Raw genomic sequence first — 72,089 nt, forward strand, 5'->3', positions numbered from 1 at the left:
CTTCGTTAGAGGCAGTGTTATCAGTCTACGTGATGTATGATTCCTCCTTTATTCCTCTGAGTTTTATGTTTATTTGTGAATGCATGTTATGATTTGTGTATGCTATGTGTATATATTGTTCCTCAGTACATTTGTCATCTGCTCGTTCCTGTCGCTGTTAGTGTTGCTTTTGCTTCTTTTGTTTAGAGTTTATCTTATCTGCATAAGCTTTTTATGTTGGTTTTTAGTAGTGGAGATTTATTTCCACTGCTCTGTAGTGATGTCTTGGTGGTAATACGATATCTCTGCAAAACCTGAGGTGTCCTTCAATGATCGTTAGAAATATTATTTTCTCTCATTTTATAGATAACCTTAATATATAAATATGTAAATAAATTAATCATATCAGTCTTGAGATCTGGAAGACAAGAATCACCGAAAAAAGTCGTTTATTTTAGCAGCCAATCGAAATGAATCTAAAAATGTCTCTATATAATAATGTTGAATGTATTTGTAAGAGGTTAATAAATAATACAGTTACTTTAGTTGGAGTTTATAAGAGAGCTGGTTTGGTAACATGCACTCTTATGTGTTCTAAATACAAGTGATGTCAGTGTGGATATGAGGTAGTCTATATTTGTAATTATATTACTGGTTTCTGAAGAATTAGGAGATCACATACTTAGGAATCAATAGCAACAAATGAAATCAAGATCAGCAATGAAACAACCGAATTCTGTACCTCTTAGGAAACAATAAACTGTTTGAAAACTGACAGGCACATTGCAGTGGGTAATAAACTTGAACATGGTCTGTAGTAGGTTGTTATGTGATTTTTATTTAATCATGTGATTAACTAATGTCAATTACTGGTCACTTTCAAGCACATGCAGAAACCAACATGGAAAAGCACTACATTATCTGCATACATCACTATGAATAACGAACATTTTACACACCTCACAGTATGATAAAACATTACTGCACAGATTCCTTACAACCGCATTAAGTGGGACCACAACTATGGATGGCTGTGATGATCATTAGGAAGTACATCACTATGGCAGCAGGTTTGTCAATGCTTGGAAACTGAACAGCTAAAATGCATCAAAATAAGGATGTATGATTGTACTGAAGTCAATTATGAATATGGTTGCCTGAAATTCCGCACATTAAATGTGAACAGTGAAGCAGCAAATTATAATACTTCGAGTATTTCAGTTTACTCTCACTGAATAGAAATAAAAGTATCAGTCTACCTCCTCATATATGGTGATTTTATTTGAAAATGTAACACGTTTCAGTAATTTTATATTGCCTAATGAAAGAAGTATAGTAAAATTCAGTCCCATAGCATCAAAAATAGCTCTGGCTCTGTTGAAATAACAAAAATTTAGGCAGTGTGTCTGTATCTTTCCATCGTAAAAGAAATTTTTAAAAAGTTTGAAATTAGGGCATTTCTTTGTAAACATGCCTCATTAAGCATTACTTTAGGGATGAATAAGTGAAGCATTTCCATAAATTTAAGAAGTACTGCACCTTGAAAATAAAAGTAAGTTTTGTAACAACTTTATGTTTCCTGACACTGTTGTAGAGGATTGCTAAGGATGTTGAAATAGAAGATGATACAAATACAAATAAACAATTTTTCAGCAGTGTTTTGGTATTTAGAAATTTATTCTGGATGTGCTAGAAGGAATATATTAGCATAATTACACAAGATCTTTACGAAAAGTTACTCTATTTATTTTAACAGTCCACACAATTTATACTGATGGTACCTGGTACTGTGTGTTTTGTAACAACAGAATAAGCATTAACTGTCTCCCACCCAAAAATTCACATGTTATGCTATTGTGTATGATAATTTTCTGGGAATAATGTTTTATTCAAAAGGCAAAAATAAATACTGGGTATTATTTTAATATAATATAAACAGCAGCACCCTTATTTCTTTCAGATGATATTTATATTGTGGTCTTGTTCCTCTCTCCAAACTACAAAACAATTTTTATATGGTTTTAGATTTTTATTGCACTAATTTCATATTGTACTCTTGTCTCATGCTATCTGTAGCGAATGGTTCAAAAGTGAACTTATCTTTGTACAATATAGATTGTATGACAGTAACTAATATATCACTGCTGCAAATGGCAATATAATTTGCATTTTACATTTTAACATTAAATTCTGAGTAAACTTTTTAGTCACTTAAACTTTCAAATGAAGAACATTACTCATGCACATTTTTATCTTAGTAGGTTAAAACTCTCTACAGAAATTATAACTTTACTAATCCTGTAGACGGCAATAACTTATAATAAGAAACAGAAAGGAAAATATGACTAACTGACTGTCTGTATTTCAACATTCAATTTCGTATTGGCAAGATAAAATTAATTAACATGAGTGATAAAAGATGATACATAACTTCTTTGCTAAGCATCCTGTAAGTCGACCTTATTCTGTTTTAAGTACTTCTACTTTTTAAACGCAGTTGTAGTACCTGTTGGAAAAAAGTCCTTTACCAGAATAAGCATTATACACACTGGAACACAATTCAGTTGTAAAATTATAGTGAAAGGGCAGGTGTAAAATAGTTGTAGGAGTTCCCTGCAGATTGTAGACAGTGAAGAGTTCAGGCACTAGCGTCCATTCATTTGGCCCAGGAGAGCATAGTAGGAGTATGATGCATTATCCAACTGAAATCAAATGGAACAATGTCAATATAAAAGAAATGGTCTATATGAAGAGCAAATTCTGTTTGTATTTCACTTTCCAACTTGACTCATTATTAGTTGAAACTAATCACCACTATGGATTGTATTTCTATATGGAATAACAATACTTATGGAAATCCATATTCCTGTTCAAATTTCTAAACTCACCGAGTTTTTTGCTGTTTTGAAGCGCAACAAAACTCATACGAAAACGCTATCAGGTCCTGAATGTTACCTCATATCCTAATTATAACTATCTTGGAACTTTGTAAGAAAGCTTAACAATATATCTAGAAACAATAATAAAATGGTGAAGAAGGTATATTACCACAGAGAACAAGCATGTCAAATACAGTACTGGTTCTTACATTGTGTGGTGGGTATCAAACAAATACTCTTTACAAGGATATTTACTATAAAACTGCATTACATAATGTAAGTTTATGGGCCAGAAATATTCTGAGTATGATACCAACCTACTAGTGACAGACTTTGCTATCTATAAATGCGGCAGAAGTACTGCACAGCAAAGAATAACCTCAGATGTAACAAGAAGTTAATCACATTTTTCTAATCAGCCTATCACTCTTGTGTTTAATAACTTCCAAACTTCATCCACTTTGCACTGAACCATAAATTGATTACTGAGAAGCAATGTTCTAGATTTGGTTGTGTGGGAGTGGATAATATTATGTATTAGTTTTCCCAATATATCTGTCTTTCTCCATGATTTTTTAGACTGTCATTGTCTTTACAAATATCAATACCATATCTAATAGCAGTTTGTGAGTAGTACAGACAGTACCTGTCGAGATTTTATATGCAAGTTGAGACAGGACGTGAGTCACGTGCTTTGAGTGGTTATACTGTTGGTAATGCTGGACAAAAAAACTTCAAATGAATGCATGCCCTTTTCGTAACTGTATCCGACTTACAACTGCTTCAAAATCATGGACGTTAGTCACATGTCCTCCTTCACCAGCACTCACATGCAAATACAACCAATGTGACCTTAAGCAACACAATGCTCTCTTTACTGACCATTTAAATGTACATTTAACTTGTGATCTGGTATTATTGATGACGATCTCATTGGTCTAGTTTGTTTTGGATAACCGTCTTAATGGAGCAGGTTATCGTGATTTCCTTCAGAATGTGTTACCAGATTACTTGGGAGATATTCCTTTGCCAAAACGGTGCCTTATGTACTTTCAGCACAGCGGTACTCCTGCACTTCCCATATGGCAGCTGACACAGTACCCAACTGGAATATATCTTGGGCGTTGGATCGAGCGCCTTGAGTCGTTTCTTGGCCATCGAGATCACCCAATCATACTCCATTACATTGCTGTTTGTGGGGTTGGTTTAAGAGCAAAGTCTATTTGAACAGAATGGATACAAGGGAGGAATTTTTAACACGTATTTCACATGTGAAACCTGAAGGACAGTAGGAAAGAGTTCAGATCAGCAACACAGCAGCTGTCTACGAGAGCTGCATAATGCATTGAAGTTGAAGGTGGACTTTTTGAACATTTTTTGTGAAGAAATATACGAGGTTAAACAAAACGTATATCCTGGTCTCCCTTTCTTGAAATGATACAGGTGAACTATTTTGGATTTTTTCACTAGTTTTGAAGTAGCTCACTTGTTCTTCCCTGCAAATGCGGAAAATACAGTCTAGCGGACTCACATGGTCGGAGCATCCTGTGTATTGCAGTCACTCTTTGTGGCAGTCATACTGCAGCTAGGCAATAAATGTGCTATGGATATCCTTTGCTGGTACGCACAGATCCCAGCAGTTCGACATCGCATATAGGTAGGGATCACTGGTTAAACAGTAGCTGAGCTGATACTGACCGAGAGGAAGGCGGCCCTGTCGATGGCGTAGCAGTAGCCGGCAGTGAGGACGAGGCGCTTCTGGGCGCGGCACAGCAGCAGGCGGAGGGCGCGCTTGAAGGCCGCGCTCGACCCCACCCAGGAGCAGCTGTACCCTGCCGTCGATACCGCTTCTGCCTGTTGACATCCATACGTGACGTCTCACTCCCTCTGTGGATCGTGCTGCGTTGCTTAACTTAAAAAGAGCTATAGATTAGTTGTTAGATTCATACTGGACTAACTGAAAACCATGGAAAAGCTTGTAAACCTCATTACAAAGGAGCTGTAGGAGAGTGCATATTGTACCTGTATTAAGTGATCTTCGTAATCGTCATATTGGGATTACACTAAGACTCAGACGTTAGCCATTGTTCATCTTGGGACTTGGAGATGAAATGTAACCTCGTGGAGGCCACAGGCTATTTGTGGATGATATGGTTGTGTCAGGTAACATTGGAGACATGTAGGCTAGCGAATTAAACCATGGTGAGACAATGAACTTCAATGGAATTAAGATGAGAAGACAAGTAGTGTGGAACGTAACAGCCGGCCACGGTGGCCGAGCAGTTCCGGGCCCTTCCGTCCAGAAACACGCGACTGCTACAGTCACAGGTTCGAATCCTGCCTCGGGTAGGATTCTAATGTGTAATGTCCTTAGGTTTAATAAGTAAGGGTTCTAGGGGGACTGATGACCTCAGATGTTAAGTCCCACAGTGCTCAGAGCCATTTGATCCATTCTTGAACATAAGAGAAGGGAACGACCTCTTGTATCGGCCATGGAATCGCTACCGGACTATCTGAGACAGATGCTCGCACACGGATGGTCAGCATAATGACAGAGGGAAGGACTCACACACGGCCAGCCCATTCCGCTTGTATTTGGCGGGTCGCTTGTGCACAACTTAATGTGAGAGACAGTGAGATAATTTGGTTCAACAACCCACCGCCTGTGCACAACCTAATGTGAAAGACCCTGAGATAATTTGCGAAAACTACCCTAAAGTTAATGACGTGCAGTCGACTGAGAATTGATGAGCTCGATAAATAAATTAAAACTGAGGATTTAGCATCAACATATGCAGTTCACAAATTTTCTTAGAAATTGATGAATGAAACTTCCAGTTAAGTGCCCATAAGTTAAGGGCTGGTCATGAAAATCACCGATGGCGTAGCGATCAAGCAACCTGTCTGCGCACTGAAGAAACTGCCTCTGATTACCAGTTGAATTCTGCAGGGTGTCAAACTATTTTCCGTTTTGATACTAGTCAGTATGGGAGGAGTCATAAGATAAGTAAATCAATAAGGAAAATAAGAAGTTGAAAACTTGTTTTTTCAAATGTCTGTGATCAACACTGCTGGAAATAAAGTAGTACACCCTTTCAGAGATTTCCTATTCACTCAAGATTTATTATTTCAACAGTGCATTTGGAGTACATAAAATGTTCACAGATCAATAGCACAAGAGGTTCTGAAGTTCTAAAGAGGGAAATTATTCGCAAATGTATCATGCGTAATTTGTGATAAATGAAGTCCCTCTTCACCTGCTGTATGACTTTCTATGTTACCTAGTCATGTTAACTACAAATACCCCATTTACTAAAATGGTCGCTATTCTCCTGCATGACGTAATGTCACACCTTTATTATCCTAATATGGGTTTTGTGTGATTAACACGTCACTGCAGCTTAGTTCTGCTACGTCCTGTATTTCTATGTTCCCAAACTCGCTTTGAGTCGAGCTCAAGCTCACTGTCCATTAAGTGTGATAAGCTGATCTTCCACAAGCTCATGCCTCTAAATTTCCTTTGCCTTGGGATGTTAATAACAGCAACAGTGGCCAAATGGTCGGAAAACTGATTGGACATATTTCAGCACCGAGTAATGCTTTGGTCGCAGGGCCAGCGCAATTTCCTTGAGCAACTCTTACCTTACGGGTACATAAGCGACAGTCGAAACGTTTGTGGCCTCGATCTCTAGGAAAATATGCGTTTGCGGACGCCACATAATTCGATGAAACTCCTCATTATCTATCGATCCTGTCAAACATGAGACGATTACGTGTGATGAACTTCAGGGGCAGTGTTCTCTAAAACGGGGTAAGGGAGACGCGATGGAATGACAAAATATCTTATAGCCATTCATTTTAATTTATACATTAGTGACTTGCTAAATATGAACCAAATTTGTATTTGAGGCCTACCCCTGTGAGGACGTTGTTGGTCTTCTCAGGGTTTGTTCATCAGCACCTAACGTAGCCTCTGTTTTTGATTAACACTCGTCATCCAATACCACCTTCGCAATAATATTTTAAGTGGCTAATTTTCTGGTGGATGATTTTATCAAAATGTTGTTGCCAGAGAAGTATTATTAGTACATGAGTTGGGGTAGTTGCAGAAAGAGACGATATGGGGGGAACGATATAGGATGAAGGCTAATGTAGAAAGGGCTTTTAGCCAAGGGGCCAATGGGCTACGAACAAATGTAGGTACAATTTATTCGTATATCGTACCACAGCCATGAACTCTTCAAAAAACGGTGTCATGATTCCACCCTGCTGTTGCGTAATTAACACGCGTTTACGTCATCACGTTTCGCATGCTTGACCAGTTTCGGTCTTTCAGGCCATTCTCATGTTGTCAGTACCTACAGCATACGACAATGGCCTGCAAGGCTGAAATTTTCCAATTATGCCAAAAGCAAAAAGTTAACACTTGTTAGTTAAACAACACCCTAGGAGCAATCAGGACATTGTCCTTTAAAACATCTAACTATTTTAATACGAAAAAATAAATACATAGGTAATGTTATTTAGAGAAATAAGATGAAGAAAACGAAGAGAAGGAAATAGATTTACACATAAAGTACATATCAGTGAGGTATTCGAGAGATACAGTAAAAGAGCGGAACGGTAGAAGTGGATAACTGAATGAGGAGTAGGAGAGAAAAATTGGACGGATATGTGGTTTTCGGTCAGAAATGAGTTATTTGAAATACTAGCGACGTCCTTGAAATATGAAGAGAAAAGGAGAAAAATTATGAAACGAATTGGAGGCATAGGAAGGCACTTGAAACGTCGCGCCACTATTAGCCACAGATTTACAGGACACCTTTGTATTATAAGATTAATTTAACTGAAGCTTAAAGATGATAATGAATAACTTTAAGTTGAAAAATAATTTAGGTTAAATGAGAAAAGTAATACTTAAGGAATTGGCAAAATAACGCTACCTGACAATATAAAATTGAACAACTACGACACATGGCTGGATGTCGATGTACCTAAGTACATGTACACTGCGCCAAACATCATTAGGTGGCTTCCGCGTAATGACCATGAGAAAATTCGAGAAATTAGATGCAATAAAGAGGCTTACTGACAATCATTCTTCACAAGTTGGAGGGCTCAGTTAGTGGTACAAAAAGTGCACTCCGCCAAACACCATTAGGTGGCTTGTGGAGTATGATGCGGAGGTAGATAACACTGATGCTCAAATCATTATAGGCATTGAAAGCTGGGTAAAGCCGGATATAAGCTCAGCCGAAATTTCTGCGAAGAACCTAACGCTGTTCCGAAAAGATAGGCTAAACACGGTTGGCGGTGACGTGTTTGTTGCTCTCAGAAGGTGTTCATTCTTTCCGCACGCTATACGAGATTGGAATAATAGAGAATTGTGAAGGTGGTTCGATGAACCCTCTGCCAGGCACATAAATGTGATTTGCAGAGTATCCATGTAGAGGTAGACATTTAGGACATCTAGGGCTTCCTACGTACCTCTCATGCGACAGTACTGGGGTGTAACATTCAGTAGGATAATCCTCGTTCACACATGCAGTTGTCTCTGTGGTCTGTGTGATGTTAAGATACTCCCATCGCCAAGAAGATCACCAGAGTTTCCGTAGGCAGAACACGTATGGGGCCAGTTCGTAGGTCAACTGTATCCCAATGTCAGCATCCAGAAAATCAAGGAGCAGTTGCAACAGTTATTCTCCAGGAGAGGACACAACGACTTTATGACTTCCGTCCCAATTCAGTCAGTGCATGAATCCAGGTTAGAGAAAGTGCAATGTCATATTGATAAACAGGCCTATATTGCCTAGTTCTTTGTAAATTTGACTCGAATTCACATCAATTACCCTCTGAAACGTTGAAGTATCATTTCGTTTCCTCTTCCCCACCTAGGTCCCTCAGCCGGCCGGAGTGGCCGAGCGGTTCTAGGCGCTACAGTCTGGAACTGCGCGACCACTACGGTCGCAGGTTCGAATCCTGCGTCGGGTGTGGATGTGTGTGATGTCCTTAGGTTAGTTAGGTTTAAGTAGTTCTAAGTTCTAGGGGACTGATGACCTCAGAAGTTAAGCCCCATAGTGCTCAGAGCCATTTGAACCAATTTTAGGTCCCTCACTATGAGGATGCATATCATGTGTACTTTAAATACACTCTGTAATGGCCCTGAGCGTAACTTATCTTTGGCACTGGACGAGGTGAGTTTGCGTTAGCCAAAAATGCCTTTGAAGTGACAGAGGCAGCATTACCAACACCTCACTGACCCTGAACAACGTCGGGTAATAGGATTACGAAAATCTGGATGATCATTCTGGCATACTGCAGGAAGATTTGGCAGGTATGTAGCTAGTGTACGTGATTGCTGACAGCGGTAGTTATGAGAATATACAGTCGCAACAGGACTGGGCTGTGGGCGGCCGCGTGGCGCTGCCGAGAGGGACGACCTTCGTGATGACAGGGATCTTTCGCATCTGCAGCATCTGCAGCAGCAGTTTGATCAGCATTTGTCATCACAGTGACACAACGAACAGTTACAAATTGGTTACTTCAAGAACAGCTCCGAGATATACGCCCTGTAGCGTGCATTCCACCGAGCCCAAAAACCACCACTATTCACGACTTCAGTGGTGTCAAACGAGACCTTATTGGGGGCGCGGTGGAGGTTTGTTTTGTTGTCTGATGAACGGTGGTTCTGCTTCAGCGCCAGTGATGGCTGTGTGTTGGTTACAAGGACGCCAGCTGAGGGCCTACGTTTCTTAAAACTTTACCTTTGCATTTAATAAAGAATAGCCACTCTGCAATCTTAAAACAGCATCTTTGGATTTAATGAAGTTCCTCAGCTTTATCTAAAATTGCTTTTTTGGATCTACGTTTTTAAAATAAGTTTCAGACCCTCTCAATGATCCGCCACTTGAGCTAATCGCACACCCAGACGTACGAGGAATGGCCGTATTAGTGACAATCTAGTGTGCTGAATTCCAAAAGTGAATAGAGAGAGAGAGAGAGAGAGAGAGAGAGAGAGAGAGAGAGAGAGAGAGGGAGGGAGGGAGATATATACTGAGAAACAGAAACAGATATTAAGACAGAGAAATACAGAAACAGAAGGAAGTTCATTCTTTCATCCTAAAAATTGTGACTTAATAAAATCTTTATTTATTTTATATTAAAAGAAAGAATGGGCCAGAAAACCAAATACAAGGTTAAGAAAACATGATTCAAGATTAAATTGAAATTAGGTCATGTGCAGGATATCAACATGCTAAATTTCTCTGAATTGTTATCGTAATACTGTGTCATTCCCAGTAAAGCAAACCCATAACTTACTCAAGTTAAAGAAAAACAGTTAATAAGTAACAAATCAAATTCATTAAAGAATCCCACAATAAAATCTTTAAGTACGTAAAGAGCTTCATTGGTAAAAGAAATTAGAACCAATCAGATTGAGAGGTCATCAACATTTTGCGTTCTCCGTGTAGTGAACTGACTGCACCGCCTTCGCTTTGATTGGAAGTATGGCCCTGATCACTAGGCTCACGCACACTGTGGAAGAAATTAGTCACCCAGAGATGAGGTCACACTAATACCACGTAACGCCACCTGTAGCCCTCATAGTGGCCTATTTTCGGCGAATGAGAGAGCCCACAAGATTTGCAGACATGTTTTATCCACCTGAAGTCAGTCATTGCTGCTTAGTCCCCGTAGAGGTACCAAAATAGCGATAACTGTGACTGCTACGTTTCGTCCACTGTTCCACATTTCCTATGAAATTATGCGAGGGGCGTTCATTCAGAAACACAACACCTTTTTTCCTCAACCAGTTGGTTTAAAAGTTCGAGATTTATTGTGGTACAACGTGGAATATTCCTGCTCAAGACGCCATAGTTTCATGAAATTCCGATATGTGGGGGCGCCTTCAAAATGGTGCCTGTAACGGAGGTGCGTTCCAAGCAGAGATCTATCATTTAGTTCCTTTGACGAAAAACCAGAGCATGGAAGATACTCATAGGCGCTTACACAATATCTACGAAGGCCTGACAGTGAACAAAAGCACGGCGAGCCGTTGTGACAGGCGTCTGTCATCATCGCAAAAGAGATGGCGCAAATCTGTCCAATCCCCCGCGTGCCGACCGGCAGCACGCAGCTGCGCCTCCTGCAGTGTTGGAATGTGCGGACACTCTCATTTCATGTGATCGACGGATCACAATCAAACACTTCGCTACTTAGGTGGACGTCTCCGTTAGTAGTACTGACACACTCGTCCTCCAGTTGGCTTACTCTATGCCTAACAGACCATAAAGATCAACGAAGGGCCCCCGTGTGGAACTGATTGCGCATCGCGTGGCTGATCGGGACAATTTTTTGTGGAACAGAGTCACAGGCAATGAAATGGGGCTTTGTCACTTCAAACCAGAAGAAATGCGGTAATCCAAGGACTGGAACCACACCACCTGTCCTTCGAAGGAAATATTCAAAGCCGTAACCTCGGCTGATAAAGTCATGGTGACGGTCTTCTGAAGTGGTCGCTCTCTTTGATGTCCTCCCCCACGGTGCAACGATCAACTCTGAAGTGAAACTTCCTGACAGATTAAAACTGTGTGCCGGACCGAGACTAAAACTTGGAACCTTTGCCTTTCGCGGGCAAGTGCTCTACCATCTGAGCTAGCCAAGCACGACTCACGCCCCGTCCTCACAGCTCCATTCCGCCAGTACCTTTTCTCCTACCTTCCAGACTTCACAGAAGCTCTCCTGCGAACCTTGCAAAACTAGCACTCCTGGAAGAAAGGATATTGTGGATACATGGGTTAGCCACAGCCTGGGGGGATGTTTCCAGAATGAGTTTTTCATTCTGCAGCGGAGTTCTGGAAACATCCCCCAGGCTGTGGCTAAGCCATGTCTCCGCAATATCCTTTCTTCCAGGAGTGCCAGTTCTGCAAGGTTTCAGAACAGCTTCTGTGAAGTTTTGGAACTGGGAGACGAGGTACTGGCGGAATTGGAGCTGTAAGGACAGGTCGGTAGTCGTGCTAGTGTTGCTCAGTTGGCAGAGCCCTTGACCGTGAAAGGCAAATGTCCTGAGTTCGAGCCTCAGTCGTCCATACAGTTTAAATCTGCTAGGAAGTTTCGTATTAGCGCACACTCCACTGCAGAGTGTAAATCTCATTCTGGGAACTCCGAAGTGTATTGTGCTACCCTCGGAAACTAAAGACACCAGAATGCTCGTCGCCAGAAAAATTCAAACGAATTTCTTCTTCCCCATGTCAGCGGGAGGCCTCACTCAAATGTACGCAAGCAAGATAAGCTCACAGAATTCCATTGGACTGTTCTTCCTCACCGACTGTCACAGCCCGAGTCTTGCACCTTCTGACTATCATCTGTCTGGCCCAGTGAATGATGCACTCCGCGGGAAGCAGAACGTGGATGATGTGGGACTGTTTGGTGCAGCAAGACGCTGGTTCCTTTATCGACAAGTGAAATGGTACTCTTCTGGCATTAGGGCCTCCCCGTAAGGTGGCTCAAGGCCGTCGCGCTGAACGGAGATCATGTTGACAAATTGGGTTTGGTAGCCGAAAGAATGGGGAGTAATAATATGTTGCATCGGAATCCTGAATAAAATCAATCTCATTTCAGAAAAAAATGCATTGCGTTACTTATTGAACCTCCCTCGAAGAAATATAACGGATCAGTCAAGATGCAACGGGGCGTCTGACTGTTCGTGAAAGCTATAACTAACGCTTTCAGCCGTATGAACACAGTAGCTCTCATGGAAGACGTCAGTGTCCACAGATATCATGAGGAGTATAAGAAAAGACAATAGCTGTCACCAAGAATGTCGAAACAAACATCCTGGTTCACGTTCCTAGTATGCTGACAGAGAGTTCCCACGTCATGGTTCGAAAAACATCCCAAAGACATCGCAGAACCACTTCCTGTATGAACTACAAATTACACACTCTACAAGTAAACATCTTATTGGACTGTTCCTGCACTCGAACCTTGCAACATTTAAAAGAGGCCCAAACGCGATTTGTCGGACCACAATGAATGCCACGAATCAGCTAATGAAAACTCGTAGCTTTACGTGCTGCTGTGATCAATCTCCATGTGCAAGGTACCCGACAGTACGTGTCCAATGCACTCAGATCCCTTATGAACAGACCTGAAGTCGCTCACGACAGCAGTTTCTCTCATTGACCAGGCATGAAACTCGTATACGGTTCCAACCCGTTAGGGATTTCCACGACCAGTGTGCTCACTCCATGTTACGTGACTGTGGGTTTAAAATTCCTCGTAGAGTCCGTGTTTATTTACCAATAAATTGGGAAACTTCGTTCACGTTGTGGTCTTTGCCATGTTCGGGCACGATAGCTCTTTACTGGCATTGTGTCTAGTCTCTATGTCGACCTCGTCTGTTTCCATACAATGAACTGACGCCTTTTCAAAGCCACGATCTACGACAGGGGTAGAGAGTCACTTGAACGCCTGGTACTACAGTACTACATCCCCTATAGTGCTTAAGAGCAACTAGTGTGCTCATTTCAGGGTTGCCATATTTCGTTCAGTCAGCTTGTGAGCTCCACCGATTCACACTACAGTGTTCAATGTGAGTTAAATCGTAGTTGCCATCCCACATTATTCCAGCTAATACATGTTACGTGGAATTCACAGGCACACGTCTGAATCCACACGAAACTCATCATCACACAGCTATCTACTTGGAGTGAACTCACCTCTTCGGTCACGCTGTGAGCTGCCCAGCAGTACAGGAAGACTTGGCCTCCAGGCACCGGAAGGAAGGCCACGCACTGGAACACTGCGGCGAGCTCTGTCGTCTGAGAGGCAGAAAACGATGAGAATGGGTGTGGACTGTACGCAGGAGCGGCGAGGCAAGGAATAGATGTATAGTACAGATATAGTTGTACGTGTGTGTGTGTGTGTGTGTGTGTGTGTCCAACGTCTGCTCCTGAACTACGTGAGTCATTTAAACCAAACTTGGAACACATATCATTTACTATCAGGCAACAATCGCTGTGGGGATAAGAACCGTCTATCTAATGTGTTCAGGAGATATGTTGTCATAAACAGGGAGAATATTGAAAAAATGTCGAATCTTTTCTGACGGAGAAATGTCTTACTCGTACTTCTGTGCTACTAACTGTATTCGCAATCATTTTCGCGGACAGTATCCAGGTATTCCGCTAAATGCATCTGCTAAGTATATCATGGTATCACATCTAGTTTTAGGAGACGACGTCATAAACACATAAATGCGTGAGGAGCTGCCACATTGTGTACGACATTTCAACTTATTACTTCTGTTCTGTTAACGCTCTCTCAACAGATTTTGCAGACAGTATCCACGTATGGCGCTGAACGCGCCTACAAAATTGTGTTGTTGTATATATATAGATCAGGAGGTATGACGTCATAAGCCCTTAGATGCATGAAGAATTTATGTATGATGCATGAATTTTCAATACATTTACTCTTTACTAATGAGACTCTCATACAGCCGAGTCAGTTTTTAGGTAATTCCTAACGCGTGGAAGAGCTATGACAGAATTCAACTCCGAAGTGCTAACAGCTGTAGGACAAAATATTAGCCATCTATACAGCTACGAAGAGGTGTTGAAATAGAGAGGTTTACAAAACCGCGTTGTGGACACGTGAGGCAGAAATTGTCGCGATCATGCTTCTTATTTAGGTTACTGCATTACGCATATTTCTTTATACGACTATGAAAGGTGGCTACACTGAGCCACTGCGCCAGAGATTGCGCCAAAGAGTATTATTAAGCCGCCTCCACAGTGCCTGTTAAGAACTCGTAGAAGTCAGTGCTTGGAGAGAGCTCGTAGTAGTCAGTGCCTGTCGAGGACTCGGGGTAGTCTGTGCTGAGATGTTGTAGCAGAGAGTGTTTGTTGAGATGTGCTATTAGGCAGTGCTTGCTGAGATGTGATATTGGAGAGTTCTGGTTGAGATATAATGTAAGGATTAGAATGATTTTCATCAATATAAATGAGGTAATTAACTCAGTTTGTTTTTATTTTAGTGTCCTAAATAATGCGTCATTACAGGTTCAGTCAACAAAGCATCTGGCGTGTGTTCTTGTATTAGAGTGTAATTCTACTTTCCTTGAGCAATTACAGTATTTGTAATTTTCTTTTATCACGTCAGTAAAGTTGGTATAAAAAAATTCTTGTCTTGTTGAAGAAGAACCGTGCCAGATGTCCGTTGAGTCATACTTCCACATACAGAACAGTTATGCTTTGGTTTCGTAGGTTTTATAGTTGCTGGGGACTTAATTAATTAATTGTGTTAACGAAAAATTCCATTTCATTCTTGTTGTTGTTCTTTGCAGTCAGATAGCGTAAAAATACTGGTCAGGGCCAACCGTTTACGAAACAGCGTAATCGGACATACAGCTACTAAAAACTAAAAAATATTTTCAATAATATTTAATTAAGCCCCCATGCAACTATTTCATAATTTCAAAGGTGCTTTCATAAATGTGTGGAAGTGACTTTCTTTCGGAATTTCATTACAAATAGAGCTCATATTTGTTTCCGTTTTTTATAGAAAATTGGCAGAATGAATACTTAGACAACGTCAGCAATCAGACAGTATAAAAGTAAAAGAAAATGAAGATCCACGACTTTCAAAATTAACTTAATTTGTCCGTAACGGGGCAACGTGTCGACAGGTGAATATATTTTTCCATTTCATTTGGTACGGAATACTGCAAACAAATGACAGTTACACAAACTGTGATACTACAAATACATAGTGGCAGCTACCACATGAACTGGTTAAAATAAGTTTTGTGACCTCTATATATCTGTGAAAGTGCAAGGACGTTGAGTGAGGGTTGGTTGATTGCTTGATTTGGGGGAGGAGACAAAACAGTGAGGTCATCTGTCCCATCACATAAGGTAAGTATGGGGTAGGAAATCGGCAGTGCCCTTTCAAAGGAACCGTCCCGGCAATTGCCTGGAGCAAATTAGGGAGATCATGACAAACGTAACTCTGGATGGCGGGACGGGGGTATGAACTGTCGTCCTCCTGAACGGGACTCCAGTGTGCTAACTGTTGCGCCACATTGCTTGGTGTCGATTGAAGGAAGGTCAGGATGCTAGAGAAGAAGCCTAAAGGAAAAACAGATAACTTTACTGCTTTATAAACATAAAATAAAACCCAAACTAATGGCCGTCTGACCGAAAGGCTCCATCTCAGCACATCTATGAATTAAATATCTTCTTCTGGGGAGAATTCAGTATCATGTTGCTCCACCTCTTGGTTTTTAGCAAGCAGAAGCCCTCCTTGGCCTTGTGCCTACAAGGTGATAGAGAAATTGGTGTTCGAGCTTGTCACATCATATGGTCATCGATCACCTGAGGTGCGTTCCTGCCACGATACAAAAGTCTCTAATGGTCCCAGGCATTCTCATCTTGCTCGATATAAGCAGTTAAAGCAGACCATTCTAGTCGGTTTACTTGAGTAAGCTCTTCATAGGGATGTGGGCCATTCCTTCATAGAGATGTGGGCCAGCAGTTGTAGGAAGTGTTGGGGAGTGAATACCTGGTCACCAGCACTGTGAACCCTAGTGCAGGGTTGGCTCAGGTGACTGTCAGCGTAGGGAAGTTATGTAGAAATTTTACGAACGAGGATCAGGTAGTAATAGTGGGTGGAGCAGGGAACAGTCTTTAGAGGGTCGGGGAATATGATGTAGGTGGTGACCTGGTAAAAGTAGCCACTCAAACTGGTAGCTCTAATGTACATTTCGCGCAACTGTTTCAGCGTCATGATCGGCCTAAATCTACATCTACATGCATACTCCGCAATCCACCATACGGTGCGTCGCGGAGGGTACCTCATATCACAACTAGCATCTTCTCTCCCTGTTCCACTCCCAAACAGAACGAGGGAAAAATGACTGGCTATATGCCTCTGTACGAGCCCTAATCTCTCTTATCTTATCTTTGTACTCTTTCCGTAAAATATAAGTTGGCGGCAGTAAAATTGTACTACAGTCAGCCTCAAATGCTGGTTCTCTAAATTTCCTCAGTAGCGATTCACGAAAAGAATGCCTCCTTTCCTCGAGAGACTCCCACCCGAGTTCCTGAAGCCTTTCGGTAACACTCGCGTGATGATCAAACCTACCAGTAACAAATCTAGCAGCCCGCCTCTGAATTGCTTCTATGTCCTCCCTCAATTAGACCTGATAGGGATCCCAAACGCTCGAGCAGTACTCAAGAATGGGTCGTATTAGTGTTTTATAAGCGATCTCCTTTAAAGAAGAACCACATCTTCCCAAAATTCTACCAATGAACCGAAGACGACTATCTGCCTTCCCCACAACTGCCATTACATGCCTGTCCCACTTCATATCGCTCTGCAATGTTACTCCCAAATATTTAATCGACGTGACTGGCGGGTTCCTTTACCAGGATACATATTAATTGTTTCTTAAGGAGTTTCTTGTGAGGGGGGTGGAGGGGGGGAGTGGCTATGGGCGTAAAAACACTATTTCATTTGAGTCCATAGAAGTATCATGCCACTGCACTGAACAGATATTTGAATGTTGTGCAGGGTCAGCTGAATTTTCTGAAACTAAACTTTTAATTTTTGTTGTTTATAGAACTTTGACTTTAGAGCATTTTTGTTCAAGCTTGAGAGGGTTCTTAATTCACTTTGTAGGAAGTACCAAAAATTAGTTATATGTGGCGACTTCAATATAAATTTTGTATATGATTGTGCAAGAAATAGGATGTTGTTAGGTTTACTAAATTCATATGTTCTGATGCAGACAGTATTTTTTCCAGCTAGGGTTCAGGGGACAGTAGCGCAGCCATAGACAATATTTTTATTCATTCTTCATTACTAGTTGGTATTCAGTTAGTAAAAGGGTGAGTGACCTTTCAGACCATAATGCACACATTTTAACAGTAAAAGGCTATTGTACTCAAACTAATGTCACATATGATTACAAACTACAAAGAAAAGTGAATCCAACAGCGATTGAGAGTTTTTTAAACCTTGTCAAGGAGCAAGAGTGGCAGGATGTTTATAGTGCCAATAACATAGATGACAAATATAATGCTTTCCTCAAAACATTTCTCATGCTCTTTGAGAGTTGCTTCCCATTAGAACGTTGTAAATGGGGTACTAGCAGTAATAGGCATGCTGGGTGGCTTACTGGTGGGATAAGGATATCATGTAGAACAAAGCGGGAATTACACAAAAATGTTAGAAGCAGTCACAATCAATCTGCTGTAGCCCATAACAAACCGTATTGTAAGGTGCTTAAAAATGTTATTAGGAGGGCAAAGTGTTTGTGGTATGCAAATAGAATAGCTAATTCACAAGATAAAATTAAAACATATGGCCAGTTGTGAGGGAAGTGTCTGGCCAGCAGCACAAGATCGATGACATAAAGTCAGTTGGTAGTAAAAATATTTCTGTTACTGATAAATCAGATATAAGTACAGTAATTGATAATCACTTTCTGAGCAATTGCTGGTGAATTAAATAAAAATTCAGTTTCTACAGGGTATTATATAACTTCCTTGGCAACTGCCTATCTGAGATTGAAGTCTGAAATACTCCCCTGTGATACTGACAAGGGGGAGATTGAGTCTATAACTAAATCACTGAAGACTAAGGACTCTCATGGATATGATGGAGTGCCTAGCAGAAAATTAAAGTACTATGTTGCATATGTTAGCCCCGTATTTAGCCATATTTGTAATGTTTCCTTTAGTACTCAGTAGTAGAGCCGCTTTATAGAAAAGGAGAAAGGGATAATGTAGACAATTTTAGACCTATTTCTATGCCCTCAGTGTTTCCTAAAGTTATTGAAAAGGCTGTGAATGTAAGGATATTTTATCATTTTATATCCCACGATTTCCTATCAAATGTACTGTTTGGCTTCAAAAGTGGTTTGTATAACTGTAAATGCTACATTCTCTTTTCTCTGTGAAGTACTGGATGGATTGAACAAAAAGTGTCGAGCGCTAGGCGTATTTTTTATTTAAGTTCAGTGTTCGATAATGTTGGTCACAAAATAAGGCTGCAGAAGTTGGACCATTACAGAATACAGGGATTAGCTCACAATTGGTTCACCTCTTACTTTAGCAACAGACAGCAAATGATCATTATTCACAATGTTGAGAATGGCTGTGATGTGGGGTCTGAGTAGGATTTGGTCAAGTGGGGGATGCTCCAGGGATCAGTGTTGGGGCCACTCTTGTTCCTTATTTATATAAATGATATACCCTCTGGTACTGTTGGTAAGTCTAAAATATATCTGTTTGCTGATGACACTTGCTTGATAGTAAAGGATATTGTGTGCAACAATGGCTCGGTTTCATGACCTAAGATCAAGGCTTCTAGAAAATAAAGTAACATTAAATCACAGTAAGACTCAATTTTTAGAGTTTCTAACACACAGTTCTACAAAACCTGACTTTTTAATTCCATAGACTGGGCAAATGATTAGTGAAACTGAACAGTTCTAATTTCTATTTGTTCAGATAGTAAACTGTCGTGGAAACCCTACATTCATGGTCTTGTTCAAAGACTTAATGCTGTCATTTTTACTATTCGAAAGGTATCTGACATGAGTGGTCATTCGACACGAAAATTAATCTACTTTGGTTTTTCATTCACTTATCTCGTATGGTATTATAGTTTAGGGTAACTTTTCCCATTCTAAAAGGATATTTTTGGCTCAGAAACGGGTGGTTCAGGCAATAAATGGTGTAACTTCACGAACCTCTTTCCGACACCTGTTCACGAATGTGGGTATTTTGACATTGGCCTGTCAACGTATATATATTTCTTACTGTCTTTTCTTGCTAACAGTATTAGCTTATTCCCAAGAATAAGCAACTTTCACTCAGTTAATACCCGGAAGAAATAAGACCCGCATTTGAATCGGACTTCCTTAAATCTTGTGCAGAAAGGTGTGCAGTATACTGCTGCATCCATTTTCAGTAAGCTACCACTAGAATTCAGAAGTCTTAGCAGCAATCCACAAGCTTTCAAATCGAAACTGAAGAGTTTCCTTAAGGTAACTCCTTCTTTTCTGTCGAGTAGTTCCTTGAAAAATTAAGCTGATTCTTGTTGTATAACTGATTGCATTTACTTAAAGTTATGGATTGACATTTTTCACATCAGAATTATATTATTTTTATCTGTTATTACTTTTATGTTGTAATTTAATGTATTGACACGTTCCATGACCTTGGAGATTTGCTTCTCAATTTTGTCCTACGGAACTTGACGTGTGAATAAATCAAATAAATAAAATACACGTTATGTAAACGTTTATAATATGTTTTCACGTTTCTACACACGATTAACTCGAGACGCACACAGTTGGGACAGACAGATTCTGTACAGATAGGTGAATAAGACAGTGATGAGCTTAGACGTCCAGTCTGTTTAAATCCTTTATCAGCAGCAGCATTACTTGTGCTGCGTGATTTCCTGTTAGATCAACAAACTGCTTATATTACTGCATTTATCTCACCGAGATATGTTTTTGTGACGTCAAAAGTGGCCAAGCTCTATTACAAAACAAATTTGATACCTATATCTGGATTATTGATGAATGTGCAAGAAAGTATTGCTGTTGGTTTTATGAGCCCATGACCACCTTTCCGTTTTTGTGGAGACATATTACAAATATCTGAATGTCCATCCTTGTAATATATCCTTACAAGGACTTCGCCTGTTCTGTAGACAGGAAAGTTAAATCACCTGCAGCTGTATCTTTCCATTTACTGTATTTACCCAACCAGTTTCGGTGTCCCATTACACCATCTTCAGAGGTCTGTGTAAAAAACAACAATGATAACATATTCAGGTTAACAAAAATACTGTTAAAAGGTTGGTGTAAACATTCAGAGGTCAACAATGTATCCAAGGGAATATATTAAATACAGATTTGACCTCATATATATATATATATATATATATATATATATATATATATATATATATATATATGTAAGTTCAAATCTGAATTGAAATGAAAAAAATGAAAATGTTAGGAGCCTGAGATTGCCTATTTAGCTTGTAACAATGTCCTGGGGAAACTAAGTTCGATTCGTGGGACATACTGTCATTACGATAACGATACTGATGTACCACATTGCATCATTCATTATGAATTCCATCACATGTTAATGGTATTCGGTTGATTAAATTTCATTACTTGAAGATAACTTCCAAACTTTGTTGGTACTTATGTTGTTAGGTCAGCACCTTACGCTGTGTCTGGAATCTATTTTCATAGGTAGTGAGATCTTTAATTAGGGGTAGCATAGGCATTTGAAAGAAAAGTCACAAGTCACCACGGTGGATATGAACTGGAAGGCAGGTAGGTATGGGCCTTTACCATGCCACCAACTCACATGCGACCGTTTCATGGACGTACTGTGAGTTCCGCAAACTGTAGAAAATTGCCGCCGAAACTATTGTTGGTAGGGTTCGTCAAAGGACGTTATTTTGTTTCTTCCATCTGTGAGAACGACATATGAGCTTTGTGCATCACAGACGAAAGACCTGACAATAAAATCGCTAATCATAGACTTCCGAACATGCAGCTGTCGGGAAAGCTCTGACAGTAGTCCTCCATTTTTGGATTTCTAAAGTCATAAACCACTGGAATAAACTCAGTTCTTCTCTCTGAGGCTGTTAGCTGATGATGCTATGGTGAGCGGGAAGGTATCGTTGTTGAGGGACTGTAGGAGGATACAAGATGACTCAGATAAAATTTCTAGTTAATATGATGAGTGGCAGCTTGCTCTAAATGTAGAAAATATACGTTGATGCAGATGAGTAAGAAAAACACAACCGTAATACTCGAATGTAACATTGGTAGTGTGCTGTTTCTCACTGTAGCGTGGATTAAATATCTAGACGTAATGTTACAGATGATATGAAATGGAACGAGCACTTACGGACGATGGTAGGAATGGTGAATAGTGGACTTCGGTTTATCGGGAGAATTTTAGGAAAGTGTGGTTTATTTGCATGAGAGACCTCTTATAAAAGACTAGTTTATGACCCGCTCTTGAGTATGGCTCAAGTGTGTGGGATCCCTACCAGATCGGATTAAAGGATGATATCGAATCAATTCAAAGGTGTGCTGCTAGATTTGTTACTAAGGGCTTCTATCAGTACGGAAAATATTGCGGCGACGCTTCCCTGAACTCAAATGGGATTCCTTAGAATGAAGATTATATTCTTTCAATAGTTTGAGAGCCGATATTTGAGGCTGATTACAGATCAGTTGTACTGCTGCCAAAGTACATTCCGCATAAGGACCGCGAAGATAGCTTATGGGAAATTAGGGCTGGTACGGAGGCATATAGACTATCGTTTTTCCCTTACAACATTTGCGAGTGGAATAGGAAATATGATGACTAATAGGACTATGGCTTGCATAGTATGTATGTAGACGTACATGAATATATTTACATTCGTGTGTTGATGACAGCTAATGCTGTTCTTCACTTCTCAACCTTCATAGTTTACAGTCTTCCCTGTTCCCTCGATTCCCGATTCATAGGTCCTATAGGTCCTCTGTATCTGTCAACCATCTTCTGGGGCAGGCAGTACACTGAACTCGCATTCGGGAGGAACGTTGTTCAAACCCGTACGGCTTTTCAGTTTTATGTTTCCCGTTATTGCCCTACTTCGTTTAAGGTAAATACCGGAAGTGTTCCTTTGAAAGGGCACGGCTGACTTCCTTCCCCATTCTTCCTTAATCCGAGCTTTGGCTCCGATTCTAATTGTCTAATGGCCGATGGGATGCTGCTGAACGCTGATCTCCCTTCCTTTCTGTTCTAGGCTACCATATTCTAGCTCATGTGCCAGTCGGCAATGAGCACCACGGGCAGAGGTAGTAAGCACGCGTACCCAAACAGCCATTCGTTCTACAGGGTGTCTCAAACCATTCGGGTCAAATTGAAACAAATGTAGTGGATTGAAATTGAGATAGGGAGCCAATTGTTGGAAATGACTATTTTTTGTGCTACGGACATACACAGCGTACACTGCACAACAACAAAAGTCAAAGTAACTGCTCAAAGCGACGACCGTCAATCTAAATGCATGTTTGCAAAGGATCATGCAGTTCTGTCCCAGTCTGTCAAGGATCCCGAATGTCTGTTGTACACTGGAACAGACAGTAGGTGATAAACAGCGTATACCCCTGATCAAACAGCTCCTGTTTGCTGTCTCCCCGTTTCACTAGTCCACGTTATAAGATGGGCTACCATAGTTATTGGTGACTGTACCCCTCGTTGTTCATGAAAGGGAGTTATTTCAACACGATGGTGCAGCATCCCATATCGATATTAATGTCAGCAAGCACCTGAACAGCATGTACCCTCATTGTTGGATTGGAAGGGGAGATCCTGTCTCATGGCCAGTGCGATCACCGTTTCTCACATCTCTGTATTTGTTCTTCTGGGTTTAAGTCAAGACGTTGGTCTATGAAACGAATAAAGGCCTGCTTGCTAGGGTCGGAGTTGCTTGTCTGCTGGTACAACAGACACCGGAGATATTGCGGAGAGTGTGGGAAAACTGCATTCGCCGTTGTCTTGCGTGCACCGAGGCTGGCGTTCGCCACTTTAGAAATTACAGTGAGCTACGCTGTTGTTACGTGGTGTACGATGTATATGTCAACACAATAAATATTCATTTCCGAATTTGGCTGCCTATCTGAATATAATCGGTTGCAGACCCCCTATGATATGTTTCAATTTGCCCCAAAAGATTTGAGACACCTCGTACACGGACATACCATAGCAGTTTGTTCCTTCTAATACCGTCTTCGTGCTCCATTCGATATCCATAACTTTTCTGTTTTCTTCGTTACTGAATTGTTCCAATCTTGGTGACCTAATCGTGGTGACTCCAGCAATTCGTTCCAGTAATCAGTTTTCCATGGATAATAAGTGTAGTGTTTATCCTCTTATTTATCAGATTTCTTGCCCACGTGGCTTCCATCATTGTTTATTATATAATCTTATTAATTTTGTCGGTACTCTTGTATCTCCAAATGATGCAGGTTACACTGTCCAGTAATGCATCCCTTGTCCAATCTTATTTTTAATATCTCGTACACCGTTTCCATTGTCAGGTGTAATCATAAGTAGAGAAAACAATAATATTTACGATAGCGTTTATTTTTAAACACGTCATGTTCTAGGAACAACTTCCATAGCACATAGACCGCGTCGTCACATGCCTTTCGTGCCAAATTTCTTTCCTATGTCTGTTGCTTTGACAGCATATCACAATGAAGTGAAGTAATGAAATTTGCATTTCTTTTAACTGAGGAGGTAAAGAACGTGGGGCAACTAAATACGAAACATAAGATTTGTTACGACTGATACAGCCTTATGATGGATGTCTTTTCGGACGAAGTTGAATTTGATATGAGCATGTATATCGTCACTATTTTATTCACGGGTTAAACATAAAAACCGTGCATGACACATAGATACTACTTATTTAGCTTTTTACTGAAGCTCCAGTGTTTGGTACCACTTTATGAGACCATAAGCTTTTAATCTAAAGTCTTTCAGTGAGCTTATGTGCATAGATTTTGTTCTCCTCATCGGGGAGAATCGTTGGTCACACAAATATGTAGGTCCAGACATCGTCATAATCGAATCTGCAAACTTCTGACGTCGTGAAAATTTATGTTGAATAACATTTTTATACGAGTCTACAAGAATTATTTTATTATGAATCTTATCATACAACTGCCTGTCATACTGAATATCTATACGTTCTACACGTAGCTAGTCAACCTGCACTGACGTGTAGTAAATTGATAATGGTGTGTTTGACCTTGTCTTTGAAGTCCCTAATCCAACATTCAGCCTGTTTCTAATCAACTTTAAACGAGCTACTCCTCACTTCAGGCACTGTGATATTAAGTAGACATTCTTGCGATCGAAACTACCCCATACCTAACATATTGTCATTCCTCTGAAGACAGCGCACAGTCCGCAGCTCCCCTGCGGTAAATGACAACGTCTGACAGCCACATTTTACCGAGAGCCCTCTTTACTCAGGCTGCGAGTGGGAGTAAAAACTGCTACTGTCATTCCAATGGGGCAACATTTACTTCTTTAACACCTTTCATACAAATTTTAAACATCAGTGAAGCCAGTGAACAGCCTTGTCAAACCCCTTTCCTAATCTGTAATTTTTCTAATAACAAATTCCGCACTTTCACATACCTGGTGCATCCACTGTGACTGTAGGGCACTGAGATACCAACGCTTCTCGTCATCAGCCACAATTTATTTACCGCCGCTGTGTTACAGGCCTTCGCTAGGTCAGCGAATGTTAAATGCGCTGTTCGACCTCTTAAACACACCTTTTTGTTACTCGTTAAAGTATACACATAAGGTCAAGAAAATACCGACCGACCTTGAACCCATTTTGCTATGATTTTCTGAATGTTCTTCAATTCTGTTTATTAACACTAGTGCGTAGAACCCTGCCACAGAATTAATTACACTTGTATATTCATAACTCTAAAATCCTTACTGAATTCTTTCTTAAACACTTGTATAGCTACCGTCTTCTATTTAAGACGCGGATTTTAACCATTTAAGAATTTTGTATATATAATTGCAAGGAATTCCCCTAAAATATTCGTTGCTACCTTTAGCAGTTCATTGTTCCCATTTCTAGCCGAGAAAATTTTTTTACCTCTCAGTCCGTTAACACTTATCGTTACCTACTCTGGTGTTATCATTTCTTCTTTGTCTTGTTAGGTTTCAACTTGTGTGTTCTCCTTGGATGTCAGCAGCATTCTGAGAGAAAAGATTCTGGTAATAATTTCTTTATCCTGGAACCTAATTAGACCTGCTCTAACGGTCTCCTTATTGTGAGCCATAAGATTTTTAATGCATTTCCAAGCTTTATTCGCTCATAAACTCCCTATACAATTATCTACCTCTACAAAAATACCTTCCCAGTATTTATTATTGCTGTATTCGACTCGCTGTTGACCTATCTTTCTCTTGCTACATACACTTCTTTGTCGGTTTCTTGAGCATTGCACATATCATGGGTGTTCTCGTTCTGTAATCAGATTTGATATAGAAAAACATATATTTTCAAATCACGAAAGCACACAATGAAGAAAACAGGACTCAAAAGCAGCGAAAATAATTGAACAAGTTCTATTTCAACACCTAATAAACTGAAAGTAGAAGCAGTTGTGGTGAGAATATGAAATAAGGAAGTACTGACAGTAATGCGTCGAATATGTCATTCTTAAATAAAACTGTCACTCATTCTATAAAAATCAAACGAACCAAAAATATTACCCACTAAAATTAGCACCCAGATTCATAATCTGAAAACATCTTCGGTCCTGGGTTCGAATCCCGCCGCTGCTTAAATTTTGATTAATAATCAACATTGGCGGCTGAAGATTTCTGGCATAAGAAGTCACCCCTCATTCTGTCAAAGATGGTGGAGGAGCGGACAGAGGTTCAGTGCCCTCACTTGTACTATGGGTGGGAAACTGACCCTAAAGGCGAAAGAGTCAGCAATGATCAACGACATGACGATGCAGAAGGCAATGGAAACCTCGGCATTAAAGACACGTAACGTGTATCCACAGGACAAGTGACCTGTAATTGAAGCAGTATCATGATGATCTCTCCATTGACAAAAGATTCCGGAATAGTCCCCCATTCGGATGTCCAGGAGGGGACTGCCAAGGGGGAGGTTACAGGTTACCACGAGAAAAAGATTGAATAATCAACGAAAGGATAACGTTCTACGAGTCGGGGCGTGGAATGTCAGAAAATTGGACGTAATGGGAAACTAGAAAATCTGAAAAGGAAAATGCAAAGGCTCAGTCTAGATATAACAGGGGTCAGTGAAGTGAAGGTGAAAGAAGACAAGGATTTGTGGTCAGATGAGTGTAGGGTTATATAAACAGCAGCAGAAAATGGTACAACGGGAGTAGCATTCGTTATGAATAGGAAGGTAGGGCACAGAGAGTGTTACTGTCAACAAGTAAATAATAGGCTTGTTCTCATCAGAATCGGCAGCAAAACCGAAACCGAAAACGATAGTTCAAGTATACATGCCGACGTCGCAAGCTGAAGATGAAGAGATAGAGAAAGTGTATGACGATATTGAAAGGTTAATACCGTATGTAAAGGCTTATAAAAATCTAATAGTCATGGGAGACTGGAATGGAGTTGTAGTGGAAAGAGTAGAAGGAAAGGTTACAGGAGAATATGTGCTTGGGACAAGGAATGAGAGAGGAGAAAGATCAATCGAGTTCTGTAACAAGTTTCAGCTAGTAATGGCGAATACTGTGTTCAAGAGAAGGAGGTATACTTGGAAAAGGCCGACTGATACGGAAAGATTTCTATTAGATTACATCTTGATCGGACAGAGATTCCGAAATCAGAATCTGGATTCTAAGGCGTCCCAGGGGCAGATATAGACTCAGATCACAGTATAGTAGTGATGAAGAGTAGGATGATGTTTAAGAGTCAGGAAGAGTCAATACGCAAACAAGTGGGATACGGAAGTACTAAGGAATGACGAGATACGCTTGAAGTTGTCTAAAGCTATAGATACAGCAATAAGAAATAGCGCAGTAGGCGCTACTGTTGAAGAGGAATTAGGCCACTACAAAAGTTTGGAAAGGAAACATAGGTACAAAGAAGGTAACTGCGAAGAAACCATGGGTAACAGAAGAAATACTTCAATTAATCGATGAAAGGAGGAAGCACAAAAATGTTCCGGAAAACTCATGAATACAGAAATACAAGTCGCCGAGAAATGAAATAAATAGGACGTGCAGGGAAGCTAAGATGAAATGGGTGCAGGAAAAATGTGAAGACATCGAAAAAGAAATGATTGCTGAAATGACAGACTCAGCATACAGGGAAGTCAAAACAGCTTTCGGTGACATTAAATGCAAGGATGATAACATTAAGAGTGGAACGGGAATTCCACTGTTAAATGCAAAGGAGAGAGCTGACAGATGGAGAGAATACACTGAAATCCTCTATGAGGGGGAGTGTTTGCCTGATCTGATAGAAGAAGAAACAGGAGTCGATTCAGAAGAGATAGGGGATCCTGAGCTAGAAACAGAATTTAAAAGAGTTTTGGAGGACTTGATAAAATAAGGCAGAAGGGATAGATAACATTCCATCAGAATTTATGAAATCATTGGGGGAAGTGGCAACAAAACGACTATTCACGTTGGTGTGTAGAATGTATGAGTCTGACGACATACCATCTCACTATCGGAAAAGCGTCATCCACATAACTCCGAAGACGGGAAGAGCCGACAAGTGCGAGAATTATCGCACAGTCAGCTTCACCGCTCATGCATCCAAGTTCGTTACAAGAATAATATACAGGAGAATGGAAAGGAAAATTAAGGATGCGCTAGATGACGATCAGTTTGGCTTCAGGAAAGGTAAAGGCACGAGAGAGGCTATTCTGACGTTTCGGTTAATAATAGAAGAAAGACTAAAGAAAAGACACGCTCATACGATTTGTTGACCTGGAAAAAGCGTTCGACAATGTAAAATGGTGCAACATGTTCGAAATTCTGAAGAAAGTTGGCGTAAACTATAGGGAGAGACGGGTCATATGCAATATGAACAACAGCATAGAGGGAATAACATGACTAGATGACAATGAACGAAGTGCTCATATTAAAAAGGGTGTAGGGCGTAGACTTTCGCCCCTACTGTACATCGAGGAAGCAATGATGGAAATAAAAGAAAGGTTCAGAAGTGGAATTAAACGTACGGTGAGATTATATCATTGATACGACTTGCTGATGACATTGCTATCCTGAGTGAAAGTGAAGAACATTTTCTCGATGTGCTGAACGGAATGGACAGTATAATGAGTATAGAGTACGGACTGAGAGTAAATCAAAGAAAGACCAAGATAATGAGAAATAGTAGAAGTTAGAAGAACGACATACATAACATCAGTATTGCTGGTCACGAAGCAGGTGAAGTTAAGGAATTCTGCTACCTAGGCAGTAAAATAATCAGTGACCGACGGAGCAAGGAGGACGTCGGAAGCAGAATACCAATGGCAAAAAGGGCATTCCTGCCGAAGAGAAGTCTACTAATATCAAATATCGGCCTTAACTTGAGGAAGAAACTTGGAGTACAGCAATGTATGGTAGTGAAACATGGACTGTGGGAAAACCGGAACGGAAGAGAATCGAAGAATTTGAGATGTGGTGCTACAGATGAATGTTAAAAATTAGGTGGACTGATAAAGTAAGGAATGAGGAGGATCTGAGCAGAATCAGAGAGGAAAGGAATATATGGAAAAGACTTATAAGGAGAATGGACAAGTTGATAGGACATCTGTTAAGACATCAGGGAATGACTTCCATGGTACTAGAGGAAGCTGTAGAGGGCAAAAGCTGTAGAGGAGGTCAGAGATTGGAGTACATCCAGCAATTAATTGAGGACGTAAGTTGCAAGTGCTACTCTGAGATGAAGATGTTAGCACAGGAGAGGAATTCGTGGCGGGCCGCTTCAAACCAGTCAAAAGACTGATGATTTTAAAAAAAAGAAAAAAAAAGGTTTTCATTATAACTACCTTGTCAAAGGAGAGGCTACTTTGCCCAAAGAGAGACAAGGGTCTGAAGACTGTGAGCTTCTCAATTTGAGTTAAGACTGAGAGGAACCAAAGTAACAAGGAGAGATTACCCTAGGTGAGCGTGGGCCCGAATTTCTATGCAGTATCTCGCAACTGGGGCGTTTTCCTAATAATTTTATTCCTCATTGTTTCTCATCAACGACACTCTAAGATATCACTGCGTCGCTGTGAAAATAATCGATGTGTAATTACGAAAAGAGTCTGCTATTTTAATTCTTGTGAACATATCTGACTTAATGGACAACACTAACTGCATTTTCGTTTCACCGTGGAGACTACTGAAACGGGTTAATAACGCTTTAAAGACAGATGCTGCACTCATCAACTGGTCTCCTGAAACAACTGCTCATCTTCTCTTGCTTACCCAAAAAAGATAAGGGTCGCATGAAGGGGATAAATTCAGAAGGACGAAAAGGCAAGGAAAGTAGGCGCCCCGCTCTTTGTATAGCAGTGAAATGACTCAAAAAGTTCAACATTTGGTAATACAACGATTGTAGACGAAAAAATGTAGACGAATTAAACTAAATATTTCAGGTTGAAACGTAGTGCATTTCTTCCGTAAGTATTTCTGTCTAGCAATGGAACAGTTTCAAAAAGACCGTACAAAGCAGAGAATAGAAAAGGTCCATAAATTGCAGGAAATTAAACATTTCGGATCACACGGAATACATGTGATTTAATCATAGTAGTCCCAAAATGGGCAGCACATGAAGATTTATTTCGCTAGTGTACTACACTGTCCTGACTAACTACCTTTTGCAGCTAGAACTGCGGCTAGATGTGCCGTAAGAGAGTGAGTGCGGTTCTGGAACGTACCGACAGGGATCTGGAGTCATGCTAACTCCAGTGCGATGGTCGGCTGCTCCAGGTTTCTTGTTTGTAGGTCCTCGGCGTGAGTAGCCAGATCGAGTTGCATCCACAGATTCTCGATTGGGCTTAAATCCGGAGAGTTTGGTGGTCATCGTAGTACAGTAAACTCATCGTGCTGCTCTTCCGATCAGGCATGTACACTATAGGCTGTGAGACACATTGCATTGTCCTGCTGTGTCAACTAGAAACGAATTGTGTGTATGGTGAACATCGTTCCCGAAAAAGGATACGTGACTGTATTGATCCCTGACTGACGATATCACACAGCGAATGCTACGACAACGTTCCCCAAACTACAACCCTCCGACATGGACAATTTACTTTCAGACGTTTCATGCAGTACGAGGCAGCAGCCATCTGTCCGATGGAGCATAAAACGTGGTTCATCTTTAAAGGCCACCTGTCGCCAATCCGAGGACGTACAGTTGTAATACTGGCTGGCACATTCCAGCCTATATCACCGATGAATAGCAGTCGGCATGGAGGCTTGAACAGGAGCCTTCTGCAGAGCCCATACCCGGCAACGTTTGCTGAACAGTAATTGAGGCGACAGTGTCTGTGGTCCCTTGTTTCATCCGGGTGGTCACTTGCTCAACAGTTGCAAGTCTGTTCGCACGTACGGATCTCTGCTGGCGTCGTTCACCGCTGTCATCTATAACCCATTATCATTCACAGTGGCAACGGCGCTAGTTTTGGATAGCGCCATTTCACCACCCACAGCATACTTTAACCACGGTGGCATGCGAACAGTTTACAAACTTCACCGTTTTCGAAATGCTTTCACTCTTATCCCAAAAGCCAGTGCTCATGTCATTTTGAAGTCAGATAAATTTCGTAAGGCAAGCTCTTTCCGAACAGATGATAACAAAAGATTTTTATCTACCCATAAACATTAATGATGTCTTACGACGCTAAATCAGCAAATCACTCCCGGTGAACAAGTGCAGTTCGCTAAAAGCAGAAAAACGAAAATACCGACGACAGCCACTGAGGTGGAGAACCACTACAGTAATTTCCCATGCACTTTATTATGATGTTCGAGTCGCTGTCGGTGCAGCTGGATATTATTCGTAACTACGCTTTACACTCAAATCATAGTTATAGAAATGCGAATAAAAATCGACACCCGATCTGGTACAAATTTTCAGTTTTCGACATCCAATTATTTCGAGGTGCGATTGCAGCATTAATCTCTCCTCTGCAGTTTGATATTTACGATAGCTGTATCGAAGCAACAGTGTGGTGTCTATTTGTGGGACATTTTCGACAGAACAGACTATACACATCAGTGTGGTACGAATGTATTCTGCGTATCTAATGGAGAATTTGCGGCATTGTAGATTACATTTACCTACTATGTGATAGTCGATTTGCTTCCTGGACTGGTACAGATTCTCCTGATAAGTTTACTCGATATTTTCTTGTCATTTGAATCAAATATTATAATTTATTCGCGCTTAAGGGATGACACTCAGGTAGAAATTAGTGTTTTGAATCCTGGGAGGTCGTTCCAACGGACACTGGAGCTTACTTCGCCGTTTACGTTGCCAATTCTGTATTAGCAGTTGTATACTAGTTAAGCGGTAAAGTTTTCGCCATTCATGCGGAAAACTACTTTAGTTTTCGGTTCTAATCTCGATGAAGACAAGATTTTTAATCACGTTACCTTCCATTAGGAAAGTGGGTGCACCCAGCGACTGTGATCTGATTTATAAATCACAGAGCCCAGCAACCAGTCGTCATTTCTTTGTAGATTTTATTTGGCAAGTCCAGATTTTGGCTAGTGCCTAGCTATTATCAATGCACCAGTTTCGATGCATCGAGACTAGAAAATAGTGGAACAATAGTGCAATAGTGCCCTCCAAAATCCTGAAAACAGTATCCTACTGAGCACACCTATCTGGACGAGTCTTTGTCGTTATTGAACTAAATGCAAAGAAACTAAGATGTTAGAGACCATGTGCTTCTTAAAAAATTCGTCTTCAGCTTTCCTGTAACGTGTTCTATTAAGAAACTGTGTATCACTGTATCTGCTACCCAACTGATAATGTGTACAGAAACACGTACCTGATAAAGTTGTTAATACACGAACACAGTAAATTATTTTACGTATGTTGCCTGAAAGAGCGCCACGCACGCAGCGAGGACACTGAAGACGAACTGAGTCATTGGAATGGGATCCATTAGTCGTTGCAGATCTTTGACGAACCTAGAACAGAAAGAAAATCTTGTTTAATAAAAGCATGCGAATTTCAACGAATAAATTACTCTAAGGGAATGGGTCCTAGCAGCAAGGAATAAAGACTTCTGGGAAAGATCGTCTGAATTTCACACCGAGTCTTTGAATGTTGTAGTTGCTGATTTTATAGTTCACTATGTGAAGCAGCATAGTCATACGACAGAAGACAGGAATAGAAGAATCGTCTGCTCATCCTCAAGTAATATGTACATTGTTTGTCTGTATAGTTTAATGTTAATTTCAGAACTGTTCAACCGAAAGTATGAGGCCGATTTTAGTTTGACTTAGATTGGATCGTAGCCAGAAGGATTTTCTCAGTTGTAATCTGCCAGCAACTGTGCGCTACTCGATGGACAGTGCTTCTTAGCCACTCCCTATCTTGATCTCATTGTAATATTGGGGAGAGGAAAACGATTGTACGTCTCTGCAGATTGAACAATAATCTGCCTTACGTCTATCGCAGGATCACCCTCTTTGAAGGTTGTTTCTCAGTGATTTTTCTCAGGTTATCAGTAGAACATGATGATCACATCGTCTGCAGACCGTTTCACATGGCATGTTTGCTATGAAAATCATGTCGAATGAATGTCTACATGATACGTAAGTAGTATAACTTTTAATGATCCAAAATACTTAAAATTTTTTTTTTAGTTTTTTGACATCAAATCAGAGTGTCATTACCCTATCCATGATGCACAAACAACGCTTACTTTAACTGTGACACCATTCTCAACCCAAGAATCCATATCTTATATCTCGGAACTTTTGATGGTCACTGAAAGGAAACAGCAAATAACATATCAGTACTTTACCAGCCACCACTATGACTCGTCCAGTCACAATGTAGCCCCGAAGCTATCTTCTTTGCCATACATCGTCAGTACAGTATCTGAACGATCTGAATTTTCTGCCCCATGTTCAAGAGTATTTATCAAAAGTGTTGCATGAAAGGGTGTCACTAGAATTATTTTCACGTCTGAAATAAGTAAGCTTCGTCAGCAAAACACACACACACACACACACACACACACACACACAAGGAGCGCGGGAGAGAGAGCCAGAGAGAGAGAGAGAAACATTTTCATCAAATTTGGTGCCTCTGACATGACTGTCAACTGACAAGTAAAGTATTCCAATGCTCTTTCCATGTCGATTATACCGGTCAAGGAAACAAAACAACTCCTAATGGTACGGTATTTTAGCAGCCACTTAAGTAAATGCCACCGTGATGGCACAGAGTCTGCCCTAACGGAGTGTGACATGGTGCGGACATGACGAGTAACCTGTATGTGATTTCATGATGATGTCATTGTAAAGGTGGGGTGGCTAGTGACTTCGTGAATAGAGTGCTGACTACACAGGTTACAGAAGGAATTTAAGCATTTTGCATGTTGCGAAAAGTCATAACTTACTGGAAGAACTCTCGGTTTGCATTGAGACATGTGGGAAAGTTTGTTACGTGTCTAACAGTGGTGATGTATGCGGCAGTTTGCCTGTAACATAGCTAGGTATAATGTAAACTTACAATTTTAGCTATAATGTGGGATATTTGTTGCAGTTTTGTGTGACAACATGACAACATGCTGCCCATATACTTCGTATTCCACCGCCCCTTCCGTGAACCATGGACCTAGCCATTCGCGGGGAGGCTTGTGGGCCTCAGCGATACAGTTAGCCGTACTGTAGGTGCAACCACAACGGAGGGGTATGTCTTGAGAGGCCTGACAAACGTGTGGTAACTGATGAGAGACAGCAGCCTTTTCAGTAGTTGCAGGGACCAAAGTCTGGATGATTGGCTGATCTGGCGTTGTAACATCAACCAAAAGGGCATTGCTGTGCTGGTACTTCGAATGGCTGAAAGCAAGAGGAAACTACAGCTGTAACTTTTCCCGAGAGCATGCAGCTTTACTGTATGGTTCAATTATGTTGGTGACCTCTTGGGTAAAATATTCTGGAGCTAAAATGGTCCCCCATCAGGATCTCCGGAATGGGACTACTCAGAAGGACATCGTTATCAAGGGAAACAGAACTGGCGTTCTACGGATCAGAGCGTGGAATGTCAGATCACTTAACCAAGCAAGTAGGTTATAAATCTTAAAAAGGGAAATGGATAGGTTAAAGTTAGATATGGTGGTAATTAGTGAAGTTCGGTGGTAGGAGGAACAAGACTACTGGTCAAGTGAATACAGGGCTATATATAAAAAATCAAATATGGGTAATGCAGGAGTAGGTTTAATATTGAATAAAGAAATAAGAGCATTGATATGCTACTATGAACAGCTTAGTGAACGCATACTTGTAGCCAAGATACTCACGAAGCCCATGTCTACCACAGTAGGACAAGTTTATATGCCAACTAGCTTCGCAGACGATGATGTATGATGCGATAAAAGAAATTATTCAGATAGCTAAGGGAAACGAAAATTTAATAGTCATTGGGGACTGGAATTCGATAGTAGGAAAAGGAAGTTAAGAAAAAGTCGTAGGCGGATATGGACAGGGGGTTAGGAATGAAAGAGGACACCGCCTATGAGAATTAGGCACAGAGCATAACTTTATCACAGATAACACTTGGTTTAAGAATCATGAAAGAAGGTTGTATACGTGGAAGAAGACTGGAGACACCGGAAGATTTCAGACTGATTATATAAGGGTAAGACAGAGATTTAGGAACAAGATTCTAAATTGTAAGAAATTTCCAGTGACAGATGTGGACTCTGACCACAAGTTATTGGTTATGAACTCCAATTAAAACTGAAGAAACTGGTAAAAGGTAGGAATTTAAGGAGATGTGACCTGGATAAACTGAAAGAACCAGACGTTGCAGAGAGTTTCAGAGAGAGCATTATGGAACGATTTAAAAGAACAGGGGAAAGAAATACAATAGAAGAAGAATGGGTAGCTTTGAGAGATGAAATAAAGAATGCAGCAGAGGATCAAGTAGGTAAAGGGGCGAGGGCTAGTAGAAATCCTTCGATAACACAGGAGATATTGAATTTTATTGATGTAAGGAGAAAATATAAAAAATACAACAAATAAGGGTGGCGAAAATCAATACAAATGTCCCAAAAATGAGGAAGCGAAAATGGGTAACTAGCGATGGCTAGAAGACAAACGTAAGGATGTAGAAGCATATATCACTACAGGTAAGCTAGATACTGACTACAGAAAAATTAAAGAGACCTATGGACCAAAGAGAACCCCTATATGAACACCAAGAGCTCAGATGGAAAACCAGTCCTAAGCAAAGAAGGGAAAGCAGGAAGGTGGAAGGAATATATAGAGGGTCTATACATGACCGATGTACTAGAGGGCAACGTCATGGAATTGGAAGAGGACGTAGATAAAAATGGAATGGGAGATACAATACTGCTTGATGAATTTGACGGAACACTGAAAGACTTAAGTCGAAACAAAGCCCCTGGAGTAGACGACATTCCCTTAGAACTAGTAACAGTCTCGGAACAGCCACGACAAAACTCTCTCATCTGATCGGTAGGATGTATGAGACAGGCGAAATAATTTCTCACTTCGAGAAGAATATAAAAGAAGAATCCCAAACAAAGCACGTGTTGACAGGTATGAAAATTACCGAACAATCAGTTTAATAAATCACGGTTGTAAAATATTAACACGAATTCTTTACAGATCAGTGGAAAAGCCGATAGAAGCTGATCTCGCGGAAGATCAGTATGGACTATGTAGAAATGTCGGAACACACGAGACAACGCTGAGTCTACGACTTCTCAAAGAAGATAGGTTATGGAAAGATTATCGCAAGTTTATAGCATTTGTAGAAGTAGAGAAAGCTTTTGACAATGTTGACAGAAATACTTTGTTTCAAATTCTGAAGGTGGCAAGCTTAAAATACAGGGAGTGAAAGGCTATTTACAATTTGTACAGAACCAGATGGCAGTTTTAAGAGTCGAGGAGCACGGAAGGCAGGCAGTGACTGAGAGGCGAATGAGACAGCAAAGAACTTACAAGAGCCGTTGAACTGAATTGACAGTGTCTTGAAAGAGGATGTAAGATGAACATCAACAAAAGCAAAACGAGGATAATGGAATGTAGTCGAATGAAATCAAGTGATCTTGACGGAATTAGGTTAGGAAATGAGACATTTAAAGTATCAGAAAAGTTTTGCTATTTAACTAAACTCCTCCCGAACAGGCCATGAAGACCCAACGGTACTGACGGGCCGCCTTCTCATCCTCAGCCCATGGGCGTTACTGGATGCGGATATGGAGGGGCATGTGGTCAGCACACCGCTCTCCCGACCGGAAGTCAGTTTCCTAGACCGGAGCCGCTACTTCTCAATCAAATAGCTCCTCAGTTTGACTCACAAGGGCTATTTGGGAAGCACAAAAATTGATGATGGTCGAGGTAGAGATAATATAAAATGTGGACTGGCTATGGCAAGGAAAACGTATCTGAAAAAGAGAAATTCGTTAACATAGTGTACAGATGTAATTGACAGGAAGACATTTCTGAAAGTATTTGTATAGAGTGTAGCCATGTATGGAAATGAAACATGGACGACAAATAGTTCAGAGAAGAGAGGATACAAGCTTTCGAAATATGGTGCAACAGAAGAATGTTGAAGATTAGATGGGTAGATGAAGTAACTATTGTAGAGGTACTCAACAGAATTGGGGAGAAGGGGAATTTGTGCCACAACTTGACTAAAAAAAGGAGTCACTGGTAGGACACGTTCTGAGGTGTCAAGGGATCACCAATTTAGTATTGGTGGGAGGCATGGAGGGTTAAAATCAGAGAGCGATTGCAAGAGATGAATACACTAAACACAATCAGAAGGATGTAGGTTGCAGTAGTTACTCGGAGATGAAGAGGCTTGCAAAGAGCCATCAGTTCTGCAAGAAAGGATTTGTGGGGACATGCCTTGCCACAGCCTAGAGGTTTCCAGAATGAGATTTTCATTCTGCAGCGGAGTATGAGCTGATATGAAACTTACTGGCAGATTAAAACTGTGTGCCGGACCGAGACTCGAACTCGGGACCTTTGCCTTTCACGGGCAAGTGCTCTACCATCTGAGCTAACCAAGCACGACTGCAGATTCGCAGCAGAGCATCTATGAAGTTTGGAAGGTAGGAGGCGAGGTAGTGGCGGACTTGAAGTTGCGAGGACGGGTCGTAAGTCGTGCTTGAGTAGCTCAGATGGTAAAGCACTTGTTCGCGAAATGTAAAGGCCCCGAGTTCGAGTCTCGGTCCGGCACACAGTTTTAATCTGTCAGGAATTTCGTATCAGCACATACTCCGCTGCAGAGTGAAAATCTCGTTCTGGATATATGATAATATGCTACAATTTTTGTGCTGTGGTGCAGTAAGTTATTACATTTCCTTCTGTAACATAATGGTGTGGGGGGGAATTTGTTACAATTTTGTTTGAAACTTATCTGAAACTCAATGTAAGATGAGGGAGATCCAGGAGCTGACACCCACTGCAGGGTTATGCCACGAACACTGGCAGCCATTGGCGGTGCAATACTGTTTGAAAACTAGTAAGCTGCCACCTGCTGACACATAATAGTACATATATTGTCAGCTTTTGGTGTTATAGTTCAGTGTTACGATCCAGTAGCTGTTACCTGCTATCATATTATGGTACATATACTTTGATTAAGTATTCAGAGTAGTGATAGTCTCCCTGTAACCTGATTATCATTGCCCCACCCAATAGTACGTGGGGTAATGGCAGTCATCATATGTCAACTAACCATCATAGCCCATAATAACAATTACTGCAGATACACACAGTCAGCTTCTGACATTGCAACAACCTTTTAAGATCCAATAGCTGACACAGCACACACAATGTCAGGGAGTGATGTTAGAATACAGTTTTGAGATTCAGTAGCTGACATCCCAGTACGTGACACTCACTGCATTTATAAAATCCGGTTTCTGGTGCTATAATATTATTTAAGATCTGTTAGCTTGCATCCCTGTTACTTTACATTATTATTTCAATTGTGAATGTGTATGTTTGTATCGACTATCACTGCATTGTCTGCTTAACATAGTATTTTTTGTAGTTGAGCTGGGAAACAAAAGAAAGGGAATATTCCAAAGTCTGAAGAACATCAGATGCATGAACTTTGGAAGCTGAAAAAAATGGGGTACCCATGGCATGTTCAAAGTTACAAAAGCAACTCTAATGTACAGACATTCTCGAAATCGTCCATTTCTAAGACAGATGGGCTCATTTTTTACTAGATGCAAAATACGAAGCTGGATAAGTAAGGCATAATGTCGACAGTCAACAAAATGGATGACTTATTAGTAGGTGTCCACAACCAAGTTGTAGAGTTGAGGCTCGACACTCCGCTCACAGATGGAATATGTGTCAAGAAGTGAATACATAGACATTACGCAAAGAATTCTGGAGACAATAACGGCATCAGGGTACAGTGTTACCGACAAGAGCCAGAAATGGAAGTCTTTACCGTATATTGTGACACCAAGAGCTTACAAAAGGTGTCATAACAGAGAGATATACTATCGGTAGCATGTCTACTAAAATGTAGACTGTACTAAAAGAAATTGAAAAATAACGTTATTTTTCATTTGTGCACATGTGCATGCATATCTCAATAAGGGGCGCGGGGTAGCCGCGCCATTTGAGGCGTCTTGCCACGGTTCGCGAGAATCCCCCTGTTGGAGGTTCGAGTCCTCCCTCGGGCAATGGTGTGTGCGTTGTCCTTAGCGTAAGTTAGTTTAACTTAGATTAGGTATTGTGGAAGTCTAGGGCAGTTTGGTCCCACAGAAACTTATCACAAAAATATCAGTAAGCCTATAATATCTTTTCAATGAAATGTTTGCTTTCTACTTGCTTCCTTCTTCCCCAATGGAAAGGAAGTACAAGCCAGTCGTACACACTATATTAAATGCAGTATATTGCACCAACTTTTGTTTTGCAATCATTCCACTGTATGCAGTATTTTGTAAAAAAAAATGAAATGTTCGTATGACATTGTTGGCCGGAAGGATGTCATCGATCATGTCCATTTTTTTTTTGTTACAATTGCGCTGTAACACAATGATATACAGAGAAGCGAAGTGTCATGGATCCTCCACCAAATGACAATGACGTAGTTGGTAACCTCAGCAGAAGATGACAAGTTCAAATGGTTCAAATGGCTCTGAGCACTATGGGACTTAACATCTGTCGTCATCAGTCCCCTAGAACTTAGAACTACTTAAACCTAACTAACCTAAGGACATCACACACATCCATGCCCGAGGCAGGATTCGAACCTGCGACCGTAGCAGTCTCGCGGTTCCGGACTGAGCGCCTAGAACCGCTAGACCACCGCGGCTGGCGGATGACAAGTGTTTTGACTGCAAGAGAAAGTTGAAACTCTATCACAAGGCGACTATAATCTAATCGAAACTTTGAAAATCAGTTGTAGGCATAGTAACACTTGTATCTTACTGATAAGAATGTGTATTAACACTGTTCAGTAGCTATTTTATCAAATATCATGTAGCTTACACTGTGTCCCAGCATGATTTAATGTTATCAGCAAATGACAACATGTGTTTTGTAGTTTAAGATAAATACCTTAGCTTGGCGGTCACTATAATGTTTGGCTGACCCTGATATTGGTTTCAATTGAGCTCAGACCAGTTTTTAACAAAATTAGATTTGGGAATAATTTATTTTTATTTTGGTATAAAAGTAAAGTATCGATAAGTACACTTTAAGAGGTAAGCTAGATCTGCAGTAGTACCCCAGTGTACTCTGTAGTTTTATAGAACAAATTTTTGTGAATTTTGGTTTTTAATGTGTGGCAAAAAGACGTAATTAAGTTCGGTGAGTAATCTGTCAGTTATATTGTTATTGTTGATAACCAAGTTACATGTATTTTTATAAGTAATACAAGGAACGTAGATGTGGAAATATTTAATTTCAAGGTCAATTGTGCCTTGAATAGCGGAATACCGATATCGAACGGCAGTCATCGACACGTGTGGCTTATGCTGTAAGTGTTATCAGTAGTGCTATTATACAAGCCATGTGTATTTCTCTAATCTTATAGACTAATTAGGGAGCAACAGTAGAGAAACACGTTTCTGTAGTTGAAATCATTACGTATTTTGATACATAATTTTATTTTAGTGCAAAACCACATGTTCACGATGTTGAAGTTTCCTCTCTTTATGATAAATATTGCCAATTGTTGTCTTTGGTCTTCCTTGCATCTAGTATTTGGAGCATTATGCTGTTATATATCCATAATAGGAAAATATTCAGTTTCAGTGATACAATGCAATAGTAAAAACGCCTTCTTCCCCCTAAAGTGGTGCTTCGTTACTTCATCCTTCTTTGGGTAAGCTGTGTCTTTACATCTCTAACTTTTTCACTTAATGACTAGATCTTAGTATTGTTTAGTACTTGGTTATGGAAAGGTAAGGAAATACAGTCTGTAGACGTTTCAGAATGTGTTGGCACCACGGACACCACGGACACTGTAAAATTTTTAGTGATACTATTCCTATGAATGGTTTGTAGGAGTCCGCCACGAGTGCTTCTCCTGTGGCAATTACTTCATCTCAGAGCAGCAATTGCACGCAGTTCTCTTAATTATTAGTTGGGTATATTCCAAAGTTAGTCCTCAACGCCAACCTGTTGGCCTAGCACATCTTATTAGTCTGTTCCTTTTATAGTATTTTCCACCTATCTCTTTCCTCACCGTCACGTCTTATCTTACCGGTCCACCTGCTACTAACACCACTTTACGCATACTTCGCTCCTCTTCTTTTGCCGTTATCGCACAATCCATGCTTCTCTTCCAGACGATAGTAACCTTGTGTATTATGTATTGAACCGAGTACCTAGGAACGATGGAGAGGCTTCGTCCCGCCATCATAGCCTTCAGTGGTTCTCAGCCCCACAGCAGACCACAGTTGTCCACCCACCCCACCGCCGCCCCACAACGAACCCAGAGCTATTGAGCGATTCGGCCCCCAGTGGAGCCCCCCCCCCCCCTCTCTCTCTCTCTCTCTCACGCCAACGGCTCATGCCAGACGAGTGTAGCCCCAAATGTTTTCATGGTAGAGTAATTATGGTGTACGTGTAAGTGGAGAGAGTGTTTGCGCAAAAATCGCCGACATAGTGTAAATGAGGCGGAATAAGGGGAACCAGCCCGCATTTGCCAAGGCAGATGGAAAACCGCCTTAAAACCATCTACAGGCTGGCCGGCACACCGGACCTCGACACTAATCCCGATTGGGAAACAGCGCGTTAGACCGCACGGCTAGTCGGGCGACCTACTGTAACCCTACTACCGCTTTATTTTAATCTGCGGCGATTGGGCACAGGTGTGTAGCAGAAAGAAGAAATCTGCTTCTTGCCATTCACCCATAGTTCGCAGTATATCATGCGTGAAAAGAGTAAGCTGAGTTTCGATTGAGCGATACTTCCTAAAACGTTGCTGATTGGTCGGCATAAGCATCTCAGTCTCAAGTACGTTCGTTATTTTCGAACTCGTAATATGTTCAAGGGATATATATGTTTAGGGATTTTGGTCTGTAATTTTTCTGGTCCGTTCTTTTACCCTTCCTATACACTAGAGACACCTGCGCTTTTCTCGAATGTGAAATTTGAAACGTCGTCTTTCCTTTTGCTGTCTTCAACTGCCATATCAGGCTGGTCAACAAAGTACTGAAGGGAAGATTTAGACCCGCTTGGCGATTTTCCATATGACTCTTGAACCATATTCTGCATTCATCAGTCTGTTGCTTCCATTAAGACGGTAGTGCACTTTCTTCACTTTTACTGAGGATAGCAATATATTCATTGAATCTTATAATTTACACCATTCCATATTGAATTTTAATCCTTCTTAAGAATTTTTCTATTGTTTCCGCCTTTGCTGCTCCGATGTACAGGTTCAACAGTGGGGGAGACAGACTGCATCATCGCTCTTGGTAATCCCAGCACTTCTCTTTTTCAATCCTTGTTGTATACAACACAAAAGCTTCGTCCGGGCAGGCCTTCAGTGCCTAACGGATCCGACCGACCGCCGTGTCATCGTCAGCCCGTAAGTATCATCAGATACGGATGTGGAGAGTCACGTGGTCAGCACACCGCACTCTCGGCCGCTGCAGAGTTACGAGAACAGAGCCGCTACTTCTCAGTCAAGTAGCTCCTGAACTGGCCTCACAAGGACTCAGTCTACTTCACTAGCCAGCAGCATTCGGCATACCCAGTCAGTCACCCATCAAAGTGGTAACGAAGCCGACAGCGTTTAACTTCGCTGGTCTGGCGACAACCTGTGTTACCACTGTGGCAAGGCCGCTGGCTTTGTGTAATATGTATTACCTAATTCCTAGCCTTTCCTGCTGTAACGGTCTTATCAGGCAAATGTGTGTTGTGTTATTCAAAGGTGTCACTGGGTGACGTTATTGTGGTCGACGGCTCTATTTTTCACGTGTAAACTGCAAGTGCTTCTGGTCTGAAGAAAGTTTATTGGTTATTTTAATAGAATTCAGATATGGAACTCCAAATCAGCGAAGCATGATCCTTGTGTATACCGTAAGTACAATTTATGATTAAATGCTACACTTATCCTGTGACTTAATATGTTGACCACATATCAATTCTTGGGGTTTGGTTTATCGCTGACTCGCAGACAGTTACTTTCCAGTATCTAATATTGCTGACCCTAAGAAACTCGCGTATTGTACGATGTCCACCCGACAAAACGTTTAAGTTTGATGACTATCTAGGCTGTGGCTACTGGCATTAACAAACACTGAATATGAGCCTGAAGAAATACATCTGGTGCTGTAACAGGTGCAGCTCCAAACCCATAACCCACCAGCCAACAATTTATGGGCATTTCATCACCTGTGGGTAGACAGATGTCTTCAAAAACCAAGGACTTACCGAAACAATGCCACTGAGAATCTCTGCTGCATTGCAATCAAAAGGTGGACCAACACCCTATTAGACAGGTGGATGTGTGGTTCAATGTATTTCAGTATGGTTAACACAAGGAAGGTGAGCTCTTAACATAAATAAATATACATTGACACCCTACTTGCATAACTGAATTTGTAATACAGTGAATACAGTGAGGATTCTTTAGTTTGTCATTGTTTCATTTTGTCAAACTGACTTCGATCGGGAAATCCATCCTCAGTGCTTAGCAGAGTTTATAGTAGACATAAATAGCGCTGCAACGTTTTTGAGTGCCCTGTTCGCGTGTTTCTACGATAAACCACAAAACAAAATCACGACATCAAGAAGTATTATGTTGCATCTGCGTAAAAATATACTGCTTTGAGGTAAATTTTGAGTATTCTTGCTTGCATTGCATACTTCACATTTCAGATTCAGTGGAAACAACGGTTTGACAAGTAAAATCAGCTTTAATAAGGAAATCGATACTATCTTTACTGTGTTACAATGTCAGATCTAAATATTTTGAAGGAGGTATCTTGGCGTTCACCAATAGTGCTTCAGACAAACCACGGAAAAACTACGACTAGATGGACAGAATGATTTTGAACTCCTCGTGAATACGAGTTCTTGGTGTACTCTTTGTTCCTAGTGCCCTAGATACATTCAGTACCCGAATTTCTTACGATGTACTGCTCTAGCTTTCTCGTGAGCATATCTAGAAACGCTGATTTTAGAGGTACCTCCAGTTATAAGAACTAAAGTATACCGTGGATATGGAATAAAGGTCGCCCTCACTACATTGTTTTTCCGACATGGGGATCGAGATCGAGGTACATCCTCCGTGGACTGCAGCGTAGACAGCGGTTCGCTGGTTGTTGTTGTTGTGGCCTTCAGTCCTGAGACTGGTTTGATGCAGCTCTCCATGCTACTCTATCCTGTGCAAGCTTCTTCATCTCCCAGTACCTACTGCAACCTACATCCTTCTGAATCTGCTTAGTGTATTGATCTCTTGGTCTCCCTCTACGATTTTTACCCTCCACGCTGCCCTCCAATGCTAAATTTGTGATCCCTTGATGCCTCAAAACATGTCCTACCAACCGATCCCTTCTTCTAGTCAAGTTGTGCCACAAACTTCTCTTCTTCCTGATCCTATTCAATACCTCCTCATTAGTTACGTGATCTACCCACCTTATCTTCAGCATTCTTCTGTAGCACCACATTTCAAAAGCTTCTACTCTCTTCATGTCCAAACTGGTTATCGTCCATGTTTCACTTCCATACAGGGCTACACTTCATACAAATACTTTCAGAAACGACTTCCTGACACTTAAATCTATACTCGATGTTAACAAATTTCTCTTCTTCAGAAACGATTTCCTTGTCTTTGCCAGTCTACTTTTTATATCCTCTCTACTTCGACCATCATCAGTTATTTTACTCCCTAAATAGCAAAACTCCTTTACTACTTTAAGTGTCTCATTTCCTAATCTAATACCCTCAGCATCACCCGATTTAATTTGACTACATTCCATTATCCTCGTTTTGCTTTTGTTTATGTTCATCTTATATCCTCCTTTCAAGACACTGTCCATTCCGTTCAACTGCTCTTCCAAGTCCTTTGCTGTCTCTGACAGAATTACAAAGTCATCGGCGAACCTCAAAGTTTTTACTTCTTCTCCATGAATTTTAATACCTACTCCGAATTTTTCTTTTGTTTCCTTTACTGCTTACTCAATATACAGATTGAATAACATCGGGGAGAGGCTACAACCCTGTCTCACTCCTTTCCCAACCACTGCTTCCCTTTCATGCCCCTCGACTCTTATAACTGCCATATGGTTTCTGTACAAATTGTAAATAGCCTTTCGCTCCCTGTATTTTACTCCCGCCACCTTCAGAATTTGAAAGAGAGTATTCCAGTTAACGTTGTCAAAAGCTTTCTCTAAGTCTACAAATGCTAGAAACGTAGGTTTGCCTTTTCTTAATCTTTCTTCTAAGATAAATCGTAAGGTTAGTATTGCCTCACGTGTTCCAACATTTCTACGGAATCCAAACTGATCTTCCCCGAGGTCCGCTTCTACCAGTTTTTCCATTCGTCTGTAAAGAGTTCGCGTTAGTATTTTGCAGCTGTGACTTATTAAACTGATAGTTCGGTAATTTTCACATCTGTCAACACCTGCTTTCTTTGGGATTGGAATTATTATATTCTTCTTGAAGTCTGTGGGTATTTCGCCTGTCTCATACATCTTGCTAACCAGATGGTAAAGTTTTGTCATGACTGGCTCTCCCAAGGCCATCAGTAGTTCTAATGGAATGTTGTCTACTCCCGGGCCCTTGTTTCGACTCAGGTCTTTCAGTGCTCTGTCAAACTCTTCACGCAGTATCTTATCTCCCATTTCATCTTCATCTACATCCTCTTCCATTTTCAATATATTGTCCTCAAGTACATCGCCCTTGTATAAACCCTCTATATACTCCTTCCACCTTTCTGCCTTCCCTTCTTTGCTTAGAACTGGGTCTCCATCTGAGCTCTTGATATTCATACAAGTGGTTCTCTTCTCTCCAAAGGTCTCTTTAATTTTCCTGTAGGCAGTATCTATCTTACCCCTAATGAGACATACCTCTACATCCTTACAATTGTCCTCTAGCCATCCCTGCTTAGCCATTCTGCACTTCCTGTCGATCTCATTTTTGAGACGTTTGTATTCCTTTTTCCCTGCTTCATTTACTGCATTTTTATATTTTCTCCTTTCATCAATTAAATTCAATATTTCTTCTGTTACCCAAGGATTTCTATTAGCCCTCGTCTTTTTACCTACTTGATCCTCTGCTGCCTTCACTACTTCATCCCTCAGAGCTACCCATTCTTCTTCTACTGTATTTCTTTCCCCCATTCCTGTCAATTGTTCCCTTATGCTCTCCCTGAAACTCTCTACAACCTCTGGTTCTTTCAGTTTATCCAGGTCCCATCTCCTTAAATTCCCGCCTTTTTACAGTTTCTTCAGTTTCAATCTGCAGTTCATAACCAATACATTGTGGTCAGAATCCACATCTGCCCCTGGAAATGTCTTACAATTTAAAACCTGGTTCCTAAATCTCTGTCTTACCATTATGTAATCTATCTGATACCTTTTAGTATCTCCAGGATTCTTACAGGTATACAACCTTCTTTCATGATTCTTGAACCAAGTGTTAGCTATGATTAAGTTATGCTCTGTGCAAAATTCTATAAGGCGGCTTCCTCTTTCATTTCTTCCCCCCAATCCATATTCACCTACTATGTTTCCTTCTCTCCCTTTTCCTACTGACGAATTCCAGTCACCCATGACTATTAAATTTTCATCTCCCTTCACTATCTGAATAATTTCTTTTATGTCGTCATACATTTCATCTATTTCTTCATCATCTGCAGAGCTAGTTGGCATATAAACTTGTACTACTGTAGTAGGCATGGGCTTTGTGTCTATCTTGGCCACAATAATGCGTTCACTATGCTGTTTGTAGTAGCTAACCCGCACTCCTATTTTTTATTCATTATTAAACCTACTCTTGCATTACCCCTATTTGATTTTGTATTTATAACCCTGTAATCACCTGACCAAAAGTCTTGTTCCTCGTGCCACCGAACTTCACAAATTCCCACTATATCTAACTTTCACCTATCCATTTCGCTTTTTAAATTTTCTAACCTACCTGCCCGATTAAGGGATCTGACATTCCACGCTCCGATCCGTACAATGCCAGTTTCCTTTCTCCTGATAACGACGTCCTCTTGAGTAGTCCCCACCCGGAGATCCGAATGGGGGACTATTTTACCTCCGGAATATTTTACCCAAGAGGACGCCATCATCATTTAATCATACAGGAAAGCTGCATGTCCTCGGGAGAAATTACGGCTGTAGTTTCCCCTTGCTTTCAGCCGTTCGCAGTACCAGCACAGCAAGGCCGTTTTGGTTAGTGTTACAAGGCCAGATCAGTCAATCATCCAGACTGTTGCCCCTGCAACTACTGAAAAGGCTGCTGCCCCTGTTCAGGAACCACATGTTTGTCTGGCCTCTCAACAGATACCCCTCCGTTGTGGTTGCACCTACGGTACGGCCATCTGTATCGCTGAGGCATGCAAGCCTCCCCACCAACGGCAAGGTCCATGGTTCATGGGGGGGTCTATGGTTCATGGGGGGGTTCGCTGGTAAATCCACAAATCTTACAGTACCTACGTTCCCAGAGCAAGAAAGCAATTTGGATGAACAGACGTACGGTTACTTACATAAATAGCAATCAACTACCTCTTTCAAAAAAGTGTAGAAATTTCATTCACGTGATGGAAGAAATCCCAGACACAGGGCAAAGAAACATTTCTGTGTTATAGTTCTAAGTAATAAAATTTTCATAGTAATTTTAATAAACAGTCATTATTATATTTAGAAGCAATATCACATTTGATTTGTGATTTAGACTTCGCGATTTACTGACAACAGTGTTCGTATGAATAAGCGGCAGTGATAGTGATGGTTGCCTAAGGTAGGACACGGTCAACTATGTTCCGTATGAGTTCAATCATGATGCAAAACTGAGTGTAAGTGCGCAAAAGAGTGCAAAATATTACAAAATAAGCCGGCCAGAGTGGCCAAGCGGTTCTAGGCGCTACAGTCCGGAACCGCGCGACCGCTGCGGTCGCAGGTTCGAATCCTGCCTCGGGCATGGATGTGTGTAATGTCCTTAGGTCAGTTAGGTTTAAGTAGTTCTAAGTTCTAGGGGACTGATGACCTCAGAAGTTAAGTCTCATAGTGCTCAGAGCCATTTGAACCATTACGAAATAAACACTGGTGTACAATCTATGACAGAAGATGACTGACCGAACGAGAAATGACGGTAGTCATGGCACTATGCTAGTTTTTAGGAAGGGGTGATATGATTACTTAACATTTCTTACCAACAAATTCGCCTATGAACTCTTTAAGGTTAAGTACATTTTCAATTATTTTCTAGTTGAGTATCCCAGCCACAGAACAAAAGAATTACGGGCTGCAATTATGTAGGAACCCTTTAAGGTTACGACTTGTAGTAAGTTTTGTAGCAATATCGTTAGCAATATTGAAAAATATATGAATTTCACTTTTCAGGTCTCACGTCTCGCAAGGTTTGTCTACTTTATGGGACACAGTAAGAACATGAGGAACACAATTCACTCATAACCATTATGAAAACTGTTCACCATGTTCAGTGCATAGCCTGCAACAAATCACAAAATTTTTTAGCTCCATACTAGAAAAACCAATATGGGCTGTGAGGAAGCATGCGAGGCACAAATACGATTATTGGGGATGTTGGGGAAAAGTAGATAAGCAGAAATGGAAAAATTAGGTCAATGTAGGAATAGTTGGAGGAGGACAGTAGAATGAAAGACGATTAAAAATGATCTAGTCGAGCATTAGCGAGACTTAGAAAAAGTCTGTACTCGCTCCGCGTCACTTCTCAGTGTTACTTGTCCTAATTTTGTCTATTAAATGTCAATACAATGATCTGTTACGTACCGTAGAATTTGTTGATGGCTTTCAATGCAAAGGCACAAATCTCTGTACAGCCTGTCCTGAGACGAAGCGTGTGAACCCTCGAAACGGTATTTAACTCCCAGTTCCGCGTCAGCCTGCTCTGAGCTCAGGGCGGCTATACGAATTGTGACGACGTTCAACTGCGCGGCCACCAAAATCATTACTGTTGCTAGAAGACAGTCCATGCCGATGCTAATGTGGCACAGATGGTTGGCTGCGCAACACTGCACGATGTTCGACAGTGCGTAGTAGGTATTGTTGCCGGCCCAGTAGTGCTGGACGAGCGGAAGGCGACGTTCGCCCGGATGCAGGATCAACGGCATTGGGAACCACACGATCGACTGCACGACCAAGGACAGGACAATGGCCAGTGAAACGCGGCTCGCACGTTTGCACGAGTTCTGGAGGATGTCGGCCATGGTGGTGTCCTTGGAACAGGCCTCACTTTGTTTCGACACCAGCGCGTTGAGACAATGCGCCATGGCGTAATACTGCTGCCTGTCCCACACGAACAGTATGCCCTTGACGAGTCCACTGCAGGTCGTGAAAGAGTTAATCAGGACCAGCGTCGTCTCTTCACGATCAGCTCCGCTGTAGCCGACGGCCAGAGCGCCTTCCATGTAGTTCCAAACGCCCAGCGTCAAGACGAGGGGGCTGTAGAAGTTATACAGCGGCGAATCGCACAGTGGCCACATCCCGAACAGGCACAGTAGACGGATGTTCAGCTTGGGAACGGAGTGGCCACAGGTTGACCAGGAGAATGCCATCTCTGGGTGAACAAGCTCTTTACCGTGCATTCAACGACTCGCAGTGAGACACTATAGCAGTACTCTCTCTGCAATCTAGCCAATTCCTCCGATGTGCCTTAGCAATAGGCAACGAATGAGGTTGCACAAGCGATAGCTCCTGCTACAGCCATGAGCCAATCTGTTATTGTGTGACCTATATATATTTTACTATACAATTTGCAAAAGATGTCGGGAACTCATTTGTAAGTCAGTTTCCTCGGTTTGTGGGTTCATTTTCAGATGAAAAGTATTTCAAGAGCGCATGTGATATAACATACGAACAAAGCCAGTTCCTCATTTGCATGTTGTCTAGAGAGGTCTTAGGGTGATAATAATTCTTCTCACCAAAAATTTTAGCTAACATCTTGAAAGAGACCGTCTGTTACACTAAAATTCCTGCAGTTATTGGAAAAGCTATATGTATTGTTTGTACTTTGGTTTACTGTTTAGGAAATTTTGCTATTTTCCCTGAGCTTCTCCTTCTGTAGAATTCGAAGCACTCCTGGATGAACTTTGTATAGAGCCCTATAGAAGTAAGCGTTATAAACATCTAAAGTCGATATACGATAAGACCATTCAAATTAACCTCCCATTGTTGTCCAAGAAAGGAGTGGAACCAGCGATCCTTAACATTCTACTGAGTAGCTTAAAAAGCCTCAATTAATGGAAGGGAGAGTTAAAACTGTGTTGCGGTTGTGCAACCGAAGGCGCTCTCACACTCTGGTAGCAGTCTGGAGGTCACACAAAGTTCCATCTCCAGAATATGGCAAAAGAATACCAGTGGATAGTGAGAACTTCAAGGTCATCAGATTAACAGCCAATATACTGGGCTAAACCGGTATCTCACGCATCTCATCATCTGAAATGTACTACAGCTTTCATGACGATCGGTTCGTAGGAAGAGGAACATTAATTAGTGAGACATCACTAATTCTATTGAAAAATAGTAATCTTTGCATTAGCGTCGTATATCACTCTATTCCGCAATTTTATTTCCTGTCATTCCAAAAAATATCAACCCTACTCAAGCACTTTCGATAGTCCTCCAAACAACAAATGGGACACATTTGAATTACTATGTCTAGCTATGAAAAGAGATCGTATCACAATATTTTAGCATTTCTCTGGAAAACCATGACAATTCGTCATAATGGTCGAGGTGGAAATACTGATTGGGCCCGAGAATAAGAGTAGTAATGGTGTAGACATACGTTTACCTCGCTTCACGTATTCATTAGCAATATCTGCTGATACCACTTTAATTTCCTTCCACAATCTCCTGCGGGCCCACTGGATATTTTTTTCACTGTCAAATTCCAGATTATGACCAATTCAGTCAATTTTTTGGGGTATGTTATCCGCTTGTAATAGGGGAGGCAACTAGTGTACGTTAAAAAAAAAGAAAAGAAAAAGAGAAAAAGAAACACTCGGATGAATATTCTTAAGCTGGATCGGAGTATACACTACTTTGACATTCCTGAAAAAGTAATTTCGTTTGTTGCATCTTCTTGCTAACAGGAGGCCCTGCCATTCACAGGCCACACTGTCACTGACTTAGTTATTGATGCGTGACTCCCGAACGCATGCAACGTTTCAGGATGCTACAGTTTCTCCTGCATAAGTAGATGTCCAAATTTGACCAAAAAGGCAAGTCTCTGCGTTTTTTTATGTTCACATGATTCACCTGTGAGGAAGTAAGAACTTGCTAAAAGAATCACCAGAGATTTCTATTATTTTTAATATTTACCATTAACATTTACAATTATCTGTAGTCTATGACTTGCGTCATGGAGCCTCCTGAAAACGTAATAAATCTGTGTATAATTCATAAAAACTTTTAAATTAACATGGTTTCTTCAGTTAACAAATGTGTTTCTCAAGACATAATCTGCCAAATACCGGAAGCATTTGTTAAAGCCGTGGACTCGCTGTCTAGAGAAATAATGTTGATGTATCTGTCCAGCCGTTAAAAGTAGGGTATAATAAAGACACAACGGATTTCCTTCTTTGCCATTTGTGGCCACGTCGTTGACATGGAGTTAAATCTTGCTTCCTCTCTTTGTACCGTGAAATTAACTCAGATTGAGCACGCAAAGAAAAACAGGAATTTGTATGAATCAAAATATAACACAATATTCAGAGAAGCAGGCGAGGTGGAGTTTTGTAATATTTTTTATCGTTCCATATTAAATTCTGACGTCTACCAGAACTTATATCCACGTATATGTCTAATAACTCAAGTCAACTAACGATGTTCCTCGTCTCTAGGGACTGGTATTTGCATAAAAACTAATTAGAGTGAGATGATGTAGCATTTAATCATCAGTCATTTCACGTATTCTACTTCATAAAGGCCTCCTCTAGACTTAAGTACGTTTTACGATCTTAACAACACTGCTTATCTGACTTAGAGCTTAAGGTGCACTTGTCGATAAGGATTTCGAAAATAAACATCGTTATTCCTAAGTTCAAATTTGCCAATAACTGACCTCTGAAACTGATATCAAAGTAAGCCAAACATTCTAGTGACCCATGGTGTAACAAAACAGATGAATCTCATAGGCAGATTAAAACTGTGAGTCGCAACGGGACTCGAAACTGGGACCTTTGCATTTAGAATACAGTAGATATTAGCGTAGAGTGGGCAACGATTTGCGATCCATTTTCTCAACACAATTAGGTTAAACTATGAATCCGGAATACCTCCATAATGACTGGTGATTGGTATAGATACGACAGTTTATAACGTATACTCGTAAGTTGTGAGATTAGAGTTGCTATGCGACCTTTGATACACCTGGACTTTCGCGCAATGGGTTGCTTACACGCAGGGCAGGTGCGAGCCTACATGAAACAGACAATGATGACATCAGTGACCTTAAATGGAACTGTCATCAAGACGGAGGATGGCAGTAAATTTAAAAATGCAACATGACACTATCAGCCAATCATATCCCACTACTTTCCAGACCGTAAAGATGACACAGGCAATCTCAGATTATAGTCATAGCTGCTACCTTGACTGTGCTAAAAACTATCACAAGATTTGAATTTATTTTTAAGCCATGTTCGAAAGTATTTATTCTAATATTTATGTAAATGGCATACCTTCTAGTATTCCAACATCTAGAAGAACTTTACAGTCGGTTAAAACGAATAGCCAACCGCAATATAGGCATATTGGCCACGCTCTAAAGTATGCGAATGTTTTGACTTTTTTGTATCACATTAAAATTATTTATCAAAAAATTACGTAAAGGGTAGAACTTACAGGATTTCCATATCTAAAACTTTTTGTGTACCACTGAAATTAAACAACGAGTCACAATATGGCCATCTTGACTCTGATGAGAAGTATTCAAATGATCAGAATTTTTTGTTGTATATTCGAAAGTATTTATCAAAAGACAACTAAAGGTAGCATTTGTATACATGGAAAGTTCCTTTTCTAGACCACACAATGTGTAAGGCAAAATGGATTCTCAAATTAATTATTTGCCACATCTGGATTATTGAATGATGCTTGTCCTTTGTCACAGGGCAGGCTTCAGGGAAATTGAACTTCCTGACTGAGTATTTTGTTTGTTCAGAAAGGGCTTGTGCCACTGATGTTCAATATATTTGACTCTCAGCCAACGTAATATGATACGCATGCTGCATTGCAAAACACACATGGACCCTACTGCTGATCTAGCTTGCACATTAAGATGCACTATCGACAAGAATTACAAAAATAAACAATGTTATTCCTAATTCTAAATCTGCCAATAACTGATCTCTGAAACTGATATCAAAGTAAGCCAAACAGTCTAGTGACCCATGGTAGTATATTAGGTCCATCTTGCAGTTCAAAACTTTTGTCACCTGCTACTGACAATGCTAAATTTAGCTATCACATAGACAAAGCTACTGTCTTTGAACTGGATATTCTCCATGACTTTTACACATAAAAGTAGGCCTAAGAACTTTCTTCAGTTTACTAGAACTTGCTATGGAGTGTCAACTACTTTTTGGGGTGGGGTGGTTCAAGCTTTTGGGGGAGGGGAAAGGGATTTCAGCTGCTGGGATGTCAGCTATTGGGTGAGAAAACTACTGAAGGTGTCAGCTACTGGATGCCTCTTTCCAAGGTTACCAGCAAACAGGAAATGGCAAACAGTAAACAATAAGTGCGTAACAAGTAACAGTAAATGGTAAATGTGCAATGGGTAATTGGTAGTTGGTAATGGGTAACTGCTGATGGTTGATGGTAAATGAGTAAGAGTAAACGGTTTAACTGTTAAAGAGTAAGTGGTAAACAGTTAGTTGGGTGAAAGGTAACTGTAGTAGACCATAAAATGTTAACGTTAATGAGTATTGGTAAATGGTGGAAGGATAACAGGTAAGGGTAAATAGTAAACAGGTAACAGCTAATGGGTAATGAGTAGGGAATGGTAGTGGTGTGAATGGCTGCAGGTTAGAGGTTCCCAGCAAGAAGTGAGATAGCCAGCCACAGTGGCCGAACGGTTCTAGGTGCTTTAGTCCAGAATCACACTGCTGCTATAGTCGCACATTCGAATCCTGCCTCGAGCATGGATACACGTCCATGGTGTCCTTAGGTTAGTTAGGTTTAAGCAGTTCTGAGTCTAGGGGAGTGATGACCTCAGATGTTAAGTCCCATAGTGCTCAGAGCCATTTGAACCATTTGAATTTTTTTATATCTATAGAATCAGTAAGCTCAAGATTTACTGCTTACTGTTTACCATTATCTATTACCCACATACCATTTACTGCTTACGATTAAATTTTTATCATTATCTGTTACCAATAACACATCATCATTATCAGTGCACTGTTTGCAACTATCCATATAATGTATACCATCTAGCATTCACCATTACCCATTACCTGTTACCGATTTCCGATTACCCATTTACCTTTCGTCATCTGCCATTACGTATTTACCATTACCTGTTATATATTACTAATTACCTGTATAGTTTTAACTGTTAGCCACTCCCATAACCCATTACCAGTTTGCTTTTATTACTTACTGTTTCCAATTACAAATTTATTATATACTGTTCTACCATTATCTTTAACTTTTTAATCATTGTCCATTACATGTTAACCTCTTACGGTTACTAATTTGGTGTTGCCCTTTACCTATTAATTACTTACCATCTACCATTAGCCACTTACCATTTATGATTCCCTGTTGCCTATTACCCATCATTCATTTACCATTACCCATTACCTGTTTACAATTTACCATTACCCATTTGTCATTTACTATGTACCATATGCTGTTACCCACTACCCTTATATCAGTTACTGCTTGCCTGATGACCATTTGACCATTTACTGTTAACGGTTTATCACTGATCATTTCCCTCATAATCATTTATCCAGTTATAATTTACTGTTACCTATTTGCGATATAAGAATCGGACATGTCGAATCTGCCCCAGACTTTGTTATACAGGAAGAATACACCGAAAGAAATACAGTTCCAGAAATGTAGCTGCTAAGACAACCAGCAAGTATTATCTAAAAAATGTGGAATTTTGCCAACTTCATACCTCGCCATGTGGCTGGAGGATTTCACACCTTTGTTATACCTGTAGCAAACAGCCCATGCACAACACGGCAGGCACATGTCCCTGATGGTGGCACATTGGTAAACAGATAATGCGGCACAAAGCGATCGTAATTTGTAAAACGAATTTCAGTGACATAATGGTTCACAGCTGCTATTTGCTCGAATTTTCCGCTCATTTAATGTATGTAATAATTAGTAGGTCCGCTTGTAGTATCGCTAAGTCTTACGAATGGAGGTAACTCTAAAAGCACCTGTCTTTGTTCAGGTTCGAGAGTTTCAGAATGATGTTGAATTCGTTTTATGTGTCAACCATCCAAGGAAAATATGGAGAACGTGGTATGCAATCGAAATCTCCTATTTCTCCAGAAGACCTACATTTGTGTTATTTAGTAGTTAATTTCTTGGACTTTCCTCCCAACGATGTCGACATTCTGTTAGAAATTTTGGAAACATTAGGAGGGTTAGGAAATTACTCGGTAATCTGCGTGAATTGTAGTTCGAATGATGAATGTTGTGCTACTTATGGTTCAGAACAAAAATTGATACTTTCCAAGCCCAATGTAAACAAGTACAGAGACAGATTTCAATAAAAAAGAAAGGGCTGTAAATTTTTTGGTTCAACGAAGCAGGGAGAAAACGCTTGAACTTGAGCACTGTGAAAAACCGGTTTTGTTTCATATAATATGAACATGGACTAGGAAAGATTTACACAATGTACTAAATATGCACCAAAATGAAACTCTAAAATGAAACCCGCAAAAGTCTGTTCGTAAGATGTAGAACTCCTCGCGAGAGTCGGTGCACCATTTCCAAGGGAGACCTACAAGACTGGGCGCTCTGAATTGCAGGTGAGATGAACGTTACTGATATCCAGGTTTCTTGGAACTGGCTAAATGCATTCAGGAAATATTATGGAAAAGAAGATTACTGGGTAGACCCAGATGAAGGCTGCTGTAAGCTGGCCGAAACGCTGGTTTCCCCAGAAAAGTCTTTTACGTATGACCCAGTACGATACTCAAAAACTTTTATGTCAATATTGTTAAATACCTGTCATTTCTGCATTGTCAGTTTGCTTAATCATTTCTTTACGAATCTGATGTAATATGCCAAGTTTGAAGCACAATAAACAGAACCACGGCCACGACAGTTTCTTAGTCCAGACGATTTCTATCTAAAGATAACTAGTACTTACTGTAAACTGCACGAACGAATTAATTTTTCTTTTCTTAGGTGTGCCTGCTGTAAGGAAAATTTTTGCATAAGTGCTTAGTCAGCGTGTCCATAGTCAGTCGACATTAATGTTTTCTGGGTACGGTACTGCGTCATATTGTATAAAACTACTGCTGGAGACAACCAACGTTTCAGCCATGGTTGCAGCGGCCATGACGCGGCCATGACGCGGGCATGACGCAGTACCGTACCCAGAAAACTTTAATGTCGACTGACTGTGGCCGCGATGACTAAGCAATTATATAGATATTTTCCTTGCACCAGACACACCTCATAAAAGAAGAAATACGTAATTCGTTCGTGCAGTTCACAGTAAGTACTAGTTTTCTTCAAAAACCAGTAGTTTTATACAATATGACGCGTATCATACCCATAAAACGTTTATGTCGTAAAAGTTTGTGTTGTCATCCGATAGACATTTCGCATTTATATGACGACTATGAGGAATGAACAATGAAATGTTTCATTGAATGCAAAATATATATTATTCAAAAACTGTGATAGGAACTGTGCTACAGGAATTGTTGCAAATTATTTAAGGTGAAGAAATTTAAATCTCAACTGTTGCAGGTCGTCTGTGAGGTACCATAGTACTCGCCCTGGCTTTTCTTTGCTCTGCTGTTGAATTGTCTAACTATTGCATCTCAACAGTTTATCTGCCCTTATCGACAGTACGTTCTTCAAAAAACAAACGATGTGAGACATTTTTGGAAAGGTTTAAGTGCTTCAAATTCACGTGTGCACTCCACGCAACGTGGCGCTGTTTCCTCTTGTTACGGGTACGTGTCTTATTCGCCGATTCGAAGCTATGGAGGAACTACTGTACAAAACACTGCTATTATCGGTTCTTCGTGTAGCAAAAATAAGTAACTTTAACATATATTTGAGAATCCTTGGACTCTCCCTTAGCCGTTAAAATTTTCACAGTACTTTCTTTCGGTGTCCTCTAACAACGTGGAAAATTTCAGGGTTGATTTTGAAATTTAGGGCTGGACCATTCCCATGTTAGGTGTGGAACTGAATTAATTTGAGCCTCTTTTCGGGCTTACATAATTTACAGTAAAGAAATAGAACTTTTCACATTTGTAACTGTAGTTTCACATAACTTTTTTTTTGTTAATTGTTTTTGAATGTACTGCAGGAAAGTAAGCTCCTTAGGATACTTTCGAGCACAAAACAGTGAAGATGGCTGCATTACTATTTGTTGTTTCATTTTCCTAACCTGAAAAGCAGTTTTAGTTCTGGAACTAATGTAAGCTACACCCTGTTGCTGCCGGTCCAGTCACCTGTCCACTGCTGCCGCCAGCACATACACCGTAGTCGGCGGATTGCCACACTCCTGGCGCTGTCTGCTGAATTCACCAACGCACGGCCGAACACACCACGTGGATTCTAACATTGATGGACCTGTCAACCTCTGTACACATGGTCATGTCACTCTGTGTACTCGCCTCATTCCGGGGCTCTACACTAGAGGCAACAACATAGCCCACAAGCAATGCCAACGTCCTACCACAATGTTGCACGTATGATACTACTTAGCTGCTGCGGATGCTGCTTCGTTTTTGCACGAAATTTTGTCTGCAAAATAAACTGAGCCACTATGTTATCATAGAGGGTTTGACGATGGCTTAATGGAATGCCGAAACCGGTTACTTCTGGAATAAAACATATATGAAACTGCAGCTACTGGTTTATTTAGCGCTGGTTGTATACACTGAAGAGCCAAAGAAACTGTTACAGGCATACGTGTTCAAACACAGAGATATGTGCACAGGCTGAATACGGCACTGCGGTCGGCGACGCCTATATAAGACAAAAATTGTCTGCTACAATGGCAAGTTATCAAGATTAAAGTGAGTTTGAACGTGGTGATATAGTCGGCGCACGAGCGATGGCACGCAGTATCTCCGAGGTAAAGATGAAGTGGGGATTTTTCCGTACAACCATTTCACGAGTGCACCGTGAATATCAGTAATCCGGTAAAACATCAAACCCCGACATCCCTGCTGCCGGAAAAAGATCCTGCAAGAACTGCACCAACGACGATTGAAGAGACTCATTCAACGTGACAAGTGCAAGCCTTCCGCAAATCGCTGCAAATTTTAATACTGGGCATTCAACAAATGTCAGCCCGCGAACCATTCTAGAAACATCATCGATATGGGTTTTCGGAGCCGAAGGCCCACTCTTGTACCCTTGATGACTAGACATTACAAAGCTTTACGCCTCGCCTGGGCCCACAAACACCGGCATTGGACAGTTGATGAGTGTAAACATATTGCCTGATCGGACGAGTCGTGTTTGAAATTCTGTCGAGCGCATGGACATGTATGGGAATGGAGACAATCTCATGAATCCATGGAACTTGCATGTCAGCAGGAGCTGCTCAAGCTGGTGCAGCCTCTATAATCGTATGGGGGTGTGCAGTTGTAGTGACATGGGCCCCCTGATGTATCGAGATACGACACTGATAGGTAACACGTACGTAAGCATCCTGTTTGATCACCTCCATCCACTCATGTCCGTTGTGCATTCCGACGGCCTTGGGCAATTCCAGCAGGACAATGCGACAACCGACACGTTCAGAATTGCTACAGAGTGGTTCCAGGAACACTGTTCTGAGTTTAAACACTTCCGCCGGCCACCAAACTCCCACACATGAACATTATTGATCATATCTGGGATGCTTAGCAACGTGATGTTTAGGTCTCCACCCCGTCGTACTCATACGGATTTATTGATGCCATGTAGTGTTGCGGCACTTTTGCGTGCTCGCGTGGGCCCTACACGATAATAGGCAGATGTACCAGTTTCTCTGGCTCTTCAGCGTATATACAGATGCTGTCGTCCTATCGTCCCTCTTAGCAATGATGGATGAAGTGAATTACATATTCTTCAGTCTTGCATTTTTTGTGAGTATTTCATCAGACTGGGGAGAAATTGGAACAGACGAGAATCGAAGCGTTTGTGATGTGATGCTACAGACGAGTGTTGAAAATTAGGTGGTCTTATAATGTAAGGAATAAGGAGGTTCTGCACAGAATCGGAGGGGAAAGGTGTATGTGGAAAATACTAACAAGAAGACGGGACAGGTTGATACGACACCTGTTAAGACAACAAGGAATGACCTCCATGGTACTAGAGGGAGGTGTAGAAGGCAAAATCTTCATAGGAAGACAGAGATTGGTATACGCCCAGCATATAATTGAGGAAGTAGGTTGGAAGAGCAACCCAAAGAGGTTGGCACAGGAGAGAAATTCGTGGCGGGCTGCATCAAACCAGTCAGACGACTGATGACTCAAAAAAAAAAAAAAAAAAAAAAAAAAAAAAAAAAAAAAAAAAAAAAAAAGAAATATCGACCACAGTGCGTTTCTTATCGTGACTCTGGGAACACTATAAATACAGCTTCCAGTTCAGCCCCGCTGTTGGGCTGGTCTCTTCATCATAGGGCTGGTCCCATCGCCTGGTGTAAATGTCATTGCGGTGTCACCGTTTCACGTGTACATGGCGGTACATGTCTACAAGAATTCTTCGTAAATTTCAGAAATACTACGCATCGTAAAATCGTTTTGTTCTGTCAGCAGTATTTCTGGCTCAATGATAAACGAAAAGTTCTAATTCTTCCAATCTAATAGGGATACGTCTCTTTGTGTATTTCTTGTGGCACTTTTTATTTGCGTGTCAATCGCAGTTAAATAGTCTTCTAATCGAGACTGCATCACGTCTCTGCTACATAAAACGTAAAAAATCAGCACACTTCATTTTATATGCTCCACATATGCTGAATTTTATTTTATTTTTTTCCTTTATTGAGTTTATATTCCACTCGAAGTGGGCAGGCTGGTGCAGCTTAGTACGCCGCTCTTCAGCCTACAGAATTTGTTTTTAAAAAATAAGGTAAATATATAACAAACGTAGGCGATAAAACCGGTGACTTAAATGGTAAAATGGTGGAAAATTGTGGAACTTAAAACATAAAACAAAGGGTTGGTGATGGTAGTAAAATACACAGGATGCAGACAGTTAAAATAATAGACACACAGTTAAAAAACACAGCGGCAGTATGGTTTTCTTTCGTGAGAGATATAAAAATCACACCCAGCGACAGCATGATTTCTGTTCACAACACTTTGGAAAGATGCACAACATTGAACACTCACTTGAATACTGCACTAAGAAGTTGGCACAAATATGACACACCATAGCCAAGGGTAGACGGGGGGGAACCTGGACAGATAATGAGAAAGAAAAAGGAGGAAGGAGAGGAAAAACGAAGTAGGGGGGAAAGGAGCCAACAGAGGACGAGGACTTATAAGCAGGGGGGGGGGGGGGGGGTAAGATGCGAGAGGAAGTGGTGAAAGGCAGAGGAGGGGAATGCAAAAGGACTCGGGGGTGGGGGGGAGAAGGGAGGCAGAAGGAGGGTAGGGGGGGAAAAACAGGATGGAAGGGGGGAAGAGGCAGCCAGAGGAAAGGACACAGGAAAGGAGGGGGAAATGAGGATTAGAGTCGATAGGAGGGATAAATAGATGGAGAGAGGGCATCATCCAAGAGGGGGTGTTAATGGAAGCCACCTAGGGAAAGGAGATGAAGGGTGTAGAGATTTAGGGTAGGGGGGAAACAACAGTGAATGTGCGGCAGATGGCAGAGGTTGGAGAGGAGAGGAGAGGAGCCACCAGGGGATGAGGGGGATCTAGGCGGTGGGAGGTGTAGAGTATGCGAATATTTTCAAGTAGTAGGAGCAGATGGGGGAAAGGAATCAGGTCAAAGAGGATCCGCATGGGGACGGGAGGTATATACAGAAGGCGAGGTGGAGTGCATGGCGCTCGAGGATCTGGGTGACTTATAGAATTTGGGGGGAGGGCAGACATCAAGTTGGGACTTGCATAACAGAGGATGGGATGGATTAAGGATTTGTAGGTGTGGAGGATGGTAGGTGGGTTCAACACCCATGTCCGGCCAGAGAGGAGTTTAGGAGTCAGAGGCAGTTGTGGGCTTTGGATTGGATGGAGCAGAGACGAGGGATCCAGGTGAGGTGACAGTCAATAGTGAGGCCAATGTAGGTGATGGTGTGGGAGAGGTGGACAGGACGGGCACAGATGGTAAGGGAGAAATCCAGGAGCCAGATGGATCAAATGGTTCGACCTATGATGATTGCCTGGCTCTGGGAGAGATTGATTTTCAGGAGTCACTGGTTACACGATGCCGCAGAAAGGTCAATGTGATTCTGGAGAAGGCATTGGGACCATTGGAGGGCAGGGAATGCGGTGTCATCGGCATACCACAGGAGGTGTACTGGAGGGTTGGGGTTGCGTAGTATCTGCCGTGTACAGGATGTAGAGGAGAGGGGAGAGGACAGAGCCCTGGGGCACACCTGCAGAGGGGTAGGAGGTGCGGGAATCAGCATTATGGATGGTGGCATAGGAGGGGCGGCAGGAGAGGAAGGAGGCAATCAGACAGCCATAGTCAACAGGAAGGGCATAGGTCTGGAGGTTAAAGAGGAGACTGCAATGCCAGACACTGGTGTAGGCCTTTTTGAGGTCAAGGGAGAGCAACGGGAGTTAAGCTGGATGGAGAGGAAATGAGTGAGGTTGTCATCGGCAGAGAAGGAAGGTCGAAAGCCATGTTGGGTGTTGAGGAGGAGGTGGTTTCGGTGGAGATGGTGATGGATGCTCTGGGTAAGGATGGATTCCAAGAGCTTGCTGAACACTGGGGTGAGACATATAGGGCGACAAGAAGAGCCATCAGATGGAGGCCTTTTGGGTTTGGAGAACATCAGGATATGGGACGTTTTCCACAGGTCGGGGTAGAAGATGGTGGCAAGGATGATGATGTAGAGGGTGGCAAGGATTCCAAGTAAGGAGGGAGGGCAGTGTTTGAGGTGGCAGTAGGTAACGCGGTCGTTCCGGGAGCAGTGTTGTGTTTAGTGCGGAGTGTGAGGCTGATGTCCTGTGTAGTGATGGGCGTGTCAAGTTCAGATGGTGGTGTGTGGCCCAAGTACTGGAAGCTAGGAGCAAGGGGAGGAACAGAGGTATTTTTATGGTCGATGACGTTAGGTAAGAAGGAATAATGAAATTGGGGATCATCTGGGATGGAAAGAACATTATAGAGGTGAGAAGCAAAGTGGTTGGCCTTACTGAGGTTGTCAGGAAAGAGGTGGTCATTAAGGAGGAGAGGGCACTGGGGGGGGGGGGGGGGGGGTGCAGTTCCCAGCAAGGCAGTGGAAATCAGACCAATACTTGGAATAGTTTATTGGCAGCGAGTTGTGTACAGGTCTGGCACCATGTGCGGCGTTTTTTCGCACTAAGCAGGTTGTGGATGTGTCGTTGTAATTGCCAGTGGCGGGTGAGTGCCGAGAAAAGAGCGGTAGAGGCGGCGGGATTCACGAAGGGGGACGGCCTGTGGGGGCAGTACTGAGTGGTGAGGGTGGATGGCTTTGGTGGGGATGTGGGTGGTGATGGCGTCAGACAAGGTCTGGTGCAGGAAGGCTGCAATGCGGGAGATGTCATCAGGGGACTGGAGGGTGATGTCGCGGCCTTCGACCTGGGTGTGAATGGAGTCCTGGTAGGCATACCAGTTGGCATGGGAGTAATCATGGAAGAGTTTAGGAGGGATTTCAGGGAGAGGAGAGAGGCAGGGATGGCGACTATTAGAGATAGCGAGGAGAATAGGAGCATTGTCACTGCCAGTGAGGTCAAGGACATCTGCAGTGATGCGCCCAAGTTGGTTGGGAGATGCAAGGATTACATCGAGAGTGGTGTTGGATTTGCGATGGGTGTGATGGGGGAGGGGAACCAGGTCTCCCTGGAAGGTACCAATAAACCGATGCCACCGTTGGAGGTCGACAGGAACACGGCTTTGGATATTGAAGTCGGTGGCGATCATGTAGATGGAGAAGGTGCGGTCAATGTGGGCCAGGAAATCGTATTGGATGGAGGTGGGAGGGCGGACATAAATGGTGGCAAAAGTGACGGTAATGGTGGGAAAGAGGAGGCTGAGGGTGAGATGTTTGGCAGGATTGTTAGGGATAGGTTAGGACTGAACAGGGAGGTGCTTGAGGTGGCCTATTGCAACCCCGCCACACTGCAGAGGATACAGGTTATCGGTGCTGTGAAGGGTGTAAGGAGCTGTTGAGATGGAAATACGGGGTTCAAGGAAGGTTTCATTTAGGATGAAGGCATCCATATAGTGCTGATGGAGGGTGTGGGGAAAGAAGAGTTTGTGGGTGGGCAGGGAGCAGATATTTGGGTACCAGTTACTGTAGTGTTGTCACGGCATGGGATTGTTAGACAAGGGTGGTGGGGGAAGGGGTTGAAGGTGAAGTGGGCCTGGTTATGGGAGTAGCTGGCATAGGTGGTAAGATGGAAGATAGAACGGGCAGCAAGGGCGATTTGGGAAAGGGTATGGGAGCGCTGGAAGGGGTGAATGTTTTGGAGCAGAATGGTGATGAAATTGATGATGTCCTCTGCAGTAGGGGGAGGGCGGAGCGAGTTGTTTGGGTGGATGAGGTCATCAATAGGACAGACAATGATGGTGAGCTCAGGGGTGACTGGAGGAGGTTTCACTTTAAACTTCGAGGAGTAGGTAGGATGGGGTTGGTTACAGTTGTTGCAGGAGGGGGGAGAGGTGAGGTTGGGGCAGTTCCTTTAGAAGTGTGAAGCTTCACAGTGGGGACAGGTAGGAGCGTTCTTGCAGGCAGAGGTAACATGGTCATTGTACTTGAGGCAGCATTGGCAGTGGTAGGACTGGACTGGGGAACGAGAGGGGTCCACTTTGTAACATGAATTGTACATGAGGGCTCTCTCAGGAAGGAGTTGGTCAGTGGAGGAGGAGGATTCGGTGAATATCCGCATTACATAAGTCGTCCCCACATCGTTAAAGATGTAACAGGGCGAGCGTATTTCGATGTTGGGCTGGGAGTTGAGTTTTGCTAACCCCTCAGCCTCCGTGACCACGGGGCTGAGCTTCGTGATCAAGGCAATGAAGGTGGGGTGGGGGGTTGAGGCTGATGGGCAGATGATGGGGTGTGGTAGGGGGTGAGGGCGGCTTGTTGGCTAAACTGGGTACATGGGATTTGGGAGAGGAGATTGGTGTGGAAGAAAGCATTGGGAAATTTAATTAGGACCGAGACCTTCTGAGGAATAAGAAGGGAGATGGGGGCATTGGGGAAGTATTTACGGATGGCCAGGGTGAGGGAGCTGGCATCGAGCAGTTGAGGATCAGGACTGGAGAGGACAGATGGAGTTGGGGTCGTGACCATGGGGGTAAGTGGGTCACAGGGATCAGGGGTTTTCTTTTTGGAGATTGCGGGGGAAGAGTCAAAATTAGGGCATTTGGAAGGTTTCGTGGACAGGACAGGGCGGAGAGATGGTGTGGGGGATGGGTTGCAGGGTGAGATGGAGGGGCAGTTTCCCCCCTGAGGGGCGGATGATGCAGAGGGAGGGGGCGTGAATGGCATAGAGACCGTGGAGCGGCGATCCGAAATCCGTGCGTCAGAAATCACCTGCAGGCTCTCTATGGCCAACAGTGCATAGGATGGGACGCTCACGTTCCCTGGCCAACGTGTTCTCCCGATTTAACCTGCTTGGATTTTTTTCTTGTGGGGTCATAAGATCTAGTGTCTTGCATGTCTGTTGCTGCTGGAAATGTGATCGACATGCCTACTCGTACGTCTTTTCTAATGTACGCCAATCCATGCACCGTCGCAATGAATCGTGTATCGCTTTTTGTGGCCACTTTTTCGTGCACCTCTTGTAAACTATTAATAAAGTCATTTGCTTTCACACGCCTTTTCAGTTTCCTGTGATTCATACTGCTGTACAAGCTAGCGCTGCAATGTGTCATTACCGCACACAGATTCCCATATGAAATCTGCCTTCACATTTTTGACATACAGTGTAGGACAGACTTGTACATAAGGTTGGTACATAACTTAGTCAAGATTTTCCGTAAGTCTGACACACGCAACACATAAACGCAACAGAGATTTTATTAATCTACGATAGAATCTTCTTCATTATTTACAACAGCCTGCCAAATCTGGGGTAACTTTTCGATTTCACGAACGTAGGAATCACATCGTTTTCAGTCAGCGAACTCGTCGAGCCATGTTCAGATCGCATATTCATCCAGAAAGCAACTTCCTCGGAGGTTGTTCGATAGAGAGCAGAGAAGGTGAAAATCTGAGGGTGCAATGCCAGGTGAATAAGGTGGGTGCGGAAAGACTTCCCAACCGAACACCTGTATAGAGATTCTTATCGCTCTAACAGAATGCGGGCAGACGTCATCATGCAGTATCATCATTTCACGCAGACTTGCTGGTCGATGTTCTTGTACTGCGTCTACAAGACGTCTTAGTTGTTGACATAAGTGTGACCAGCGATGTTTGCACCTGGGGGAAGCGATTCGTGATACGGTATACCACACCGTCGCTGTTCTACCAAATGCGAAACATTACCTTTTGTGGATACACGCGGGCCTTGTGCGGGAAGTTGCTGCTTTTTTTTTAACTCAGCCATGCCGTTTTATTCCTTACGTTAGCATAAAGAAATCATTTCTCATCACCAGTAACGATCCACGATAAGAATGGTCGGTGTTGTTCACAAGCCAATTGATGACGAGCAAGCAGAGAAGCACGGATGGCCACCTGCTGATGTACATAATATTGGCTTTGACCATGTAGTGCCCATATATAAGATTTTTGAACTCTTGCCGTTGCATGCAAATGTTCCACAGTAGTGGAATGATCACAGTTTATCACATTTGCCAGTTCTCGAGTACACTGACATGGATCATTGTGAATTAATGCGTTTAAACGATCTTCATCAAACCCCTAAAGTCCTCCTGAACGTGGAGAGTCTTTAATATCAAAACGATGCTCCCTACACGAGAAAGCCATTTTATTGCCGTGCTCTGTCCAGTGGCATTATCGCCATACACGGCGCTATGTTTCTGACTGCGTCCGCTGCTGTCACTTCTCTGCTTAACTCAAACAAATACGTCGGAAATAATCCGATTTCTCCACTTGATACTCCATTTTCTAGCGTCCACAGTTCCACTCGCTATCTCCATACCAGAAAGTGTAAACTCAAGTAGCAAAACTTAACTATGAATAAGAAATTATAATCGATAAATAATACCATAGCAACCAGAATAGATACATGCAAAAGAGAAATGGTATGAGCTTATGCACCAACCTAATACTTTGTGTTCATGGTGGGTATGGTTTGTTTATCAGAAGGTGTCACACTTCATTTTCTTTATGCATTTTTGTTATGTCACTCGTTTTAAAGCCATTAGGCACTGAAATATGGTTGCAGATGCCTTACTCACACTGCTGTTATATTTCAGACAAAGGGCAGTTTTAAAATTCTGTTAATCAAACTACTAAAGCAACCTCTTTTATGCTGTTTGACGCCCCAGGAATTCTCGCCTGTTATATCCGAACACATCAGTTTTTGGGTCATTATCACCATCATTATTACTATTGTAATTAGAGGTGTTTAAGTCTAAAATGTTTATCGGTTCATTTTCTTGAGATTCAATTTTGAATGCTGTTCATTAATATTTTTTCCTGACCTCCCAAGACCAAGCTTGTAATGCGTCACTAATGATCTTGACTTCGATGGGGTGTGGAAGCTTAATTTTCCTTCCTTCTTCATTGCACTTGTTATTTACTTTTGTCATGAGATCGTGGCCCTTAAATGGGTAGTACCTATTACAAAGATCCCAGAGGAAAGTTGCCTTAACTTTTGCATGTGAATTTTGCTCACTTCGTAATGAACTAGTGAATCCGGCTATGCTGCGCAAGTACTAAATATGAGCGGTTACATGTTGCAAACAGACGGCAAGTGACGAGCAGCCCTTAGAGGCTCGCCATCACAGGTTTTTTTATCCTAAATATCTTTGTGACTAATGCCCTTTTGGCGTATTTATTATTTTATAAATGACATATAAGTACCGCCAGTCTTTCACGATGATTCCGTACTTATACTCTGTATCATACGTTTTTAGTCATAATTCTGCGAACATGTTATACACCACTCTTTGATTTAAATTCTGAGGAAGACACTTCTAGCTGTGTTGGAACCCGGTTAATTCGTTAAAAAAGTGACCTAGGGCTGTTTTCTTTCAATTTTGATTGGTAGAGTATTGAATAAAAATTTTAAAAAGATCGGTCCAGTACCCTATCAGTAACTGCTTAAATACCGAGTGGCAAGAAACAACTATTTGCCGTCGACAAATGGCGAGACCTACCATATCATGCAATGTTCATAACTTTAAGCCATAAGCACAGTATCATATCTTGAGTCCGAGTGGAAAAACCAAATGCCCCGTTATTAAGAGACCCATAAAATCTTATAACGAAGAGCAGGATTTCTGTAGAGATTTCATGGTAAATGCAACATAAAATCGGCAAGTAAAATAGGTACGAAAATGAGACGCTATTCCTTTTCTCGTAGCGATATCTCTCGATTATTGTCTGTAATGAGCAGTGTAACCTGAATATTGAAACGGCTATGGTGTGGCTTGAAATGTTACGTTAGTGGTGTGTGGATGTAGTTTTTTTGTATATTTTCAATATTTTAACACTGAAGTCAGTGGTTTAATCTATCATAAATTATTACTAGCTACCAATGTTACGGTATATTGTTAATATAGTTTCAACAATAAAATTAAATTTATTCATTAATTACCAGTAATATACAAGCTGTGAAATTTGAGTCAGAAACTACCGACAGTTTTTTATGTGAAATAACTGAATACGTCATATTAACATAAAAGACCTATATAACGTAGAAAAACATAAAAGCTCTAAATTACCTGACACCTATTTACTTGTTATACATTACATGGTTACAGTCAACAAAATATGTCTTAGGTGTAGACAGTGCCATGACACTGTGCAAAAAATATTTTCATCATTGATCATCAAATTCCCCCTCACTGACACAGTCATTACACATAACTACCAAATGTTCCATTCAGAAATATCTGTCATGTCTCTAGCTAATATATTTTGTTTTGCGGTCTTTATTCTTGGACATTTGACACAACAATTTTGTTTTTTTCTGGACATTTTAGGAGGTCCTTGTGGTAAATATTCTGTTGAATGTCGTCGGTCACTTGCAGCGAATGATATTCACCTTTAGTCTCTGATTCACTTGGCTCCTAATAAGCTGAAGAAACAAATTCTTCAAGAACTTCCTAGATGCATATTTCGATTTTGTATTGGAATCATAAATGATCTGGGCATTAATTCCTGCCACATTCATTAGATCAAAGAACTAGGTCATTGGCCACCGCCTTTCATCAAGAACAAACACATCATATTTTCTAACATTGTAAAAAGGATTGATCTCCGGTTTAGCTGTATCACCTGTGGAGTCATCAATGACAGCATCGTGGTTCATTGTTGACAACAGAAATACCAGTTTCTTCTGTTTGGGGAACCAAAATTTTGTCCTCATGAAAACAGAAAATGCTGGAATGAGCTCTTCGACCTTGTGCATTTACAAATGTTGGTGGAATTACTCTGTTGTTTTTCCTCATTGTACCAACCATTGCAAGTGTTTGTTCCTTTAGAAGTTCGGATGCATGGCTACAAATTTTATACCAGTTGTCTGTGGTAACATTCCTAACAAAAACCAATATTTGTTGTATAAGTCATTCCATTAAGTCTTCTGTTTTATTGCTAACTCTGAAAGGCCCGTCTGATTGCCGACCATCACAGATTTCTAAATTCATGGTGTAATATTCCATGGCATCACCCTAGTGAAAGATTTTCAAACCATACTTGTTTGGCCTTGTAATGGTGTACATTCTGAAGGAGCCGTTCTCACGAAACGCTTCTAAAGTCTTCGTCTAATGTGACTTATTCACTGTATTCACTGACAGGGAAACATTTCTTACATTTTATCACAACTGTGTAGGAACACCTCTAATTGGAGCCAGATTGTCTACTTCTTTTCTGGCTACTCGAATATCTTGGTTATCAAAACGAATATACCGAATGACGAATCGGAATCTTTGAAAGGACATAGACGAAAAATCCCTAACGCAGATCCAACAGATGCCCAAAGATCTTCGAATTTCTACTTACTGGCATTATGTGTCCCTGCTCAATACATTAGCATCATTTTGTGATTCGTTAATTAGTTTTAGTTGGTATTCTAGTGAATACTTCCCTCTGTGACTCTCTATGCTCTTATCTGTTCACAAAACAAATTGTTCAATAATGGCAGGACATATTAAGTTACTGAAACATTCTAATGGTGAAGCACATTGTTCGGCATCACCAACGAGCCTAGAAAGTGATTAACAATTTTGTGCGACCCTGTTCTAATATTAGGTCCTGGAAATTCTTTACGCCATTTAGTCGTGTCGTCTTTGTCAGTTATACAATTAAATGTTCAGTCTTACGGAAAATACGTTCAAAAATGCAATGAAACTGTTACATTGACTTTTCTTTCTGCTGGACAAGGGTGGTGTGTTGGAGTTTCACGAATCCCAGCATGCTACTACTTGTTTCAACAGCACCTCACCTCTCACCGGGACCTGTTCACAACTAAAATTATGGAAATTCGCTTGTACCACTCTACAGACATCTCGCGGCAGCTACCTGGAACTACGAAGCAGTGCAGCGTGCCATCTAGCGATAAACAACAGAGATTCGTTCTATTTGGTGTACCACACGCCTACACACCACTGCCGGGTTAAGATGTATAGAAACAACTATTTCAAAGGAATATGCGATGATCAGCTTTGTATGTAATTTGTGCCAATAGGTGGCTCTGTAACCTTCGAGCTGCATCTTACACCATCTGTACTGTTCAATGTTCAAGGCTGCACAAAATCAGCATCAACATTTCTGGCACCGGTAGTTAGGTAAGCACATACACCACGGCAAGATCGAGCAACATCAGATTTTAAAAACAGATTCGTAATTATCCTGATGCCTCTTCGTTTAACCAATGACCCCTTAAGGTTAACCCCTCAAAAGCCAGGCAATAATTTAGAACGCCCTACCTGCAGTCTCCGTCCCCATGACACTTGTATCTCACGCATTATGACGATGCCATACAACTAACTAACACATTAAAGTCCCATAAACTAACCTTAGACTGGCAGCCAAAGTGGAAAGCCAACCTACTAACCATCCAACAGAAAGCCCACAATAGACTAAAACTACTAACTGGCCGAACATGGACACTACATACCTCTACTGACCGTCACAGAAACAAATCTCTAATCTGCGTCATCCTATACTGTGGAAATGCTGCTGGGCTATCCCTCCAGATCCTTGAACACCACGTAATCCGCCTCGCTTTCCACATCTGTTTAACTTCCATCACAAGGATCATTCACCAACTCATCACATTCCCACCTCTCCTTGATCACACTGAACATCTGTGAAGAGTATACACCATCCCCAATCTCGACTCTCATAATTCTATCTCTTCCCCTCTACTTTCCAATCCTCATACAGTGATGTGCCTCTATCAACACATTCCTCCAACCCTCAACTTACTCACCCTCCACAAGCTATCCTAAGTAAACTTCACCCATCTCTCCATACCAGATCATTAACTCTGCCCCAACATTTACCCATCCTACCAGCTATAGGTCTACCCCACCCAATCCACCTCATCAGGGCTTCCTCTCCTTCCCTTCCCTGCATCTCCTAACACCTCTTTTTCCCCTTCTCCTCTTGTTTCCTACCGCCTTTTCCAAACAACTGTTAGTGTTACCAATGCCCCCTATAACCCACCCCATCTTCCCTCCCAACAGATACTCCTATCCCATCGCTGCAGTGCACCAATCCACCATTGTCATACTCCGATATTCCTACTCTCTTCATTGGTCAACCTCTTCCCTTTCATCAACTGACTGACTGCCTATCCTGTGCCAGTTCCTTCCGCTTTCTAGTGACGAGAACGTGCTTCTTTTACATATTAGTGTTTCAGCAACGTGTTTTACATGTGCCCTTGTTGTTTCCATTCTTTCTTTCTGTATCGACTTGAGCCTCTATGGACGGCATGGTAACAACCAATTTCATTATGGTGTCTTGTTCCTGTTGCAGCTTTGACTTACTGTCAGTATCTCATGAGCCCATCAAGAAGTGCCAGTTTACGCTCTTTGGACAAAAGTCCTCTCTGTCTTTTGGACGTCGATGCCATTTTAAAATCTCGGTAGTTGTTCACCAATCTTCTAAATTTGTTACTGTCAGAAATATCACTCTCTGAGATACCTATCTGTCTAAGATCTTTTTCCCGGCGGGGTCAGGGATTTTCACCTGCCTCGAGATGACTGGGTGTTTGTGTTGTCCTCATCATTTCATCGTCATCC

General features: G+C 41.5%; 1 protein-coding gene across 1 annotated transcript; it reads right to left on the reverse strand.

The window, feature by feature from the left end:
• Positions 1-2,624: 2,624 nt before the first annotated feature.
• LOC126419479 (odorant receptor 2a-like) lies at positions 2,625-49,912 on the reverse strand. Its single transcript, XM_050086668.1, has 5 exons — positions 49,128-49,912; positions 32,535-32,634; positions 13,580-13,681; positions 4,557-4,712; positions 2,625-2,681 (listed from the first exon to the last, which is right to left on the reverse strand). The coding sequence occupies exons 1-5, from the start codon at positions 49,910-49,912 to the stop codon at positions 2,625-2,627; spliced, it is 1,200 nt and encodes a 399-aa protein (XP_049942625.1).
• Positions 49,913-72,089: the final 22,177 nt, after the last annotated feature.

This window comes from Schistocerca serialis, chromosome 9, assembly GCF_023864345.2.
Source record: "Schistocerca serialis cubense isolate TAMUIC-IGC-003099 chromosome 9, iqSchSeri2.2, whole genome shotgun sequence".
Classification (NCBI taxonomy): domain Eukaryota; kingdom Metazoa; phylum Arthropoda; class Insecta; order Orthoptera; family Acrididae; genus Schistocerca; species Schistocerca serialis.

What these genes read in the sequence shown, in the direction of transcription:
- LOC126419479 (XM_050086668.1), bottom strand. Translation starts at nt 49,912, where the DNA reads ATGGCATTCTCCTGGTCAACCTGTGGCCACTCCGTTCCCAAGCTGAAC. An exon ending in CGCTCTTTCAGGCAACATAC is followed by an intron (nt 13,682 to 32,534) that starts GTAAAATAATTT and finishes TCTGCCTCTCAG; the next exon opens with ACGACAGAGCTCGCCGCAGT. An exon ending in CTCACAGCGTGACCGAAGAG is followed by an intron (nt 4,713 to 13,579) that starts GTGAGTTCACTC and finishes GGATGTCAACAG; the next exon opens with GCAGAAGCGGTATCGACGGC.